This window comes from Tenrec ecaudatus, chromosome 16, assembly GCF_050624435.1.
Source record: "Tenrec ecaudatus isolate mTenEca1 chromosome 16, mTenEca1.hap1, whole genome shotgun sequence".
Classification (NCBI taxonomy): Eukaryota; Metazoa; Chordata; class Mammalia; order Afrosoricida; family Tenrecidae; genus Tenrec; species Tenrec ecaudatus.
The window spans coordinates 40,168,871-40,240,959 of NC_134545.1; the positions used below are offsets into that span (position 1 = coordinate 40,168,871).

Sequence of the window (72,089 nt, forward strand, 5' to 3'; positions counted from 1 at the left end):
CCTATTGCCACTCCCTGCCATCAGATCTCAAATAGACTCCCTGCACCCAGGCCTGAGGAATAAGCTCGGCATGCAAGGGCACTCAATCCAAGACACACACATTACTCTGAATCTCCAAAACAACCCTGTGGGCTACGTGTGTAATCCCCAGTTCACAGATGAGAAATGGATTGAAAAACAGTGACACACCCAAGATCACACAGGCCAGGGTTCAAGTCTGTGTCTATCAGTTATTCTTTTATTCAAGTATGCCAGAGAAGACTGGGTCTTAACACTTGAGCAATCTTCTTGGAAGAATAAGGCAAACTACAGAAAACACAAAATGAATATCGCTTTTGTTCGTTTACCCATTTGCAAAAGACATAATACCTATAGTGCTAAGAATTGTATTCAAAGTATCTATTACTACCCCCTCAAAGCTTACATACTAGTCACCAAACTCAAACAAATACAATGCTATCAAGTTGATTACAACTTATAGCAACCCCATATAGGGCTTCCAAGACTGTAAATCTTTACAGAAGCAGAGAGCTTCACTTTTCTCCCCCTGAGTGACTGGTGCATTTGAACTACTGACCTTGAGGTTAGCAGCCCATTGCTAAATGATTAGTTCCATAATCATTACGCTTACTTAACTCTACATTCTTTTAATTATTTCTCTATCAGTCCAAATTGCATCTGGCTACATGGGAAAAAACAAACCGACTCTAGTGGTCTAATCACAAAAGCTTAATTTTTCTTATATTAACACCAAAAATACCAAACCAGTTTCCACTGAATTGATTCTGATTTACAGTTACCCCATATGATTCAGGGTAGAACTGTGCTGCATGAGGTTTTCAAGGGCTGAATTTTTAAATGTAGATTGCCAGGTTTTTCTTCCAAGGCATCTTTGTCGTAGCAGTGAATTGTGTTAACCCTTTGCACCACACAGGGGTTTGTCTTATACAATAGTAAGTCTTGAAATAGGTAGCCTAGGTCTGGCGTATTTGCTCAGGGACTCATCTTGGATATAGGAGAATGCATGCTTTTTGGTCTGCCAAACTCATGTAACCTATGTGACTCTCCCATCTTTCAATATTCTGACTAGGGAGCATGACAGCAGAAGAGCCAAGGACAAAAATGAAATGGGTTATGCCAGACAAGTGTTTTGCCTTAAACAACAACAAAAACTTTCTTTGGAGTCCTACTCAGTATCTTTCACCTACACATATTTGGCCCAAACTGGGTCAAATGCTTATGCATAGCTGCAAGGCAGCCTAGGAGTGAGCGATTTAAGTAGGTACATTATCACCCTAAACAAAATTGAGCTTCTATTAGCAGTAAGAATGAGAAAAATGGATACTGTTTAGGCATATAGCAGGGTTGGGTAGAATTCTATTTTGTGTCTTAATTTACATTTTGAATGAACTCAGAAAAAGTCATAGAGAGTAGAACAAAGGGATGGATGTGCATCCAACCACCTCAACTACTCATTTCTTTTCATGCTCTCCCTCTAGCTTCCCTGAATAGTTCTTGGTTACACATTGGGCTGCTAATTGCACGGTCGGTATTTTGAAATCACCGGCTGCTCTTCGGGAGAAAGATGGGACTCTACTCTGTAAAGAGGTACAGTCTCAGAACCTCACAGGTACAATTTTACCCATGTCCTGTAGGGTCGATATGAGTTAGCATTGATTCAATGACAGTGAGCTTGGTTTGGATAGATCTGTGGAATCTTAGGATGGAATAGTTTGAATACACAGAAAAAAATTCAGTGGAATCATAACCCTCTAAATAATTACCCTCTAAAGCCACAAAGATCAACTGTGTCCAGCATGGTGACAGTTTAGCATAAGCCATGGGGACATTGCTCATATCCCAGTGTTGTTAATCAACAAAAACTCACGCACTGCCACTTATGTGACCCTATGTACAATAGAATAAAAGCCTTTCTAGTGCTGTGACATCCTCACAATGGTCATATTTTAGCCTATTGTTACAGCCACTGTGTTGATCCCTCTCATTCAGGGCTTACCTGTTTTTTGATGATGCTCTACCAAGTATTTTGTCCTTTTCTAGGGACTAATTTCTCCTGATACCATGTTCAAAGTATATGAAATGAAGTTTTACCATCCTCACTTCTAAAATACATTCTGGCTGTACTTCTTCCGGGACAGACCTCTTTGTTCTGCTGGGCTTTCATGGTATATTCAATATTATTTGCAACATCATATTTTAAAGGCATCATATTTTCTTCAGTCTTCCTTATTTATGGTCCATCTTTCACATGCATATGTCAAACATTACCATCAAGTCTATTGTTATTCATAGTGACCATATAGGGTTTCCAAGGCTGTAAATCTTTACAGGGTCAAATAGCTTCCTCTTTCTTCTGTGGAGCAGCAAGTGGGTTGAACCACCAACCTTGCTGTTAGTCATTCAACCCATACCAGACACTGAAATTAAGACTCCTTTCACATGCATCTAAGGTGATTAAAAATATCAAGGCTAAAAGCAGGCATAACTTGCTAATCCCCAGAGTAAAACATTTGCTCTTTCACATTTTAAAGAGGTCTTTTACAACAGATTTTTCCAATGAAATACGTTGATTTATTGACTGCTGCTTCTGTGAGTATTGATTGTGGGTCCAAGTAAAATAGAGTTTAGCTACATTTCTCTATTTGTAATGATGTTGTGTGTTTATATTTGTCAAGTTGAGAAGACATTTATATTCTTAGTGTTGAAGACTAATTTATACTGAAGGTGTACTATATGAGCTTTATCAGTAAGTACTTCAAGGCCTATTGACTTTCAGCCAGCAAGATTGGGTCATCTGCATAACACAGGTTGTTAATGATTCTTCCTCCAATCCAGATGCCTCAACTTCTTCATACAGAGCAGCTTCTCAGATTATTTGAATAAGTATAGTGTGATAGATAGGTAGGTTTATAGTGCCAACCTGGCCAATAAGAACATGTGGGATTAATAAGTTTGCAGTTTGATTAGTGGGCAAAGAGATAAATGGCTCAGCAAGCCACACCTATCTCTCAGTTGCTCTCTGGTGACCAGACCAGTGTGTGGCTGCCTTACCTAGTTCTGCAGTTTGCTGCCTGGCTGTACTGCCATATTTACTGCTGCATGGAAGTGAGTTAAACTGAGTCCTCTGTACTGCTATGTGGACTAATTAGCTGTTATATTCCTTCGTGTTCTATCTATCTATCAAATCATAAATGTCCTGGTTTTGTTTCTCTAGAGAACCCTGTCTAACACATATGGTGAAAAGATATAACCACAACACACACTCTCCTAATTTTAAACCACGCAGTATCCCCTTGTTCTATCCAAACCACTTACTGTTGGTTTATGTACAGGTACCACAGGAGCACAATTAAATGTACGGGAATTCCCATTGTTCTCATATGTATTCATATGCTACCCAAAGTTTGTTATGATACACAGTAAAATCCTCTGCATAGTCAATAGTACATAAGTAAGCATTTTCCTTGTATCCTCTGTTTTCAGCCAAGGTCCATCTGAAACCAGCATTGATATACCTTGCCTCATGCCCTCTTTTAATACAGCCTGGATTTCTGGAAGCTTCCTGTTGACATATTGCTATAACTACTTTTAAAGTTATCTTCAATAAAATTGTACTTGCATGTCATATTAATGTTATTTTAAATTCATTTGCAGATTTTGTTGCGTCATATTTCTTTAGAATGGACACAAATATTAATCACTTCTAGTTGGTTGGCCAGATAGCTATGTTCCAAATTTCTTCACATGGACTATCACTGCATGAGCATGTTGAAATATTTCCATTCCTATCCCTTCCTTGCTTTTCACTAATGCTTACATTGCAGCTTCAACTTCCTCTTGGCCTTTTGAACTAGTAGAACCTCAACTAATTCTTGGGTACAGAGACTCTGTATACTCCTTCCATATTCTTTGGATTCTCCCTGCATCATTCAATAGTTTGATAAATAATCCTTGAACATTTTAATCCAAGGCTTGGATTTTTTCTTCTGTTCTTTCAATTTATGATATGCTGACTGTACTCATTCCTTTTGCTTTCCTAATTCCAGGTCTTTACACGTTACAATATAATTCTTTACTTTATCTTCTCAAGCTGGCCTTTCAAATTTTTCTGTTCAACTCTTTTATTTCATCATTTCTTCCATTTGCTTTAGCTGCTTTAGGTTCAAGAGCAAGTTTCACAGTCTCCTCTGATATCCACTGTAGTATTTTCTTTCTTTCCTGTATTATTAATGATCTTTTTGAGGAGCCCCCAGTAAAATGATTTATGATAAATAAATAAATAGCCCAGATGACATGACAAAAAAAAAAAAAGATTGATGACCTTGATGCTATTTCACAAGTCTTCTGGTAGCTGATCATTAATGTTCAATATGTCCGAACCATTCTTGAGATAGGCTCTAAATTCAGGTGAGATATTGTGATAGTAAGGTTTGGTGTCAATTTAGCTTGACCAGGATCTTCAGAAGGTGCAGGTCACAGTCTCCTTGGGGGGGGGGGGGGACCTATTTCATAGCTATAAGTAGACTGTGGAGAATGGGCTCACTCTTTTTCTTCCTGATGAAAAGACCCTGACCCTACGTCTGGCTTCTTGGGATGGCAATCACCATGAGACCTGCTGACCCTAAGAGCTGTCTGTGGCCTGCCAACTGCCTGTTGACTTTGGATTCTCCCAACTCTGCCTCCACTAACCTGTGGTTTTCCTGTTTCTTGGGCTATTCCTCCAACAGCTTCATGAGTCTGGAAGGGCCTCTAGTTTGCATCTGATTTATGGGCTGGAGTTGGACTGGGGTTTCTTGTTGTGTGGACTTCTTAATGTAAAATTCTTTATTGATATAAATTTCCTTCTTCTACATGTATCAGTATCACTGGTTTGTTTCTCTAGAAAGCCCAGCCGACCACAGATATAATATAGGCTGTATTTGGGCTCTCTTGCATTCTTATTTTAATTTTCTTCAGGTTTGACTTGAACTTGCATATTAGTAATTGATAATCTGTTACATAGTTGGCCCCTGGTCTTCTTTTGTCTCAATGATATTGAGCTTCTCTATCATGTCTTCCCACAGATTTAATCAATTCCATTCCTGTGTATTCCACATGTATATATGCCGCTTCTGTTGTTGAATAAAGGTGTTTGCAATGAGGAAGTTATTGCTCTTGCAGAATTCTTTCATGCAGTCTTCAGCTTCTTTTCGATCCCCAAAGCCATAGTTTCTAATTACTCTTCTTTCCTTTTTGTTTCCATGTGTGCATTCCAATTGTCAGCAATTATTAATGCATTTTCAGTACATGTGTGATCAATTTCAGACTAAAGAAGTTGGTACAATTCTTTATTGGCTTTAGTGGTTTGTGAGAAAATTTGAATAATGGTTCTATTAACCGGCCTTCCTTGTGTATGAAGATAGATATTATTCTGTCACAGGCAGCATTGCACTTCAAGATAGATCTAGAAATGCTCTTTTTGAGGATGAAAGAGATATTCTTTTGAATTTGTCATTGTCAGCATAGTCATTCTTATCATTTTAAGATTCAAAGGAACTATTTCAACTCACCAATGCCTAGGATATTGATCTTTATAGGTCAGATTCCGTTTTTTATGATTTCCAATTTTCCTAGATTCTTATTTTGCACGTTTCATGTTCTGATTATTAATGAATGGTTGCAATGATTTTTTTTTTGTCATTTTGAATTATAATCCATCAGCAAATGAAGGTGCCAGAAGCTTTAGTACACTTTGTTGCTAGATGCCTTCAAGTCAGTTCTGTCTCATAATAATGCCTACACAACAGAATGAAACATTGCCTGATCCTGCCCCATACTCAAAAATTTTGTTATGTTTGAGCCCATTGTTGTAGGAATTGTCTCGATCCATTTGATCGGGTGTCTTCCTCTTTTTGCAACCCCTCCACTCTAATGTGTATGATGTCCTCCAGGGACTGGTCTGTCCTGATAACATCTGCAAAGTACATGAGATGAAGTCTCGCCATCCTATCTGCCAAGGAACATTTAGCTGCACTTCTTCTCAGACAGATTTGTTTGTTCTTCTCTCCACCCATGGTACTTTCAGTATTTTTTGTCAGTACCTTAATTCAGTCGTTCTCATTCAATGTTCAAATTTCACATGCATAAGATGTGGCGGAAAATACCATGCCTTGGGCCAGGCGCAACTTAATCCTAAGTGAAATTCTTGATCTTCAGTACTTTAAAGTGGTTATGTGCAGTAGATTTGCCTAATGCAATATGTTATTTGGTTTCTTGATTGTTGTTTCCATGAGCATTAGTTGTGAATCTAAGCAAGACGAAATCCTTGATAACTTCAATATTTTCTCCATTTATTATGATGTTATCTACAGTTCCTGTTGTGAGGTTTTGAGTTATCATTAAGGTGGACTCTACTTTGAGGAAGCTCTCTTTCTCGGTGATATTTTGATTGTTTTGCAATCTGAGGGGCTCATTTTCTGGCATTATATCAGACAATATTTTACTGCTATGCAGAAAGTTTTCAATGGTGAATCCCTCAGAAGTGGACTGATTGTTTTGTCGTCCTGTCAGTTCTTAGTCTGGAAGCTGTGTTGAAATCTGTTCACCGTGGGTGATCCTGCCTGGTATTTGAAGTACTAGTGGACTAACTCCCAGCATCACAGCAAAGCACAAGCTACCACAGTGCAGCAAATTGACAGATGGGGCGGGGGAGGGGAGTGGTCATTGTTAGACACTGTTAATTTGGCTCTAACTCATAGCACCCACAGCCTGTTTCCTCACAGTTAATGTTGGAGACCATTTTTGCAGCCAGTATGCCAATTCATCCCATTGAGGACCTTCTTCTTTTTTTCACCACTCCACTTTACCAAGTATGATATCCTTCTCTAGGGACTATGCTCAGCTGTTAACATGTCCAACGTATGTGATATGAAGTCTTGCCATTCTCACGTCTAGGAAGCATTCTGGCTCTACTTCTGCCAAGAAAGATTTGTTCCTTCTTCTGAAAGTCCATGGAATATTCAATATTCTTCACCAGCATCATAATTCAAAGACATCAACTTTTATTTTATCTTTCATAATTATTGTCCATTTTCAAGTACATATGAGGTGATTGAAAATGCCATAGTATGATAGCTATATAATTTTATGTCAGTTTGAAGATATGTAAAAATGTAAGGTTGGTATCCAATCTGTCAATCACACCATAGCCTGATGGTGCCTCTTTGTGGCCATGGTCTTCTCATAAGGAGGGCCCTGGGAACCTCCCCTTCTTTTTGCATTCACCTGACTGCTTCCTGCCCACGTTGAGAGCTGCCAGAGTCTTGCCATGCTTCCATCGACCTTGGGTCCACACGACATTGCAATCACTGGCCTTTGACATCCCTGCATTCTGCATCATTGCATGTAACTGCATAAGTTGGAAAGGAACTTATGGGCTAGTGTTGGACTTATGGACTTGAGTTGGACTGGCCTGGGATATTTCCTTGAAATAGAAATACTATAATGACTTCTTGATAGAAAACTATTTATTGCACATATATGAGTGTCACTTGATTTGTGTCTCTAGTCAGCCTGGCTTACATCCAGTGCACTGCCATCAAGTTGATTCCAACCCTTAGCAACTCTATAGGACAGGGAAGAGATATCCCTGTGGGTTTCCAATACTGGAACTTTGTATGGGAGCAGAACTGCTGATCTTGTGTTGAGCAACCCAACTGGGTTGGGTCTGAGGCATTATGTTTGTAACCACTATACCACTAGGGCTCAGCTGTGCCTTATTCCTCAAAGTGACATCTTTTAACACTGGAAATTGGTCTTCAGCAAGATCTACCAGTGTACTCGGTCATATGACTTATTTTCTTTTTACACTGTTTTGATTGTGATGTGAGGGAAAATCTACAGAGTAAATTGATTTTCCTTACAATTCATGCAATGTTTTATGATATTGATTGCAATACCTACAATGCAATACTACTTTTCCTATTCCCTCCCTTTGTTTGCCATTTCCATTGGTCTTTCATTCCCATTCCTTCCTGCCTTCTGAGTAACTCCCTGACAAATGCTGGGCTCTGAATTGTACATCGTTGACAGTATAGGTCTCCTATTTGGGGGCTGAAAGTTGAGCCATGGAGGCGAGGTCAGGTGTCAAATGGGAATTCCACTAGTGCCTATCATATCCTAAGGTTAGTCTTCTTATTTTGAGTTCTACATTTTCCCCAGTTGATCCAGGGCCTACTACTGGGAGCACTTTCAGAGCAATCTGCAGTGAGAACCCTATGCTATCTTGGTCTTCTGGACTCAGCGCTGTGGAGCCTGGGCTTCATGTGGTCAGTGAATCCCTTTCATCTTCTTTTGATGCTATCTGTGTAATTCTGTATTTTGAATTTCTCTTCAATTTTTTCAGCTAGTGAAATGCTCATGCTTTTCATTTTTGCTGTCCTAATTCCAGGTCTTTGCACCTTTTAATATAATTCTTTATTCCATCTTTTTGAATTCCCCTTTGAAATTTTATGTTCAGCTTCTTTATTCAGCGTCTTTACTTCATCAATTATTTCTATATTTCTCTCTCTCTCTTTTTCGTACTTCATCATTTCTTTCATTGGCTTCAGCTACTCCACATTCAAGGTGACATCCATTTTGTCTTTTCTTTAGTTTCTATCTTTTTAATTATCTTTGAATTTCTTTATTTATGATGTTCTTGATATTATTGCAGAACTCGTATCATCTCAGGTGATTTGTGTTCAATGTGTCAACTTTCTTCTTGAAGTATCCTCTAATTTAGATGAGATATACTCAAATTCATACTTTGACTCTTGGGGACTTGTTTTAATTTTATTTGAATTCGAGTTGAATTTGCCATTGATGGTTTGTTCCACAGTTGGTCTCCAGTCTCGTGACTGATGATATTGAACTTCTTTATACCGTAAATACTTGAGTATAAGCCGAGTTTTTTTCAGCATATTTTTTATGCTGAAAAAGCACCCCAGCTTTGGGGGGTAAAATTAATTGCCTTGGGTTATACTTGAGTTTGTATAGTAGTTTATTTCAACAGATGTAGTTGATTTAATTCCTGTGTATTTCTATCCAATATACATGATCCATGTCTATGGTTACTGTTTACATCACTGAAAAATAAATGTTCAATCAATAAGCCATCCTTATTGGAAAATTCTATAATGAGATCTCCCATGTGGCTTCCATCCCCATGGCCATATTTTCTAACTAGTGATCCTCCTCCTTAGTTTCCAATTTTTGCATTCAAGTCATCAGTAATCTTGATTGCATGTTTCATCAATTTCAGACTGAAAAGGTTGCTAAAAATCCTCAATGGCTTTATTGTTAGCATTAGTGGTTGGTGTGTAAATTTGAATAATAACTTTATTAATTATTCATCCTTGTAGGTGTAATATATCCTACACCTAACAATGGTGAACATTGGAATCGATGTTGAAACATTCTCTTTTTTAACATGAAAGTCATCCATTCCTTTCAAATTTGTTACTCTGGTATGTAAACCATATTATTATGACATTCAAAATGGCCAATACCAGTCTATTTCAGTTCAATAACACCTAGAGTGTTTGATCTTTATGTGTTCCATTTTTTCATGGCTTCCAATTTTTCTAGATCCATATTTCATGCATCCCATCTTCTTGTTAGTGGTTATTGCAGTACTGCTGTTTCTTCTCCTTTTGAGTCATTGCCACATCAACAAATATAGGTCCTGAAAACTTTATATCACTAAGGTCAACTCTACTTTGAGGAGACAGCTCTTCCCCAATTATATTTTGAGTGTCTTCCAACTTGAGGGGTTCATCATCCTGCACTATATGAAACAATATTCCACTGCTATCAATGTGCTCCACAAACACCACTATTTTTTTCAGATGTAGATTGGCAGGTTATTCTTTCTAGTCTATTTAGCTTGTAAGCTTTTCTGAAAATTTTCCACCACGGGTAACTACGCTTGTGTTTGAAATACCAGTGGTATATCTCACAGGATCATGATGACTTTCAAGTTATGATAGTGCAAGAACCTGACATGTCTGACAACTTGGCATGCTAGCCTAATTCCAAATGGCCAGCACATCTCTCTTCTTGCTTTCTCTAGTTTCTGTAGACCACTGTACCTGAGCATGCATGGCTTAGGAGGTTGTGGAGTTAATTCTTGCTTCCTGGAGTAACCCTTAACCAATGACCCATAGGAGTTGTTGGACAAATAGCCACACTCCCTCAATATCATGAAGCAAAATATGTGTGAACTGTCAAATGGAAAACGGATGTATTCTGTAAACCTTCACCCAACTCACAATAAAGAGATTTTTTTTCAGCCTTGGAAACCTATGAGGCAATACTATTCTGTCCTATAGGGTACCCATGAGTTGAAATCAACTCAGTGGCAATGGGATATTGATGCTTATGCTTTCTGCCGATTCTAAAAAATAGGGTTATTAGCAATTATTGTGGAAATAGCATGAATGAGACTATATAAATGGGGTTGGTTACAAATAAATTCTTGTAAATTTTAAAGGATAAGTGATTCAGGATGGACTTACCCAAAAAGAGAAAATTATTGCAAGATTTTGTTCCAGGGATAAAATAAAAATAGGCTTCCTGTGGGTAAGACTTAAGCCTATAGATATGGAATTTAAGGAACTGGTATTCCATGATGGTCACCTTCCAGACACAATCACTCAAGACAAAAAGTGGGTGTATAAACAAATGAGGTGAAGAAATCTTATGGAGCCTAGCTATCAAAAGATAAAGAGTCTAGGGTTTTAAAGACGAGAAGGTTCACAAGTGGCCATCTAACTCAGAAGCAATAAAGCGCACATGAAAGAAGCACACCAGCCTGTGTGATCACAAGATGTAGAAGGGATCAGGTATCAGGCATCAAAGAACAAAAAAATCATATCATTGTGAATGGGGGGGGGGAGTACAGTTAGGGGATCCAAGATCTATCTGGAGGCAACTGGACAACCCCTTACAGAAGGGTCGCTGGGAGGAGATGAGCCAGTCAGGATGCAGTGTAGCAACGATGAAACATATAACTTTCCTCTCGTTCCTAAATGCTACCGCGCCCACTATCATGATCCCAATTCTACCTTACAAACCTGGCTAGACCAGAGTATATACACTGGTCCATATAGGAACTGGAAACACAGGGAAACCAGGACAGATGACCCCTTCAGGACCAGTGCTGAGAGTAGCAATAACAGGAGGGTGGAGGAAAGGTGGGGTTGAAAGAGGGATCTGATTACAAGGATCTACATACAACCTCCTCCATGAGGGAGGGACAACAAAAAAGTGGGTGAAGGTAGATGTCGGACAGTGTAAGATAGGACAGAATAATAATTTATAAATTATCAAGGGTCCATGAGGGAGGGGGAGGGGGAAGGAGGGGAAATGAGGAGCTACTACCAAGGGCTCAAGTAGAAAGCAAATATTTTGAGAATGATGATGGCAACAAATGTACACAGTGGATGTATGTATAGATTGTGATAAGAGTTGTAGGAGCCCCCAATAAAATGATTCTTTTTAAAAACCTCAAAGAGCAAAACACATTATGGTTTATTGTACATCAATGATACTTCAATAAAATTACATAAAAGAGGGGAAAAAGAAGTGGAATTTAAGGTAAAGAAAGTATTCCCTTTGAAGACCATATTGCAAATATATATTTAGGCAGGCAATTAGATAAAGACATTTTAAGTCTGGGCTTCTATACCTGCCATCTGTCTGTTATGAAAAGTATAATTAGCAACTAGAATCTCTCATACAAAATCAACTCAATATGGTCTTTCTGGTCTGACCTCCGTGATGTTCTACTCTGCTTTGATGGAGCTCATCATATCATGACTCTATAACAAGATTGAGGAGTTATTTGCATTCTTATGTGGAAGGTAAATCTGTTTGGCCATTCTGTTAGACTAGTTCATTTTCTTTCCTACCATCCCATCTGCCATTTTAATTCAAAACAAGGAGAAAAGCATGTATGTGCCTTTTGAGGAAGGAGAAGATTTTGGTGTGGAAGAAATTCTCTTCTAGACTGCAAGGTAAGTATTTACCCCCTCTAGCCCTGTTGGAGGACGGGAAAAGGAAGAGAGACAAGGCAAAGAGAACAACATAGTTAGTTTCATGCCTCCTTACTTGACCTGGGGATTGAGGGGAATATCAGTGACTATGGACCTGTTGTGCTCCCCATTTGGAAGCATGAAGAATAGAGGCTGCCAGGCAGAGCAGCCCTATGGGAAGTCACTGAAGACAAACAGATAGAGAGTGCCATCAAGTCTACTGTGATCCATGGAGACCTTATATGAAATGGAATGGAGTGCTGTCTGATCTTGCACCATTGTCACACATTCCTGAATGTTGATGTCCATTGTTGCAGCGAATAGGTCAATCTGCCTCAACAAGGATCTTCCCTGTCCCTCTATTTCATCAAATATGATGTCTTCCTCTAGCAATTGTCCACTGATAGTGTGTCCAAAACACATTAGTCAGTCAGTGTTCTCTTGTGATCCATAAGGTTTTCTTTCAGTAATTTTTGGAAGTGGACTGGCAGGCCCCTCTTCCTTGTCTGTCTTAGTCTAGAAGCTTCACTGAAACCTGTCCACCATGGGCAATCCTACTGGTATTTGAAATTCGGGGAACAGAGCTTCCAGCATCATAAAAATACACAAATCATTATAGTACAACCAACTGACAGTTGAGTGGAGGATATCTATATCTATATATGGAGAGAGAGAGTAAAACTGGAAATGCAGTCGGATTAGGCAGTATTCTGATAATCTGCTGCTAACAGAAAGTATCCCCACAAATAACATCTTAAAGTAATGATAATATCAATTTTGCTCACAAATCTGCAATCTGGGCAGAGCTCAGTGAGGACACTAATTTTGGCTTCATCAAGCATTAGCTGGGGTAGCTCAAAGGACAGAGGCTGCAGCTCTCTTAAGACTCACTCCCTCACACGACTGATACTTCTATTGGTTGGAGCTCAAGAAGAACCCTATATGTGACATTTTCATTTGGCTTGGTCTTCCTTGCAACATCCTGACAGGGTCCCAATGGTGAACAACCCAATACGACCAGGTGGAAGTCACAGAGCAACACTTCTGCCATAGTCAAAGGCCTGCCAAGATGCAAGGAAGAGGGAAAGCAGGCACTTTTTCTGGAAAAATGAATACAAACTCATCTTGTAACAAGAGAATGTGTGATGTGAAACATTAGGACAGTCATCTTTGAAGGACACAACCTGCCACGAGCCAAGATACAGAGACAGATTTCTACGAAAGCGAAAGGGCAGGACTTAGACTTAAAGTTAAAGCCACAGACTTCATAGGACAAGAGCAATAGGAAGACAAGCAAAGGAAAGCTCTAGGACGCAAGCCTAACATGGCTAAAGATAGGGACAATGTCAGGACTGAACTGGAAGCAAGCAGACACCTGTGCAAGGCAGAACCCGTGAAGTTGTGAGTGCCTTCAAAGCTAAGTCAAAGTACCTTGGGGCGTGAGAAGGGAAGGAACAGGAGAAGGAATTAATGGGTAGGTTTATGGAATTTGTAGGTCTGGGGACAGAGCATCAGGAATAGCTGGGTTCTGGCACTCAGTTGATACCATCAGAGTTTGAACCTTTTCCTTTCAGTGCTGTTTCCTTTTGAGTTTCACGCAGGCTTCCTGATGACAGCTGTAGTTTTATCTAGAAGCTCAGGAATTCTATTAGAGAGAGGCTCTTTTCCTTTCTAATCATTGGTGGTACTATCAGGTAAGCATTGGATTGCTAACTGCAAGGTTGGCAGTGCTACCCTACCAGCTACCTCATAGGGAAAAAGATGGAACTTTCTGCTCACATAAATATTTACAGTCTGAGAAACCCCACAGGGACCTTCTATGATTCAAAATGGACTCATTGGCAATGGGGCAATTGTTTCTGGGGCATTTTTTAGGGTTAGATATCATTAACCTAGCATGAGTCACATACTGAGTCTGACCCAGTCCCTTTGGACAGAGGAAAGTCATGCCCTGATTACCCAGGCCTGGAGCTGGCAGATTGGGTCAATGCCAGCAGAAGCATGGAGATGGATCATGGTGGAAGAGTGATCCCAAAGATACAAGCCATGTTCTGTGCGTGGAAGAAGGGCAAATGAATGCTGCATTAATTAACCAGTCATTGACAAAATGAGGTTGCATAACAAATGGCTCCAAAACCCAGCAGTTCAACAAACAGCCCAACCCCTTCCCTCCCACACACACAGTTCTTAAAATTCAGGATCAGGGAGATTAACTGGAACTTTGAACTTGGCACTTCAGGGCTTGGAAGAGGTGACAGTGCATGTAAAGGCCTTGGGGCAGGAGAGATCTTGGTGTGACTGAAAGCCCAGAAGAAGACTAATTTGGGGGAGGTGAGATAATAGGAATGGAGTTTTCAGTGAGCATTTCCTTGAGAGCCTTCAAGCAAAAGCGATTTTTCTATATTCATGTTTTAGAAGTAGATCTCCACCCATTGGGTAAAGCTTTGGGTATTGGATTGGTGTCGGTATGCAGGGAAAAAATAAATGGGCTTGTTATGGATTAGGAGCCTGTGGTAGTCACCTAATCTTGTGTCAAGTTAAGGATTAGGAGTGTAGGCGTGGAGTTTAGGCTGCCAATCTGGAGAAAGTCAGTGAGATTTTTATGTGGGCATAGCCTCCTTCTGAGAACTCTGAGAAATCTGGTACTTCCTCCTTGGAGGTGGAAGACACCTCTCTCTCTCTCTCTCTCTCTCTCTCTCTCTCTCTCTCTCTCTCTCTCTCTCTCTCTCTCTCTCTCTCTCTCTCTCTCCTACTCCTTGGGAGACATTGCAGAAGGCAAGCCAAATGGATGCGACCAGACCTCTGAAGCCAAAGAAGCCTCAGAGAGATCGCTGCCAGCACTGAGTTGCTTACAATGCCACTGGATCCACAAGACTTTCCACCCATTGGCCTGTGATTATCCTGCATTCAGCATCACTGCACATGTTTTATGGGTCTGAAAAGGAATTTATAGATTGGTATCAGACATATGGGCTAATATCAGACTTCTGGATTTGATCTGCACTGGGCTGGGACGTTTGCTTAATGTATAATTACTGTTTGATATAAAACTCTCTCTCTGGATTTATAAGGTAGAATTAGACCAGAACATGTACTCTGGTACAGACAGGAGGTGGAAACACAGGGAATCCACGACAGATGATCCCTTCAGGACCAGTGGTGAGAGTGGCAATACCAGGAGGGTGGAGGGAAGGTGGGGTAGAAAGGGTGAACCGATTACAAGGATCTACATAAAACCTCTGCCCTGGGGGACGGACAACAGAAAAGTGGGAGAAGTGAGATGTTTGACGTGTAAGATATGACAAAATAATTTATATATTATCAAGGATTTATGAGGAAGGGGGAGGAGGATGGAAGTGGGTAAATGAGGAGCTGATACCAAGGGCTCAAGTAGAAAGCAAATGTTTTGAGAAGGATGAGGGCAACACATGTACAAATGTACTTGACACACAATGGGTGGATGGATGGATGGATGGATGGATGGATGGATGGATGGATGGATGGATGGAATGACTGTGATAAGAGTTGTATGAGCCCCCAATAAAATTATCCAGGGTTCATAAGGAGGGGGGAGTGGGGAGGGAAGAGAAAAATGAGGAGCAGGTGCCAGGGGCTTATGTGGAGAGCAAATGTTTTGACAATGATGAGGGCAATGAATGTATAAATGTGCTTTATAATGGATGGATGGATGGATTGTGATAAGAGTTGTATGAATCCCTAATATAATGATTAAATAATAGGGAAATGATTTTTAAAAACCACCAACTCTCTCTCATACACATGAGTCTCCCTCGATTTTTCTCTAGCATACCCAGACTAATACACAGTTCGCCCCTGTCCTATAGGGCCGCTATGAGTTGGCATGGACTTGAGGGCAGTGGGTTTGTTAGGGCTTTGGAGTTCAGCAGGCCTTTGTTGGTGTGTTTGAGTCTATTTTTGTAGCTGTTGTGTGCAGGTCAGTGGCTCATCTTCCAGCACTCTATAGGACCATATTTTGTTGTGACCCATAAGGCTCTCATTTGTTAATATTTGGCAGTAGATCACCAGGTCTTTCTTCCTAGTCTGCCTTAGGCTAGAGCAGTGGTTCTCAATCTGTGGGTTGTGACCCCTTTTGGGGTCCAGCGACCTTTTAACACGAGTCACCCGATTCATGGCAGTAGCAAAATTACAGTTATGAAGTAGCAAGGAAAATGATTTTATGGTTGGGGGTCACCACAACATGAGGAATTGTATTAAAGGAAGGTTGAGCACCACAGGGCTTGAGGTTCCACTGAAGCCTGCCTATCATTGCTGACCCTTCTGGGGTTTGTCATATCGGTGGCACGGCTTCCAATTTCACAGCAACACTCTAGCTACCACTGCACCACGAACTGATAGACAGGTGGTGGACTGTTCTTAAAAGCCACCTGATTTACGATGCTTTGTTTTGACAGCCCTGGAAAATGGATACAGAATCTAGTTTCATAGTCAATGCAAGACACACCTTGGGGCAGTAGGGATGGCATGAAGTGAATAGATTCAAAGTATATTTTAGGGAGAGGAAGGATGACAGTTAATGCCTGGGGGGTGTGCAAGAAGGAAGGAAGCAGAGACACCATTGATATTAAGTGCCTGAGTTAAGACAGGAATTTCCAGGGAAGCTGGTGGGTCATGATGGGAGAATTTCACACTCCCTGGGGACAGGGGGAGCATTGATTAGTTCATATGTCTGCGCATCTTCTCAGACAATAGAGGCTTTGTCATCCTCAAATGAAGCATGCAGTTGGAGCTCAGAGAGGGCATGCAGTGCAAATGAAGACTGGGTTGGTTGAGATGGGTGGACCAGGGCCACTAGTCAATTCTGAGGAGCTTCAGCAAACCTGCCCAGTGTCTCTTGGAGAGTGGGCATGTCTCATGGCCACAGAGGGCCTTTTAATGTTTCACCTCCCACTGCAGCAGCGAGAGGCTCTATCAGCTCATCCTGGAAAGGAAACATGCTACCTGCCATCAGGTTCATTTCTTCAAAAAGGATGGAAGAATACAAATGAAAGACTACAGTTTGAAGGGGTCTTAGGCAGACTATCAGGCTCATTAAAGCTTCATTTATTAAAACTTCATTATTCAGAGACATTCTCCCAGTAGGATGTATGCTTGGGTAGGGGTGGGCATGAGGAGGAAGGCTTGGAGCAGGGTAGGGGAACAACCCCACACCCCCAAAAAATACCTTCCCACGAAGCAATTCCAGTGGGCACAGATTAGATTGAAGTTTCATCCTCTGGTCACTTGATGTTTGTCCCTCTCTTTTATCTGAATGCTCTTTCCACATTGCTCAGATGAAGCATCAAATTTGTATTAAAATGCAAGTTAGGAAGCATCATCCCCAACCAACCCTGTTCATCAAAATGGTAGTGATCTCCCCGGGTACCCTGAGTTCAGTTTGTCAACAAGCTGAAGCATTTGAGCTGGGGCTCTGTGAGGCCCAGGAGCATGAGTTCATTAATATCCGACCCATAATGCCTTGCTGGGTTTATGCCAACAAAGCCCTGTCACCCCTTACCTTAGGATTTACTCACTCTTTGAAACAGGCATTTATTTACACACAGTTTGACCTCATGATGGTGTTCAGCAGATGTGGATCTTACTTATTTGCATTGTTCTGTGACAGTTGCAAAATTCGTTAGTGGCTCAGGGATCAATCCTCTGTGGACTGCCCCGAAGCTAGATGAAGCAAGCGGGTTCTCCCTGATTCATCCTCCCTCCTTAGCAATGCTTGCTAGTCAGGATAACATAGTGCCCATTAAAGAAACCGCCTGTATCAGTTTAAATTTGTGACCTGGGCGGGAGGGAGGGTCATGATCACAAGTGACAGAAACTGACGCTTGACTAACTTAGGGAAAAAGGCCTAATGGTGGATAAATGGTGGGAAGACAAGAAAATGTGGCAAATGCCTGGGCAATCTCAGGGCTGTGAAGCAGGTACTGGCGAAACACTCCTCCTGAGGCCAAAGCGTGCCCTCTGTAGTACATTAAATCACATTCACACACACCCATTCATGTTCACATGGAACCTGAGGCTATGGCCTTACTTGGAGAGGAGGTCTTGGCAGATGTGCTTAGTTAAGGATTTCAAGAGCTCTATCTTTCTGGGTTTAGATTTCAGATGGATGCTACATGCACTGATTGGTGTGTTCTTATAAGAAGAGGAGTGGGCACACAGAGATCCCGTGTGAAGACACTGGCAGAGATTGGATCAGTGCATCTATAAGCCAAGAAATATCAAGGATTAGCAGCAGTGACCAGAAGCAGAGAGAGGCTACTTTGATTCTCCTTCAGAGCTCTCAGAAGGAATGAATCTTGCCCACACCTTAATTTTAACCCTTTGCCCTTCAGAAAAGTGAGAGAACAAATGCCTGCTGATTAAGTCACTCGATTGGTAGCCATTTGTTACAGCTACACAAAAGAACCATTATGGATTGATCTGTAGCCCCCTCAAAATATGTGAGAAATTTGAACCTTGGTGGACATGATCCTGTTTGAAAAGAAGGGAGTTCTTTTGTAATATAAATGAGGCCGTATGGCCACTGGAGATCCGCTCATAGAGGGGTTTAGAAGAGGAGATGGGTCAGTCAGGGTGCGAGGTAGTACCGATGAAGAACACAGCTTTCCCCCAGATCCTGGATGCTTCCTCCCACCAACTACCATGATCCAAATTCTACCTTGCAGGGCTGGATAGGGCAGAGGTTGTACACTGGTGCATATGGGGGCTGGAGGCACAGGGAATCCAGGGTGGATGATACTTTCAGGACCAAAGGTGTGAGGGGTGATGCTGGGAGAGTGGAGGGTGAGTGGGTTGGAAAGGGGAAACTGATTACGAGGATCCACATGTGACCTCCTCCCTGGGAGATGGACAGCAGAGAAGGGGGGAAGGGAGACTCGGGATAGGGCAAGATATGACAAAATAACAATGTATAAATTACCAAGGGTACATGAGGGAGGGGGGAGCGGGGAGAGAGAGGGAAAAAGAAAGAGGACCTGATGCAAAGGGCTTAAGTGGAGAGCAAATGCTTTGAGAATGATTGGGGCAGGGAATGTGCGGATGTACTTTATACAATTGATGTATGTATATGTATGGATTGTGATAAGAGTTGTATGAGCCCCTAATAAAATTTTAAAAAAAAGAAAATGATTAGGGCAAAGAATGTACAGATGTGCTTTATACAATTGATGTATGTATATGTATGGATTGTGATAAGAGTTGTATGAGTCCCTAATAAAATGTTAAAAAAAAAAATGAGGCCATATGAGAATAGGCTTGAGCCTAAACCTAAACACTTCTGAGTTAAAGGCCAGGATAGACCCAGTAACACACAGTACGGGGAGAAAGATAGCGAGGAATGCCAAGGAACTTTCTGGTGTCCACAAAGAAGGACCCTGACCTAGAGTCACACCCCAAATTTGAACCTGTAAGCTCCAAAGCAGGGGGAAAAGTGTTTTAAGGCTACTGACTTGTTGGATAATTTTTGGTTAAGGAGATTAAGACAGGAACTTAAGACATCCTCCAATCCTTCCTCTGGCTTCGTTCCATTTTTCTCACATTCAAGAGTCCTCCCAGAGGATTCAGTCAGGTGGTTGTTGTTGTTGTTGTTGTTGTTGTTCAGTGTCATAGGGAGGGTTTGGATTCATTGTGACCATACATACAACATAATCATACACTGCCCGGTCCTGTACCATTCTCACAGTTGTTCTTAAGTTTGAGCCCATTGTTGCAGCCACTGTGTCAATCCCATTTGTTGAGGGCCTTCCTCTTTTTCAATGCCCCTCTACTTTCCAGAACACGATGTCCTGCTCCAGGGACTGATCTCTCCGGACAACATGTCAAAGTTAAGGCGAAGTCTCATTATCCTTGCCCTGAGAAACATTCTGGCTGTACTTCATCCAAGTTAGATGGGTTTGTTCTTTTGGCAGTCCATGGTACATTCATTACTGTCGCGCGCCAGGTCTCGCCAGCAAGAAAAGACGCACCACAACAGGATTCTTCCACAAGCATTTAATTTTTCATTATGCAGTAAAAGACCCCGAAACCCCAAACTACTGCTGCTTACATATGCTCTATGGGGATGTGCTGTGCCTTGATTGGTGCATTTGCCAAAACCTCATGCATTGATTGGTGAGTTCGCCAGAACCTTTGTTTGCATACTCCAGGGTGGAGTTATGACTACGTCATCTCAGCATCGCGCATGCGCTAAGTGGTTGTTTACCACTTAGTTGGGCCACCGCCCTGACTGCCCGGCGCCATCTAGTAATGGCGGCGAGAACTGCAGCTTCCCAAATCTCACCAGAGCTGCGGCTTCCCACACATTACTCTTTTACATCACTACTAATCAAATATATCTATTCTTCTTTGGTCTTCCTTATTCAGTGTTCAACTTACACATGAATATGAGACAGTTGAAAATACCATGGCCTGGGTCAACCCGCCCCAGTCCTCAAAGTAATCTCTTGCTTTTCAACACTTTAAAGAGGTCTCGTGTAGCAGATTTGACTAGTGAAATGTGTCATTTATTCTCTTCTCTGCTGCTTCCATGAGAATTGATTGTGGATTCAAGCAAGACAAAATCCTTGACAATTTCGATCTTTCCTCCATTTATCATGATGTTATCAATAGGTCCAGTTGTGAGGGTCTGGGCTTTCTTTACATTGAGTCATAATCCAAACTGAAGGCTTTAATCCTTCATCTTCATCAGCAAGTGAATCAAGTCCTTCTCATTTTCAGCAAAATTGTGTCATATGTATAATGCAGGTTGTTAATAAGCCTTCCTCCAACCTGATGCTCCATCAGGCACTGCCCCTTAATGAGTTTAGGTCATGAAGGATAGTCCTCCATAGGCACATTGATTATTACACTGCCCCCCTCACATAATAAATTCAGAGAGAGAAAATTTCCCCAAAGCAATGGAAAGCTTACTAGAGAAGTGGAGGGTGCTCAAAGCCAAAGGTGACACAAACTGGAAATCAATACTAGTTTTCAATACCTGCAGTCATATAATAGTTCACTGCACTATCTAAGGTGAGGAGAACTGGGGCAATTCCATTAAAAAAAGACAATGCAGGGTATATAAGTCCGTCATTCCTCTGGAGAAGAAAAACACATAGTTGGATTGTAGAGCTTTGTTTGCTAATCAACCGAATGTAGTTGTAAGGCAGGGGTGTGTGTGTGCGCGTGTGTGTGCGTGTGTGTGTGTGTGTGTGTGTGTGTGTGTGTGTTGAAGGGAGGAGCTTGCCATTCTATTTCATAGCCAGGAGAAAAATGAGCCTCTTCCCATATCTTTTGCTCAGTGGCAAGTTACTGATCTACAAGGAACTTTTATTTGACACGGACATTGCCGAGAGAAAAACGGGAAGCTTGTGTTCATCTCTGCTGAGAGGTGGAGTCAAAGAGATGGGCTTTATGACAGACACCCTGATCGTGCAACCAAACTATGAAATGGCCTCATACATTCAACACACATTTGCTGCACCTCCCCAGTGTGCTGCCCAGATATTACCAGGCAGAGTGTTTTATGGGCAGCATTTTAGAGTTAGGCAGGCAGAGGGAGTGTCTTTGTGGGTGTTGCCTTTACCAGTCCTTGGATTGTTCTGGGACAGGCATGTCTTTTTCCTCTAAAGTAACTGATCACGTGTAAAGAAGGAGTCTCCTCAGTAAGACGGGTTAAACCAAACCCAACCTATGACAATCATCTCAATTGGAACACATAGCGACCCTATACAAATACCCGTAGGGTTTCCAAGTTTGTAACTCTTTTGGGGGGTCAACTACCATATCCTTCTCTTAAGTATGTCCACTTCTATATCTGGCATAGGGTGTTTTCTCCAAGTTGATAGGAGGTGCAAATCAGTTACTAGGGGTTTGGCAGAGTCAGTATGGAAACTGGGAGGGTGTGTGAAATTTGAACCAGAGTAGAACAATTCCAAGACACTTCCTAGGGATTCCTGGCATATAATATGCAAATGATAGTCAAGATATATAACTGTGTCTCTGTTCTTGGTTCTGTCAGTACCTGGCGTGGCCACAAAGGAGAAACCTGGTCTCCTGCTATTTTGAGCATCTAGTGTGAATGACAGGAGATAAGTCACATGCTAATGAACCCTGGTGGTGTAGTAGTTAAGCACCATGGTGCCCGGCTATCAAAGGATATAGCGTCTGGGGTCTTAAAGGCTGGAAGATAAACAGGGGGCCATCTAGCTAAGAAACAACAAAGCCCACATGGAAAAAGCACACCAGCCTACCCCGACATGATCGCTGAAGACAAAGCGGGTGCATAAGCACATGCGAGCATGTTTTATTGATGTGCACTCACCCTTTACATACAACTCTCTTATACATACGTGTTTCTGTGGATTTGTTTCTCGAATGCACCCAGACTAACATAAGCAGCGTGGAACGCATTTAAGAAGCCTAGACAAGGGCAGGGCAGGATATTCGGAGGGACTGGATCCAGAATTAGAGAGGAAGGAGCCCTGGTGGCAAAACGGGCTGCTAGCTCCCTGTCCCAAGGGGGACAATGAGACTGCTGGCTCCCATGAAGATTTACAGTCTTGAAAACTCCATATAGGGTCACTGTGTTTGGAATCCACTGGACGGCAGTGACCTTTTGGGATTGAAGGTGGAAGCCACCAATGACTTCCTGCCATTGAGCCAAGGAGCCTCCGGAGAGTGTGTGAACTTCTGGAATGCAGTGAACAACCTCTGCACATCTGCTTTTCATGCTGCCCAAGTCATGCCCTTGGCCTCTGCTTAAACATATTCATCCAGAAGTGAACCATCACAGCTGCTCCCTCGGGAAGCTGGGGGCTGAGCTCTCTGGTTCCACTCTGTCAGCATTTCTGGTCCGGGCACCTCCCCTCTGCCCCGGCACAGGCAATGTGCTTTTGGAAGCAGTGCTCCCTGGGTAGTGGGTGTGATTTGCCTCCTCTGGCCTAACATGATGAATGCTGAGAGGGGGTGGATACTAGGGGGTTAAACTCCCTGAACTTTACCTAGCCCAGGGGAAAACTTATTATTTAAAGTACGTTTTAGACAGAATCTTTAGAAAGATAAATTGTTAACTTTATGTACACAATTACTCCCCAACACATAGGCTCAACCTCATAGGCTGTGGATGACCTTGAGCAGGTGCTCAGTCACAATGGTTTTCTATCAGGATTGAGAGTTCAGCTCTCTCAACTCTCCAACTGGTTATTAGCACCATAGTCTCGTTTCTATTTTTGTATTTACTTTGTTTTTAGGGGAAAAAGACTCCCAATCCAACTATATTTTATTAGGAACTCCTTTGCTAAGTTTTACACAAGAAAAAGGCACAAACTGCTGTTCTGGATGAAGGAGAGCATCCGCATGAGGCCACAATGGTGTTGGAAGGACCCACAGCCACAGTGACTTAAATAAAATGACACCCATTCTGTCCTGCTGACTCTGACTCATAGTGACTCTGTGTAGGGATCCTGAAGTTGCTACCTTTACAGGAAGCAATAACCTCATCTTTCTCCTGTGGAATGACTAGTGGCTTTGAACCAGCGACCTTGCTCTTAATAGTCCAACACTATCCAGCATTACCACCTGGGCTCCTGAAAACTTAAATAAGACATAGAAAACAAAGAACTTTGTCACAAAATTGTGACTGAAGACAGATCAATTCATGGAGTTTCAGGAGGGCCTGTGAGAGCATGAGCGGGACCTTCATTGGGATGTGCACACTACCGTATATCATTGAGTCTGGCCCGGGGAATGGACGCAAGCACACTGCCTGAGGGACAAGCTTTCCACTGCCAGTCAGCAGTAGGAAAGAACTCAATGGCGGCTGAATCTGTGGCCCCTCAAAATGGATGTAGGGTCTCCACATAGACTCTCACTGTGAGCCACAGCCTATTGCTCAAAATTTAAGCTCAAATACGACTTAAACGCCAAACATTCTGTTTCCTTAAAATAGGGTACTGCCAGGATCAGCTAGAAGTCTGCATGACCTATCAGATCTCAACGCCGATCTCAAATCACTTCACATGATCCATTCTACCAGTCATATCAAGGACAACTAGAGGTCTGCATGAGCGAGCCCAAATCGCCTCCTCACTTACCCATTCCAGAGGCTGTGCCTGTATAACCTATCGACTAACACATTCCCATATGCCGTGGTTATGAAACCAACCATCATGCTGGAATAAGGACCAATCACGATGCAAGGGTCAGGGTCAATGGGAAAGCAAAATAGGGGCTGAGGGGAGCCAAGAGGGGTCCCTTCACTCAATCCCTAAACCTGATCTAATGTCACTAGACTGGAGTCTTCCTCACATCTCAAGGGCACCCGATTCATGATTGAAGTGAATTGTGCTTATTCAATCTTTGTTCTGCTTGCTGTCCTGCTGTGCTGCATCCTCTTCTTGCTTTTTTGTGCATGGCTCCCTCTGTTGTGGTGACAGATGGCTTGAGAGGGATTTGACATAGGGAGAAAGCCCACCCACATCAACTGTCACCAGAAGCAGACACTAAGTCCATTTCTCTCACCTCACAGAACTATGCACACCAGACACTGGTAGGGCTGCCTGGGAGGGGAACCCTTAGTGCAGTGGTTCTCAACCTGTGGGTTGCGACCCCTTTGGGACTCATATGACCCTTTCACAGGGATCACCCAATTCATATCTGTAGCAAAATTACAGTGATGAAGTAGCAAGAAAATCATTTAATGGTTGGGGGAGGGGGGCATCACCACAACAAGAGGACCTGTATTAGGAAGGTTGAGAACCACTGCCCGAGTGTGTTTAGGACTTTGCTGCCCTCAAGGTCATCAGACATTCCTGAAGGCAGAGCCACTGCAGGAAGCCTTTCTGGGAAATGCCCTGAAGACAGGTCTCAACCAACTCCACCCTCACCCTCCGAGATCCTAATCATAGGATGCATGGAAATGCTCCCTGCCACTTCGAAGACTGTCCATGGGAGCAGAAAGCCTCCTCTTTCTCCCTTGGAGTGGTGGCTGGTGAGTTCAAACTACTCACCTTCTGGCTAACATAACCCACAGACCAGCTTCCCCTGAGCTCAGTTTAGTTTGCCACACAGCACACATTGTTTGGAACCTTCTGAAATAGCTATGCACATGTGCAGGTTGGGGGGATTTCGCACAAGATGCAGTTTTCCACCCTCTCTTGGCAAAAATAATTTTTGCAAAAGGCTTGTATTTCTTCTGGATCTGAGTAGCAGCTACTCTCATGAAGTCATAGCACATACATTCATGCTACAGTCCTCCCAACTCCCTAATGTCTTACGCCGAGTCTGCTCCATGTTTTTCTGTGTCCTACATGGCAGCTGTAGGCACCAAAGGCATGGGCTCTGCAGCCTGGGTCCAAATCTCTTCTTCCCACTTCCTCACTGTGTGGTCCTAGGCTCATGACTTTATCATCCTGTGCCACTGGTTTTTCATCTGTAAAAGGAGGGCAGAATAGAGTCCACACATAGGCTTGTTAAGTGGAATAATTGAATTATTATACACAAAAAGCTTAGAACGGTGCTTGGCATCTTGCAAATACTATTAGATGGTTTAGCATAGGGACTGGGTCATCCATTACATATGCTCAGGTTCAAACTTCCAGCCAGGAAGGGGTGGTACACCTAGGTGGCATGGTGTTTATATTTTATAACCACATTTTCATTAGTTGAGATAAAAAAATTGTTATTAAATAATGTGGTTTATGGAAAATGAAAAATAAGCCATTAGAAACTTATTTGTCTAAAAAAATAATGCCAGTTTGCAAGGAAATATCTGGATAAGTTGAATAGACAGTAATAAAGCCGGCTCAAAGTTGGCAGCCAAGCACTTACTTCATTGAGTGTGTGTCACTATCCACAGTGTTGGAAGTAAATTGGCATCATGAAACAGGTTCCGGAAAGGTCCCCAAATCACTATGCCAAGGATTTAAACCATACTTTTCCCCATTCCATTTAACCTCCAGATCATTCAAGCTTTTAAAAAACAGGTCAATGTCACATTCAGTTCATCAGCCCACAACTCAATTGGCTCATATCAGTTGAAAGACCCAGAAAACACAAACTCAGAGTTGTGCTGTATTATAGTTATGATGAGCTGCATTATGAACATCTGCTTCTCTTTCTTTTTTTAGAAAGTTTACCATAAGAAGCATGCACACATGCTATACCACACACGTCTGATGCCATTGTAGCTGTAAGTTTATATCCAATGCATTCAAGCCCCACAGACTGATGACGGTGAGATATGTAAAGCCAGGGGGTGGGATTCCCCCATCCAGAGATATTTCAATTTTTTTAATATTAACAAACACACACAACATTGGTTTCTCTTGTTAGTTTTTTACAATTTTTAAAAAGATGCTCAGTTACTGTTTTGTTGGGGTTTTTATATTTTGTGTTTGTTTTTATTTTTTACCTCTTTTGTATAAGTAGGAATTTATAGGGAAATATGTACTTTATGGAATAAATTTTAAGAACTAAAATATATTTTATTTTAAATAAATTAAGGGATCTTTGATCTGACAGCTAAATCACTGATTATATATTTGCAGAGCCGACTTAAAGGATGAAAGAAAATTCTATCAAGAGTGTTACTTTTGACTTCAAAGCCTTCTTAATAAAGTCTTTTAACTACCTGTGGAAAAAAATAAGAAAAGAAAAGCTAGAATCATGAGGTATTTGACTTCTGTCAGGACTGCCTCATGACAGAACCGTCAGGATGGGGCCGGTCAAAACTCAGGACTGAGTACCTTTCATCCAAACAGTTACTGTGGGGTAGATTCCAAGTCATGGAACTACCAGGTGTGCAGAGCCAAACTGAACCGTGTGAGATAGGGGCTGCAAGTCTGTGTGAGGGTTCAAAAGCAGACCACCAGGTCTGTCTTCTGTGGTACCAGCATGTAGGCTCAGATGATCGTTTTAGTTACGAATTGAGCACTCAACTGTTTGTGCCACCCAGAGATGGCGTGGAGGAATATAGCTTTTCACTGTTTAGTGTGTTTCCCAAACAGAAACGGGTGCTTACTTGTGTCCTGCCTTTTCTTATATTAGTTGTGTTAGTGGGAGTACATTAGAGAAATAAATCCACAGAAACTGAAATGTATAAAACAGAGCTATAGATAAAGGGTAAATGCACATGGAGAAATATTCCCAAACCAGTGCAGCCCAAGTCTACAAGTCCAACATTAGCCCATATGTCCCACCCCAATCCACCATGTCCTCCTCTGTCTTAACAAACACATGCAGTGAGGATGGCTGCAGGTGGAAAGAACTGCCCATATGGGTTTCTGAGGTTGTTAACTCTTCACTGGAATTAAAGCGCCTTTTGTGCGCCTGGAGCGGCTGGTGTTTGTAACCACTCAGACACGAGGGCTCCATCTCCTTGTGCAGGACAATTCGTGATTTATTATCTACCCCAATGCTGCTCCAAGGGTGGTACATGGGCCGGTGATAAACTGTGACCTGTTTTTTATCTGTCCACTTGTTGCTAGGTGCAGAAAGGAAGGCCAGAGTCCAGGCACTGGTATTTCCAATGCCAGCAACGTCATGAAAAGTGCAAAGCACGCAACAGGGGGTCTATACCAAGAACACACTGAGGATGAAGAAATTCACCACAGAAAACCTTATGCTAATCATGGATACACTGTCAGGTAGTGGAGGACTAGTAAACCAAGGCAGAACCTTGTCAGAGAGAGGGCCAAATGGCGAACCTTTCTGGTCAGATTAAAGGGGAGGGCCAGTGACAAAGAGCCAGGCCGTTTGCAGGATGCATGGCCACGGGGGCTGCAACGATGGGTTCAAACATCAGAAACATATGAGGGTGGCCCAGGACTGGCAAGCCTTTCCTTGTCCTGTACTTTGGGGTTGTTTTGAAGCAGACCAACTGGATAGCACCTCCCAACAAGACCAACCGAGGAAGAGGAAGCCTCTATCATCCCAGAAACTGACATCACTAGGACGTGTCAGGAGACTTTTATAGAGGTAACCAATGGCCTGGCCCTTCATCACAGAAAGCTGGGGAAGCACCATTGTCCTGGTTTACCAGACGTTCCCCAAATGAATTACTGTCCAGCTGCTCTTAGGAAGTAGATATACCTATGGACATGACGGAAGGGAGGTTCACTCCGCTATGGGAATGTGTTAACCTGTGCACTTTAGATGTTGAAATCCACAGACACACGTGTATAAAAGAGAGTTGTAATTAAATATTAAATGCACATCAAGAAAACTTCCCTAAAAGATCTTTTTAATCTCATAAGCCCACCATTGTCTCATAGGCCCCCCAGAATCCACACAGTCTTCAACCATCTACAAAGGACATGGAATGAGGTGGACTGCTAGTAAAAGCCAAGTCAGAGAAAGCAAAATAATCTCATATTTGGTGGGCATCTGCATATAACTGTGGAGCACCCAAAGCTGTTTCACGTAGATAATGTGGCTTCTGCTCAGATATTTCTGGGTGTACGTGAAACTTGGAAGCAGTAGCATTTAACTGGCTAAGGCATCATCTCACTATACTGAATTTGAAACTCAAGATGCTCGAGAACTTGCAAAGCTAAAGTGACCAATGCATGAATCATTCCGACCTTCAATTAACACCACCTGTGCATCTTGGAAATTTGGCATGATAAGCTAAAAATATCAGTGAGCATAACCTGTTGTGAGAAACAGGAAGATACAAAAGCTCCATGGTTTAATGAAATTATTGTACACGGGAACCTGCAGGATGTAAAATTTCCCATAAACAACTTATGATGGGAAATGATAATGCTCTTTGACCCACCATTTTGCGCAGTATTGAAAAACCAAAACCCAGAATCCAAGGAAACACTCTAAAAGCCATAATCACACCAGGCAACATCCAAGACACCCTAAGAGTCATAAAATTTTTAAAAGCCTTGAGAAAAAGCTTAGAAGTCCTAAATAAATACCTTAAATGAAAGACAAACCATATGAGCTGTCCTTAAATATTCCCCAAATTCCCTCAACAAAAACTCTAAAGATAACCCCAAACCCAAAGAAAGTAAACAACTGAAACACTAAGAAATGATTACTCTATAAACACCCTGAAGTCTGATTCGCCCTCAGTCCTGGGGGAGCATCCAGGTGGCAGGCGGTCCGGGAGACCCAGCGCGGCCAGGTGGGCGCAGGGCGGATGCCTTGCTCATGCCTCAGGCTGTGCTGAGCAGCTCAGAACCAAAGCGCGCCCGCCAAGGGGCCCGAATCCTGGGGCAGCCTAGGGGCTGAAGAAATGTGGACGCTGCTGAGGTACCCGCCACAGCGCGGTTGGGGTCTAGACCTTAAGGAACATGGAACGACATAGCGGGGCGGGGGATGCCAGGGCAACCGGACGCTCCCTGAGAGAGGGTGGGGATGGGGGTGGTGGGAAGCGCTCCCCCGTGCGGGGAGGATGGCAGGGAAATTGAACACGGGTGAGCGGGGACAGCTGACAAGCTGGGAACCCCTGGCAGAGTCACTGTCTTCTCTCCCCGCTCTTGCCTCTGGAAGCCGCCCCGGAGGGCTCCGCCCCCACTATGCCGTCTCATTGGCTAAGCTGAGAAGAACTCCCGCCTCCGGCGTGCCCATTGTTTCCATGGGGACACGTGACTGGCATATGTATTGACCAATAGGCGTGCTCATCTCTGGCGAGCTTGTTGGCAGGTGCTACCTTGGATTTCTCTCTGTGCCTTGGACTCAGCTTCAGGCTGTGGGTAGTCACGCACTCACCCCCCAGGTCTCTGAGGAGTACCGATTACCCTCTTTTCTATTGCGCTGAGTGGTGGGTGGGGGTGGGTAAGGTGCTTCTCAAAGAGCTGCCCCTTTAAAGGGACAGGAACATTTGCTGGGGTCCTACCTAGTCTGAGAACCTTGTGGGGGCCCAGGGTGGGTCGCTGTATTTACAGAGGCGAAACATTCCCCAGGGACCCGGGTGAGTGTGTGCGCAGACCAGGGAGCGGAGCACAAAAATGACGTTTGGAAACTTCTTCTTTTGGTCATAATTCAGTGTTTGATGGCACAAGCCTGAAAAAAAGGTTATTGGACCACGAATAAATTTCTTGAACCTTCCTTTTGGAACTATCATGTGAGAAGACTGATATTCGTTGATTAGGAAATTGTTCACAAATTGTGACGAATTCAGTGCCAATGTTACGGATATTACTCGAGAGCCAGGGAGGGTAAATGCTTCCCTTTGCAGTGTTGTTCTCTGAGTGAAGCATAAACACAAGAGGGCGGGACTGGGCTGGAAATTCTATAGGGTGTATTTGTAAGAGTCATACACCCACATAGAGTAGTGTGTACCTTTTGAGAATTGAATTGCATCCAACCAAAGCACCTCAGATGTATTTCTGGAACAGTCTCCAGTGACTGCTTGCCCTATTAATGTCTTTGGGGAAAGTTTCTGACTGGAAATTGTAGTCCTTGACATCAAAAAATGTAATTTTAAAGCAAAAGATGTTTTGGAGCAGAGAAATAAGAGCAAGAGTGACTCAGCATTTTGGGCAGTATTGATTGATAAGGCTTCTTCGGGAAATTCATAACAGGACACTGATTTGCTCACATACAGGACCACACGGAGGAAGATTCTGGCCATGAGCTCTTTGATCTGTATACTCGTTGCTCTATTACGTGACAGTATGAATTTGCCAGCTCCACCAAGGTGCCCATTCACTCGAGCACCTGTTATGGGAGTAGATGTTGACCAAAATAATCTTTTGTCCTTCATACAATTTTTTTTTCGGATTGATGAGGTCATTGAAAGTTACTACGGAAGAAACCAGTTCAAGAACCTCAAACTGCCACTTTACTTACAAACTGTTCAAGAAGCAGAAATAAGGATTCAGTGCACAACGGTTACATTTGGAAAGTTCTTCGTCTGATCATGATGCATGGTTTGGTGGCACTAGCCTGAAGAAATGGTATTGAACCATGAATAAATTCCTGGAATCTTCATTTTGTAACCGTCTTGTGAGAAGACTGACGTTCGTTGATTACGAAACTGTTAGCTGCAAGAAAAATGACAAATTTAGTTACCATATTACGGTTATTATTAGAGAGCCATGGAGGCTATATGATTCCCTTTGCAGTGTTGTTCTCTGAGTGAAGCATAACCACAAGAGGGCGGGACTGGGCTGGAAATTCAATAGGGTATGTTTGAAAGAGGCATACATCCACATTGAGTAGTAGTGTGTACCTTTTGAGAATTGAATTGCATCCAACCAGAGCACGTCAGATTTATCCCTGGAGTTGTCTCCAGTGACTGCTTGCCCTATTAATGTCTTTGGGAAAAGTTTCTGTTTGGAAATTTTAGTCCTTGACATCAAAAAATCTAATTCAAAATCAAAGAGGTGTTTTGGACCAGAGAAATAAGTGTGACATTGACTCATCATTTTGTGCAGTAATGAAAAACCAAAACCCAGAAGCCAAGGAAACACTCTAAAAGCCATAATCACACCAGGTAACACCCAAGACACCCTAAGAGTCATAAAATTTTTAAAAGCCTTGTGAAAAAACGTAGAAGTCCTAAATAAACACATTAAATGAAAGACAAACCATATGAACTGTCCTTAAATATTCCCCAACTTCCCTCAAAAAAAAAACTCTAAAGATAACCCCAAACCCAAAGAAAGCAAACAACTAAAACACTAAGAAATGTTTACCCCATAAACACCCTAAAGTCTGATTCGCCCTCAGTCCCGGGGGAGCAGCCAACGGGGGCCGGTCCGGGACGCCAGCGCGGGCCCGGCGGGTGCAGGGCGGAGGCCATGCTCTGTTCCCCTGCTATGCCAAGCAGCTCAGGACCAAAGCACGCCTGCCAAGGGGCCCGATCGCGAGGGCCGGCCTAGGGCCTGAGGAAATGGGGGCGCTGATGAGGAACCCGCCAGAGCCCGGTTGGCGTCTAGACCTTAAGGAACATGGAACGACATAGCGGGGCGGGGGGTGCCAGGGCAACCGGACGCTCCCTGAGAGCGGGTGGGGATGGGGGCGGTCGGAAGCGCTCCCCCGTGCGGAGAGAATGGCAGGGAAATTGAACACAGGTGAGCTGGGGCAGCTGACAAGCTGGGAACCCCTGGCAGAGTCACTGTCTTCTCTCCCCGCTCTTGCCTCTGGAAGCCGCCCCGGAGGGCTCCGCCCCCACTGTGCCGTCTCATTGGCTAAGCTGAGAAGAACTCCCGCCTCCGGCGTGCCCATTGTTTCCATGGGGACACGTGACTGGCATATGTATTGACCAATAGGCGTGCTCATCTCTGGCGAGCTTGTTGGCAGGTGCTACCTTGGATTTCTCTCTGTGCCTTGGACTCAGCTTCAGGCTGTGGGTAGTCGAGCACTCACCCCCCAGGTCTCTGAGGAGTACCGATTACCCTCTTTTCTATTGCGCTGAGTGGTGGGTGGGGGTGGGTAAGGTGCTTCTCAAAGAGCTGCCCCTTTAAAGGGACAGGAGCATTTGCTGGGGTCCTACCTAGTCTGAGAACCTTGTGGGGGCCCAGGGTGGGTCGCTGTATTTACAGAGGCGAAACATTCCCCAGGGACCCGGGTGAGTGTGTGCGCAGACCAGGGAGCGGAGCACAAAAATGACGTTTGGAAACTTCTTCTTTTGGTCATAATTCAGTGTTTGATGGCACAAGCCTGAAAAAAAGGTTATTGGACCACGAATAAATTTCTTGAACCTTCCTTTTGGAACTATCATGTGAGAAGACTGATATTCGTTGATTAGGAAATTGTTCACAAATTGTGACGAATTCAGTGCCAATGTTACGGATATTACTCGAGAGCCAGGGAGGGTAAATGCTTCCCTTTGCAGTGTTGTTCTCTGAGTGAAGCATAAACACAAGAGGGCGGGACTGGGCTGGAAATTCTATAGGGTGTATTTGTAAGAGTCATACACCCACATAGAGTAGTGTGTACCTTTTGAGAATTGAATTGCATCCAACCAAAGCACCTCAGATGTATTTCTGGAACAGTCTCCAGTGACTGCTTGCCCTATTAATGTCTTTGGGAAAAGTTTCTGACTGGAAATTGTAGTCCTTGACATCAAAAAATGTAATTTTAAAGCAAAAGATGTTTTGGAGCAGAGAAATAAGAGCAAGAGTGACTCAGCATTTTGGGCAGTATTGATTGATAAGGCTTCTTCGGGAAATTCATAACAGGACACTGATTTGCTCACATACAGGACCACACGGAGGAAGATTCTGGCCATGAGCTCTTTGATCTGTATACTCGTTGCTCTATTACGTGACAGTATGAATTTGCCAGCTCCACCAAGGTGCCCATTCACTCGAGCACCTGTTATGGGAGTAGATGTTGACCAAAATAATCTTTTGTCCTTCATACAATTTTTTTTTCGGATTGATGAGGTCATTGAAAGTTACTACGGAAGAAACCAGTTCAAGAACCTCAAACTGCCACTTTACTTACAAACTGTTCAAGAAGCAGAAATAAGGATTCAGTGCACAACGGTTACATTTGGAAAGTTCTTTGTCTGATCATGATGCATGGTTTGGTGGCACTAGCCTGAAGAAATGGTATTGAACCATGAATAAATTCCTGGAATCTTCATTTTGTAACCGTCATGTGAGAAGACTGAGTTTCGTGATTATGAAATTGTTCGCTTCAAGAAAAATGACAAATTTAGTTACAATGTTACGGACATTACTCGCGAGCCATGGAGGCTATATGCTTCCCTTTCCAGTGTTGTTCTCTGAGTGAAGGATAACCACAAGACAGTGAGACTCGGTTGGAAATTCAATAAGATATGTTTGAAAGTGACATACACCCACATAGAATAGGAGTGTGTACCTTTACAGAATTACATTTCATCCACCAAAGCACCTCACATTGATCCCCAGAGCAGACACCAGTGACTGCTTGCCCTATTAATGTCTTTAGGAAAGGTTGCTGCCTGGAAATTTTAGCCCTTGACATCAAAAAATGTAATCTAAAATCAAAAAGGTGTTTTTGGAGCAGAGAAATAAGAGTGACAGTGACTCAGCATTTTGCACAGTATTGAAAAACCAAAACCCAGAAGCCAAGGAAACACTCTAAAAGCCATAATCACACCAGGCAATACCCAAACACCCTAAGAGTCATAAAACATTTAAAAGCTTTGAGAAAAAGCTTAGAAGTCCTAAATAAACACCTTAAATGAAAGATAAATCATATGAACAGTCCTTAAATATTCACCAACTTCCCTCAAATAAAACTCTAAAAACAACCCCAAGTTGGATTGTGGTAAGGGTTGTGTGAGTCCCTAATTAAATGTAAAAGAAGAAAAGAGAAAAAAATGATTAGGGCAAGGACTGTACAGATGTGCTTTATACAATTGATGTATGTATATGTATGAACTGTGAGAAGAATTGTATGAGCCCCAATAAATTGTTAAAATAAAAAAATAAAATAAAAAACAAAAAAAAATAAAAGCAAAAAAAAAAAACCCAACAACAACAAAAAAAAATCAGGGTCCTTTTTGTCAACGGCAAAAAAACAAAAACAAAAAACAACCCCAAGAATGCAAACAACTAAAACACTAAGAAATGTTTACCCTATAAACACCCTAAAGTCTGATTCGTCCTCCGTACCGGGAGAGCAGCCAGGCGGCAGGTGGTCCGGGAGACCCAGTGTGGACCCGGCGGGCACAAGGCGTAGGATATGCTCAGGTCCCTGGCTGTGCTGACCAGCTCAGGACCAAAGGCGCCCGCCAAGTGGTTCGAATGGTGGCACCAGGCTAGGGGCTGAGAAATGTGGGCGCTGCTGAGGAACCCGCCAGAGCGCGGTTGGGGTCTAGACCTTCAGGAATGTGGAACTACATGGCGGGTGGGGGTGGGGGGGAGTAGGACAGGGCAACCAGAGGCTCCCCGAGAGTGTGGGTTTGAGGGCGGTGGGAAGCGCTCCCCATTCGGGGAGGGTAGCAGGGATGTTTATCACGGGTGAGCGGGGGAAGCTGACAGCTGGGAACCCCTGCCAGATTCACCGTCTTGTCTCACCCCCTCTTGCTTCTGGAAGTAGCCTCGGCGGGCTCCGCCCTCACTATGCCCTCTCATTGGCTAAGCTGAGAAGAACTCCCGCCCCAGGCGTGCCCCTTGTTTCCATGGGGCCACGTGACTGGCAGATGTATTGACCAATAGGCGTGCTCATCTCTGGCGAGCTTGTTGGCAGGTGTTCCCTTGGATTTCTGTCTGTGCCTTGGACTCAGCTTCAGGCTGTGGGTATTTGCGCCTCACCCCCCAGGTCTCTAAGGAGATCCGATTACCCTCTTTTATATTGCCCCATTGGTGGGTGGCGGTGGGTAGGGTGCTTCTCAAAGAAGTGCCCCCTTAAAGGGACAGGAGCATTTGCTGGTGTCCTACCTAGTCTGAGAACCTTGTGGGAACAGGGGCGCTCGCTGTATTTACAGAGGCGAAACATTCCCGAGGGACCTGGGTTAGTGGATGCGCAGACCAGAGGGCAGAGCACAAAAGTGACGTTTGGAAAGTTCTTCATTTGGTCATAATTCAGTGTTTGATGGCACAAGCCTGAGAAAAGGTTATTGGACCACGAATAAATTATTTGAACCTTCCTTTTGGAACTGTCATGTGAGAAGACTGATATTCGTTGATTAGGAAATTGTTCACAAATTGTGACGAATTCAGTTACAATATTTTGGATATTACTCGAGAGCCAGGGAGGGTAAGTGCTTCCCTTTGCAATGCTGTTCTCTGTGTGAAGCATAACCACATGAGGGCGGGACTGGGCTGGAAATTCAATGGGGTATGTTTGAAAGAGACATAAACCCACATAGAGTAGTAGTGTGTTCCTTTGGAGAATTGAATTGCATCCAACCAGAGCACGTCGGATTTATTTCTGGAGCAGTCTCCAGTGACTGCTTGCCCTATGAATGTGTTTGGGAAAAGTATATAATTACTAGCAATCTGGTTTGTCTCTCTAGATAACCCTGTCCAATACATTTTGGTACCAGGAGTGCTTCTAGAGAAAGGAAAGTGTGATTAAGGAGAGGGATGATCTAAGAGCCTCAAAAGCACGCCTCATGTGCAGACTAACAGATTTGAAAACTTCCATCTGTGCTACAAAGGAGAGCCTTCTCTCCTCTAGTAAAAGAGCTGACACTGCTGAGAACCAGTTCCAGAGTCTCATTATACGAGTGGCTGAATTACAACGGCAGCTGAATTGCAAATCTAGAGTAGTGTATGAAACCAAAGTAAAGGCATTAATTGGGAAAAGTTGGGACCCTGAAACATGGGATGGGAACATATGGGCTGATGATCCAGAAGAAGAGGATATTGAGCCCTTAGAACCACCTGAGCAGATTAGCCAAACTATTCAAGTTGATATGCCAGGTGGGGCTGCATCACTCGCATTACCTGAAGAAGATGCCTCGCAAGATATTGCTGAGAGCACCCAGGAAACACCCTCACCACCCATTATTTCCGCTAGACCTGTCACTAAAATTAAGTCTCAGAACCTCCTAAAGGTGAGGCTGAGAGTATTATCCAAGAAGTAGTATGCTACACACATAAAGAACTGCTCAAGTTCTCAAATACATACAAGCAAAAGCCTGGAGGATACCCCTGGGAATGTTTACTAAGGGTGTGGGATACTGGTGCATGAAATGTAATATTAGACCAGTCTGAGTTTCTGGATATGGGACCCCTAAGCACAGACTCTTCTTTCAATGTCTCTGCAAGACAGGCTAAAAAAGGATCTAAGTCTTTATTTGGTTGGTTCAATGAAGCATAGACTGCCAGATGGCCTAGATTAGACCAACTTGAAGTACCTGACCTACCTTGGTACACTGTAGAGGAAGGCATCCAAAAGCTTAGAGAAATTGGTATGTTAGAATGGATCTATCAAGATATCCCCATAGACCCAAAAAGGGGGTGTCCTGAAGACATACCCTTTACCACAACCATAAGGAACAAGTTTGTGAAGTGGGCCCCAGCATCTCTTAAGACTCCTGTAATTGCTATTTTATGTCCACCAGGATTAACAGTGGGCACTGTCCTAAGTGAACTCCGACATTTGCCCACAATGGGGCTGATTGGTCCCCGTGATGGTAGAGGGCAGGTGTCAGCACTGAATCAACAGAGACAGGGTGGCCGTGGTTATAATAGACAACAAGTTTTCAATAATAATCAAAGCAACCTGTCTCGTGTGGAATTATAGCATTGGCTACTTAGCCATGGTGTCCCTAGGAATGAAATAGATGGGAAGCCTACTAAATATTTACGTGATCTGTACAGGCGAAAGAATGGTAGATCAGGTGAGCAGCAGAATAGACAGTCACGATCTCTCAATCAATTCCCAGACCTGAGCCAGTTTACAGACCCACAACCCCTTGAATGAAGGGGAAGTCGGGTCCCTTGTAAGGAGGATCCTGCTACATCACTGAAGGTTTATACTGTTACTCTTTCTTCTAGCCTTCCCCAAAGGGACCTGCGGCCTTTCACAAGAGTGACTGTTCATTGGGGGAAAGGAAATAATCAAACTTTTCGGGGATTACTGGACACCGGCTCAGAACTGACACCAATTCCAGGAGACCCAAAATGTTTCGAAGGCCCACCAATCAGAGTGGGGGCTTATGGAGGTCAAGTTATCAATGGAGTTTTAGCTCAAGTAGGCCTCACTGTGGTTCCAGTGGGCCCCTGGACCCATCCTGTGGTTATTTCCCCAGTTCCAGAATGCATCATTGGAATAGACATACGTAGTAACTGGCAGAACCCCCATATCGGATCCCTGAAATGTGGAATAAGGGCTATCATGGTAGGAAAGGCCAAGTGGACACCATTAGAATTTCCATTACCTAGGAAACTAGTAAACCAAAAGCAATACCGCATTCCTGGAGGGATTGCAGAGATCAGTGCCACCATCAAAGACTTGAAAGATGCAGGGGTGGTGATTCCTACTACATCCCTATTTAATTCACCAATTTGGCCTGTAAAGAAGACAGATGGATCCTGGAGAATGACAGTGGATTACCGTAAACTTAACCAGGTGGTTACTCCAATTGCAGCTGCTGTCCCAGATGTGATTACATTGCTTGAGCAAATTAATACTTCTCCCGGTACATGGTATGCCGCTATTGATCTGGCTAATGCCTTCTTCTCCATACCAGTCTCAAAGGACCACCAGCAGCAGTTTGCCTTCCCCTGGCAGGGGCAACAATATACTTTCACAACTCTCCCCCAAGGGTACATCAACTCTTCTGCCCTGTGCCATAATTTAGTCCAAAGGGACCTTGACCACCTGTCTATTCCACAAAATGTCACACTGGTCCATTATATTGATGACATCATGCTGATTGGACCCACTAAGGAGGATGTATCAAAGACTCTAGATTGATTGGTACAATATCTGTGTACAAGGGGTTGAGAAATTAACCCAACAAAGATTCAGATACCCTCCACATCAGTAAAATTTCTAGGGGTCCAGTGGTGTGGGGCATGTCGAGATATTCCTACTAAAGTGAAGGATAAGCTATTACATTTAGCTCCCCCAACGACTAAAAAAGAGGCACAACGCCTAGTGGGCCTCTTCGGATTTTGAAGGCAAGGCTACCTATCTTTGAGAGCAATCAGATTCTCTTCGCTGTCTCATCTATTTTGCAGCCAATTCCCTTCTGACATCTCTTTCTGATACTGACCATAGATTGTTCTCCCCCCCACCCCCTGAAGAACTCAAGGACATACAAGGTTAAGCAGCTGACTCACACTAGTATCTGTCCACTCTATTACATGTGTGTCTGCTGGAGGCTTGCAGGTCTCATGGTTATACATACCCCCTGGAAGATTCATTAACTCTCTTGATTCAGATAGCAGGATGACCCCTGTGCCTCACCGTTCTGTCCATAATGTTCTTTTTCTCTAAGTCTTTATTCATACTCTACATATGTCGATGAACAAAGGAGTAAATGCTACTCTTTTTCCAAGATAATGTATGCTCCATGTGTGGGAAAAGAATTAAACCACCCCCCTTTGGAAAAATATTTGAGAATTGTCTTTTCATTGAAAAGATATGAATTTGAACACTCAGGTATACTTTGGATTCATATGAACATAATATATTCACTTTCACAAAGTGAATTATCCTTACATTGTTGTTATATGTTCAATTAATATCTGAAAACTGCTGTTTTTGAGTGATTTTTCAAGGTGATCTTGAAAGGAAAACTTTTATGCCAAATGTACTTATTTATCATCATTTTACATTCTTTATGGGAACATTTTCCAAAACATCCATTGAATAAGGAAAGAGTAATTTCAGAAGGGGTGAACACTGTGATCAACACTGGGATGAAAACCAAGCAATTAGTTAACTGTCCTTTCAATGAGCGTGAATTCCCACACATTCTCATGCACACCTTGCCTTCACTCTCACACAATGAATTCTCCACTTTCTACCTGCACATCACATAATTTTTGCAGAACGGTTGCTTTTGAGGAATTTTGAAAAGAAGCAAAAGGAAGTTGTAAAGGTAGTCGAGAGGCGCCAGAGACCAAATCAGTCGAGTTAGTGCAAACAGGCTTTATTGGGGAGAAAAATCCAGCCTGGGCGAAATCCCACGGTCCACCGTGTCCGGGCCGAGGGAGTCACACTCCAGACTACAGGAGTGGTGTTTATATAGCCGGGGAACATGTGAGTGGGCTGTCTTGAGTCCATATAAGCCTTATAAGGTAGTCAGGGATTGGGAGATACAGGTATGTCCGAGTTTCTGGAATATAAGGTGTCTTCCTAGTTCCAGGTGTATTCGTGCTGGGTGCAGAGTGATGGGTTGAGAACAAAGCAGGCACTGAGCAAAACGGGCCATGAGTAAAAGAAAGAAAAAACCTTGCAAAGCTTCTGACAGGTTACATAGCCAGCTCTGGTCAGCTCCGCAGGGGTTGGAGAGATTGAAGGTCACTTGCTGCTGGAAGCTGGCCTGGCATTGATCCAGCCATACAGAAGTGTTAGGATTCTCAATAATATTAAGGTTAGAAATACCTCCGTCCTTGGCTTCACGCGAGAAAGAATTCACTCCGCCAAAGCCTAGTTTGTGATTCAAGTGTTGTTTTTTTATATATATAAAGAGGATAGAAGCACTTTCAGGCACTACGGTAAATTTAAAGGGAGAGAGAGAGAGATACTGCTGGCCCTTCGGAGGCGTGGTCCACAGTACTGTTTGACCCCATCCTAGATGGGGTCCCATACAGGTTTACTGGCTTCCTGTCTCAAAGACCTGAATGTGAGCATGCCCTCTAGCCTTATGCTGCTTCCAGCTTCCTGTAGGGGGGGAAGGGAGGCTTTGGCAGGTAGAGTGACACCCCCTAGTCCTGCCTCTAGCTCCCAAACAGAAGGAAAACCGTTTCTGCCAAATATACTTTCTTCAGGATATGTGTATAGTCTTCATATAAACATCCTTTGAATTAGGCATCAGTAATATGAGAAGACATTTAAGGGTGTTAAAATCTTGAATATGTCCATTAAACATACTAAAGATGAGCAATAAATTCCGAGCTTCTTTTTAAACAGAAAGTCTGCCGCGCATTCTAACATAGTAAAGATTTACATTCGGAAGCGCATTTCTGAAGCACATCTTTTAAGTGAGAATATGTTAATTGTCACATCTTCTCATTCACACAGTGAATTCTCCTTATATTTCTTTTCATTCATATCATCTGATAACTGGTGCTTTTGAGGAATTTTAAATGGCTCTTCTTAAAAGGAACCAAAAGACATTGCTTTTGAATGAAATGAAAGTTTTTACCCCAAATGTATATTTCTCAATATGTGCTATATTCTTTATATGAATATTTATCAACAGCTTTTGAATAGGGCAGGAGTAATGTCAGAAGACATTTAAGAGTGGGCTCTGTAAAACTCCTGGATCTGTTGTGGGAAACAGAAAGGTTATTCCCCAGGTTGCCCTCCTCCTCCTCCCCACCCCCCATGCCCCATATGAAATGCCAAACCAAAGGTGCTGCTTGCTAACACATAGTCAATGACCATATACTTGGAGATCAACTGCTTAAAGTATCTCCCCGAGGGTTATCAACCATGTAGAGCAGTCAGACCCTATAGTCTGTCCCAACCTAAATAGAACCCACTCCCTCCTGATAAAGATAATGGGATTGTACCCCTGAAGAAGAGCCCAAAGATTTGGGTCACGCCAACTCAGAGAGGACCAAGGTTAGGCTGCCATCTTGACTCTAGAGTCCGCCCATCTTGTTACATGGATGCCTTCCAGAAGCATGTATGCCCCTAGTGCCTCCCCTTCCTATTGCGTGTACGCCTCTAGCTTGTCTCCCTCCTGTTGCACGGAAGCCTATTGTACAACCCATTCCTGTTACAATGTAATTTGGAGGGCCTGAGTGTATAAAAGCCTTGCTTGGAAATATATTTGCTCTCTGCACGGACCTGGCTACTGAGACCATGGCTATCCCAGAGGTCAGCATTCACATGCCTTGTCTTGTCTGGTGTCTCTTTAATTTTACCCCTCAATTACACAACTGCCCCTTGGACCCGTTTGTTTGTGGGGGCTGGTACCCCACAATATATCCTCTAAACATACTGAAGATGATCACTTAATTCAGTATTGGTAATTCTTTACCAATGTGTAAATTCTCATATATTCTCATACACACATTGCCTTCATATTCACACAATGATTACCTTTTGAGAGGCCTTCCTTGAAAATAATTAAAAGGCAAAATAATAATTTATAAATTATCAAAGGTTCATGAGGGAGGGAGGTAAGGGGAGGGGGAAAATGAGGAGCTGATACCAAGGGCTCAAGTAGAAAGAAAATGCTTTGAAAATGGTCGCAATATATGTACAAAGGTGCTTGAAACAATGGATGGATGGATGGATTGTGATGAGTTGTACAAGCCCCCAATAAAATGATTTTTAAAAAAGAAAAGAAGTAAAAGGCATTGGCTTTGTAGGGAGAAAATGTATCTTTTCTCAAGCTATGTTACATTCTTCATATGAATATATCCTTTGAATGGTGAGAAGTAATGCCAGAAGACATTTGTGGTCTTCCGAATTCTGGACAATTTCATGTCTACTTGAAGATGTATAAACGTATAGGGGTGATATTCAACCTGCAGGTACCTCCTTGTGGGCGTGATCTTTTCATCTTTGTCTGCCTTCACCTTCCTGCTGGCTGACCCTGGAGATATGTCCACCACCATTGTATCCACAACATTTTGGACCCACCAGTCTGTGATCTTCCTGTGCCATTGCATGTGTCTATATGAGTCTGAAGAGGGACTGATGGACTAGTATAGAAATGATGGGCTTGAGTTGGACTGGGCTGGGGTGTTTTTTTATGGATGATTGCTTCCTGATATAAAGCTCTTTCTAGCACATACATGAGTGTCTCTGGATTTGTTTCTCTAGATCCTGGTTTAACATAACATTAAAGGGTGAACTTTGCATTAAAATCTTGGATGTGTCCATTACACATCCTTAAGATTAGTAAATGATTCAGTACCTGTCCTTTTCAAAGAGAATGTCTGCCACATGATCTAAAATGTGGCAAAAGATTTCAGTGTTTTTCTTCTGAAGGACATTTAGGAATTGGCTTTTCAGTGAGAGTTTTCACATATTCTCAATAACATTGTGAATTCATATTCTCAAAGTGAATTTTCATTCACACACTGAATCCACAGTCACACAGTGAATTTTCCTCACATTCCTATTGTTTTCCTTCACATAGCATTTGGAGAACTTTTGATTTCTTAGCTCCTGAAGACCATTTAGGACTTCTTTCCCATGTTTGATGGTTAAGACAGCTGCAGTGAAGATATGAGTAGCTCCAGCTCTGCGGAGTGTGAAGTTGCTCCCTTGATAATCTCCCAATTAACAAAAACAATGGACAGGTATACACATACACAAATGGTAAATCTGGCATGGCTACCTGGGAGATGTACCCTAAAACAAAGCCTTCCTGCAGTGCTTCCTGTTCAAGAAGTTAAGCTCCAAGAAGGCAAGGGTCCTACTGATTTTAGGGGGAATTCTAGGGCGGGTAGTCCCTTGGGGGGGCTTTAGAAGGGTGCTAGGGGGCACCTCCAGATGGTCCTAGGCATGTCCTCGTGGTCACAGAGGGGTCATGGGGGTCACAGAGGGGACATTAAAGAGAATCCTAGGGAGGTCCTATGTTCCCAGGAGGGCTATAGGGGACCCAGGTGGGGCCCTAGGGGTGGTCCTAAGGAGGAAGGGTCCTAGGGGTGTCAGCAGGGATTCTTGGAGGGGTTTCGGGGGAGGGATACCAGTGAGGTCGGTGGACCCTAAGGCGTATCCTAGGGAGTTCCTAAGGAAGTTTCTATAGGGGTCCTAAAGGCCCCAGGGAGTCCTAGGGGTAACCTAAGAGGGTGCCTTAGCAGTTCCTGGAGGAGGCATCCTAGGGGGACCCTAGGAGGGGTCCTGTTGGAGGTACCACTTGTCCAAGGTCCCAGGTGGGTCCTAGGGTGGGGATCTTTTGAGGTCTAGTGGTTCCAGGGGTACCAGATGGGATGCTATGGGGGGCTCTAGGTGTTCCATGGGGGTTCTAGGGAGGACTCAGGGTGGCCCCAAGGAAGGTCCTAGGGGGAATCTCAGGGGATTCCTAACAGGAGCCCCAATGGGCCCTTGAAGAAGTCCTAGGGGCGGTCCTAGGGTGGCCCTATTGGGGAGGGCGGGGGGACTCTAGGGATCACTGTGCAGGTCCCAGAAGAGGAGCCAAGGGACTCCCAGATGTGTCCTATGAAATTCCAAGGGGGGGTGCCAAGTGGGGCCCTAGGGGGTCTCAGGACTGTCCCAGGGGAGGCCCAAGGGGGCCCTAGGGGTATCATAGAGTAGGTCCTACATGGATTCCTAGGGGTCACAGGTAGGATCTGAGCAGTAGGCAGGGGTCCCGCGGGGAGTCCAAGATGTCACAGGGGTATCTGAGGTCTCTGTGGGCTGGTCCAAGGAGTGGTGGGAGGGGTTGAAGGGATTTCTGAAGGGGTGTCCCAGGGAGGGGCCAGGATCCCAGGCGGGAGGCCTAGAAGGATCCAGGATGGGGGCCCAGGGGTCTGGTGAGGGATTTGAGAGGCCTTAGGGGAAGTCTGAGGGGTGTCTGTAGTTAGTCCAAGCATCAGAGGGGGACTCAATGACAGGGGAACCCAAGGGGACCAATGGGGGGGAGGGGAGGGGCCCAAGGAGGATTCCAAGCAGGGAAGTCCAGGGGTAAGAGGGGGTTCAGAGAAGTCCAAAGGGGGAGCAGGGAGTCCTATGAGAGTGCGATGTGTCCCTGGAATAGATGCGCTGGACGTGTGGTGGTTGAGTCAGTCTGTCCCTTAAGCCTTGGCTTTGAGAGGTGCCACCAGACAGCTGACGACAACCAGCACGAAGCACAAGGAAGCGCTGGCCGGATGAATCTGGATCCTGGATCGCTGGGCTAACTTCAATCCAAGTCCATCAGTGACAGCCTCCCGCTTGCCACACCTGGAACTCAGTGCCCCACCCCCATCTTCTCTCCTTTGCCATCTTCACTCCCCGATGCTGGGGCATAACCGCGCCACACGCAAGACAACCGGGAGAGGAGGGAGGATGGAGAAATGGAGGGGGGAGAGACGGGACAGGCACGGGCCTGGCCAGCCAGGAGGGCCAGCCTCATGCATGTCAACAGGCAAGAAGAGGGGCCACCCAAGGGTGGAACTGTTAGGTAGTTCTAGCGTAGGTATAGGGAATGTCCGTTAACGCATGCCCAGATAGCCAAGCACGGAAACAAGGAGTGGCGCACTGAACATGCTCAGAGGTTCAGGTTTCCCGCCGGTAGGCATGGGTGGGTGCTAAACCTGGATTGGCCCACCTAGGCCACCTGGATTGGCCCACCTAGGCCACTTGGATTGGCCCACCTAGGCCAGGTGAATTCAATTCAGCCAATGGGGTCGATCAGGGGTCGTCCACCACGCCTCCCCATGGAATCCTTGAAAAGGCAGGAGCCCAGAGTCAAGAGACCACAAGACTTTGTCTGCGTGATGCTGAGCAGCTTCTGCCAGGCTGCATGGTTGGGGAAGTCCTATGGGTGCCGTGTAAACATGAAACTTCTAACTCTCATAAAACTCACTTGGATCACGAACCAGGTTTCCGCGTGAATTCTTTCTCGCATGGGGCCAAGGACCAAGGTATAACTCTAGCTCCAGAGAGATCTAACACTGCTTCTACAAGCACTGCTTGTGGACCGAAGCAAGATAAAATCCTTGACAACTTCTTTTTTCCATCTACCACGATGTTACATATTGGTCCAATTGTGGGGATTTCATTTTCTTTACATTAAGAATATATCGGCTCTCTGCTCCTCCTCGTGCAACAGACAGCCGCCTCTCCCGTTCCCGTCCAGTCCCAGCCGCATCCCCAAGACATGATGGTGAAGGTTGGAGTGAACGGATTCAGCCGCATTGGGCGCCTGATCATCAGGGCTTCTTTCAATTTTGACAAAGTGGAGATTGTTGCCATCAATGACCCCTTCATTGATCTGAACTACATGGTCTACATGTTCCAGTATGATTCCACCCACGGCAAGTTCAAAGGCGCCGTCAAGGCTGAGAATGGGAAGCTTGTCGTCAATGGGAAGGCCATCTCCATCTTCCAGGAGCGAGATCCCGCCAACATCAAGTGAGGGGAGGCCGGTGCCGAGTATGTCGTGGAGTCCACCGGTGTCTTCACCACCATGGAGAAGGCCGGGGCTCACTTGAAGGGTGGTGCCAAAAGGGTAATCATCTCTGCCCCTTTGGCCGATGCCCCCATGTTTGTGATAGGCGTGAACCACGAGAAGTACGACAACTCCCTCAAGATTGTCAGCAATGCCTCCTGCACCACCAACTGCTTAGCCCCCCTGGCCAAGGTCATCCGTGACAATTTTGGCATCGTGGAAGGACTCATGACCACAGTCCACGCCATCACTGCCACCCAAAAGACCGTGGATGGCCCCTCTGGGAAACTCTGGCGTGATGGCCGTGGGGCTGCCCAGAACATCATCCCTGCATCTACTGGCGCTGCCAAGGCTGTGGGCAAGGTTATCCCGGAGCTGAATGGGAAACTGACTGGCATGGCCTTCCGTGTCCCCACCCCCAATATGTCCGTCGTGGATCTCACCTGCCATCTGGAGAAAGCTGCCAAGTACGATGACATCAAGAAGGTGGTGAGGGGGGGAGGGAAAGAGGACCTGATGCAAGGGGCTTAAGTGGAGAGCAAATGCTTTGAGAATGATTGGGGCAGGGAATGTATGGATGTGCTTTATACAATTGATGTATGTATATGTATGAACTGTGAAAAGAATTGTATCAGCCCCAATAAATTGTTAAAAAAAAAAAAGAAGGTGGTGAAACAGGCGTCCGATGGTCCCCTAAAGGGCATCCTGGGCTACACCAAGGACCAGGTAGTCTCCTGTGACTTCAACAGTGACACCCACTCTTCCACCTTTGATGCGGGGGCTGGCATTGCTCTCAATGACCACTTTGTCAAGCTCATTTCCTGGTATGACCATTAATTTGGCTACAGCAACAGAGTGGTGGACCTCATGGTCCACATGGCCTCCAAGGAGTAAGAGCCCCCCTGGACCAGCAGCCCCAGCAACAGCACTAGAGGAAGAGAGGCTCTCAGTTGCTGGGGAGTCTTTGTCCCTAATTCAATCCCTTAACATACTGAGAATATAACATTGGAACCCCCTGAAGGAAGGGGAGGGGCTTAGAGAGCCCGACCTTGTTATGCACCATCAATAAAGTACACTGTACCTAAAAAAAAAAGAATATATCAAGACCCCTCCCTCCCCAGAAGAATTTATTAAAGTAAATTCTTTACAGCACTGAAGCTGCAGCTCAGGGAGAGGGGCATGTCTGATCAGAGCACACAGGAGCAAATGAAGGGAGAGGAAGAGAGAGTGGAGCACAATCTGGCCCACCAGGCCTGGAGGATGATAGCTCTGCTCTGAACAGCCAATGGCCAGAGTGGCCCACATGGCTGATCCCACAATGAGACACAACGTAGCTCGCTGACCCATGGCCCTACGGGGACAACACTGGAGACTTAGTGTCGAGATTGGTCTAGTCTGACCCCGCCACACCGAGGCAAAACAATAAGGGAGTGTGGCAGAGCAACGGGGGGAGCAGAGCAGGGAGCTTCCCGGGAGTACAAAGGATAGACTTTAGGGCCAGAGCATGGCAACCCATCAGACTCGACTGGAGGACATGCCTAGAGGTGAAAAAAAATAGGCCTTGATCTATTTATAGGGTTTTAAAATTTTTTTCTTTTTATTAAAAAGTATTATTTTCTTCGTTGTTATTGGTTTTCTTTGTTGTTGTTGTCATTGTGTTCTCTTTTGTAACTTTGTCTTACTATGCCTTGTTTTTGTGTGCATATTATTGTCTCTGCAGGTCTGTCTAGATAAAATAGGCTGGATGAACAATCTGGAGAAAACAAGGGGGACCAATGGTTCGGGGGGGGTACATAGGAGAGGGGGAGGTGGGGGAAAGGAAGTGGTGTTGACCAACCCAGGGACAAGGGAACAACCAGTGATCCAAAATTAATGGCAAGGAGGGTTTGAGAGGCCTGACAGGGATTCGGCAAGGGCAATATAACTGAGAGAAATTACTGAAACCCAAATGAAGGCTGAGTATGATCGTGGGACAAGAGGAAAGTAAAAGGGAATAGAGGAAAGAACTAGGAGGCAAAGGATATTTACAGAGGTCTAAATACAGGCATGTACTTATGTAAATATATTTATATAGGATGATGGGGAAATAGATCTACGTGCATATATTTATAGGTTTAGTATTAAAGCAGTAGATGGACATTGGACCTCCATTCAAGTATTATTCAATGCAAGAACACTTTGTTCTATTAAATTGGCATTCCATGATGCACACTTTCCCGACACGATCGCTGAAGACAAATGGGTGCATAAGCAAATGTGGTGAAGAAAGCTGATGGTGCCAAGCCATCAAAAGATATAGCGTCTGGGGTGTTAAAGGCTTGAAGGTAAACAAGCGGCCATCTAGCTCAGAAGCAACAAAACCCACATGGAAGAAGCACACCAGCTTATGTGACCACAGGTGTTGAGGGGATCAGGTATCAGGCATCAAAGGACAAAAAATCATATCATTGGGAATGAAGGGGAGTGCAGAGTGGAGACCCAAAGCCCATCTATAGGCAACGGGAGACCACTTTACAGAAGGGTTGCGGGGAGGAAATGAGCCGGTCAGGGTGCAGTGCAGCAACGATGAAACATACAACTTTCCTCTGGTTCCTAAATGCTTCCTCCCTCCCCACTATCATGATCCCAATTCTACCTTACAGGTCTAGCTAGATCAGAGGATGTACATTGGTACAGATAGGAACTGGAAACACAGGGAATCCAGGACAGATGATCCCTTCAGGACCAGTGCTGAGAGTGGTGATACCTGGACGGTGGAGGGAAGATGGGGTAGAAAGGGGAAACCAATGATAAGGATTTACATATAACCTCCTCTCTGGGAGAGGGACAACAGAAAATTGGATGAAGGGAGACGTCAGACAGGGAGAGATATGATAAAATAATAATTTATAAATTATCAAGGGTTCATGAGGAAGGGGGGAGCGGGAAAATGAGGAGCTGATACCAAGGGCTTAAGTGGAGCACAAATGTTTTGAGAATGATGAGGGCAATGAATGTAAAAATGTGCTTCACACAATTGATGTATGTATGGATTGTGATAAGAGTGGTATGAGGCCCCAATAAAATGATTACTATATGTTCAATATATACCATATTGCTGAAGGCTGCAATCCTTGATCTTCATCAGCAAGGGTTTCAAGTCCTCTTCGCTTTCCGCAAGCAAGGATGTGTCATCTGCATATGGAAGGTTGTTAATAAGCCTTCCTCTGACCCTGATGCCACATTCTTCTTCATATAGTCTACCTTATCAGATTACTTGTTCAGCATACAGACTTAAGTATGGTGAAAGGATACAACACTAACACACACCTCTCCTGATTTTAAACCAATCAATATTTCTTTTTCTGTTCAAATGACTGCCTTTTGATCCATGTACACATGAGCACGTGAGCACAATGTGTTCTGAAATTCCCATTGTCCTCAATGTTATCCATAATTTGTTATGGTCCACAGTTGAATAAGCTTTGCATAATCAATAACAAAATCAGTTTTTCTCTGGTATCCCCTGCTTTCAATCAAGATCCATCTGAGGTCAACAAGGATGTACTCTTCTGAATTGAGCTTGAATTTCTGGCAGCTCCTGTTCAATTTACTGCTGCAACTGTTGATTTTCATGAAAACTTTATTTATGTGATATTAATTATATTGTTCTATAATTTGAGCATTCTCTTGGGTCACCTTTCTTTGGAATGGGTCTAAATATGGATCTCTTCCAGCTAGGCAGCTCATATTTAGATAATTTTATGTCAACTTGAAGATATGTGTATATAAAAATGTAGGGGTGGTATCCAACCCGTCAATCAGGCCAGAGCCTGATGATGCCTTATTATGGGCGTGGCCTTCTCATACGGAGGACCTGGGGACCCTCTCTCTGTTCACCTTCCTGTTTGCTGGCTACCATGGTGGAATCCTCCTTTGTTTCCCCGGACCTTGCATCCATGGGACTTTGCACCCACCAGCCTGTGATCTTCCTGCCTTCTGCATCATTGGATGTGGCTGTGTGAGTCTGAAGAGGGCTTATGGATTAGTACTGGACTTTTGGACCTCAGTTGGCCTGGTCAGAAATGTTTTCTTGATATATAATTACTTCTTGATATGAAGTTATTTCTTACACATGAGTGTCACTGGATTTGTTTCTCTAGTCAACCTAGCCTAACATAGTAGGTGTTTTCCAGATTTCTTGGCAAAGACTAGTGAGTGCTTACAGTGATGAACATTTCAATTGGAATTCTGTCAATACTTAAGAGCCTTGTTTTTCATGAATGCCTTCAGTACAGCTTGAACTTCTTCCTTCAGTATCATCAGTTCTTGATCATAAGCTCTGAGAATGAATTTTGACTAGTTCTTTTAGTGTTTATGTACTCCTTCCATCATTGGTTGCTTCCTGCATCTTTCAATATTTTGCCCATCAAATATTTTTAATCAAATATTTTCATATTGAAACCCAAGGCTTAAACTTTTTCTCAGTTCTTTCAGCTTGGATAAATGCTGTTCCCCTATTTTGCTTTTCTAACGGTAGGTCTTTGCACATTTCTTTATAATACTTTGCCTTCTCAAGTAGTCCTTTGAAAATTTTTGTACAACTCTTTTACTTCATTTCAATTTGCTTTCGCGATTTTATGATTAAGAGCAAGTTTCAGAGGCTCTTCTGACATCCACTTTGATATTTTCTTTCTTTACTTTTTAATGATCTCTTGCTTTCTTCATGTATGGTGTTCTTGATGTCGTTTACTGTCTCCAGAGTCAAATCTATTCTTAAAATGTTCACAAATTATAGCGGGGTATATTCGAGATATTTTGGCTCTTGTGGACATTTTAACTTCCAACTTCAACCTGAACATTTAATTGATGGTCTGGTTCCACAGTTTGCCCCTGGCCTCATTTTAGCTGATGATCTTGAGCTTCTCCATTATCTCTTTCCACAAAGTCATTTGATTTCTGTGCATTCCATCTGGAGAAGTCCACCTGTATAGTTATCACTTATGGTATTTAAAATAAGTATTTGCGGTGAAGTCTTTGGTTTTGCAAAATTCTATTCTGTGATCCCCAGCTTCATTTTTATCACCAAGGCCGTATTGTTTCTACTTTCCCTATTCCTGTTGTTTCCAACTTTGCATTCCAACCGCCAAAACTATATCTTGACTTTTTGATCAATTTCAGACTGTTGGTAAAATTTAATTCTTTCATCACTAGCATTAGTGATTGGTGCATAGAATAGTTGTATTGACTGGATTTCCTTGTATGTAGTAGACATTATCCTATCACAGACAGCATTGCATTTCATAGATGCTGAAATGTCCTGTAGAACAATATAACACACTTCGAGTTTTCCATTCCCAACATAGTAACCATCATGTGATTCAAGATGGCTAATACCAATATATTTTAACTAAAGCCTAGGATTTTTTTTTAAGCCTAGGATTATCAAGGTTTATGCCTTCCATTTTTGAAAATTTTCAATGTTCCCAGATTCCTATTTCAGAAACTCCAAGTTCCAATTGATACTTACAAATGTTTTTCTCTGGTTTTGAGTCATGCATTATCAGTAAATGAAGGTCCTGAAAGCTTTCTCAATCCACATCATGGTCAACTCTACTTTGCAAAAGCAGTTTTCTCAGTATAGTTGAGTGCTCTCCAATCTGAGCGGCTTCCCTTCTGGTACTGACAAGTACTCCACTGCCATTAAGGCTTTCACTCGGCAACCCTCAGTATTGGACCGCCTGTTCCTTCTCCAGTCTTTGGCCTGGAAGCTAAAACCTGCTGAAACCCGCCCCTGCTGGCTAGCTTCAAGCATCACAGCAACATGCAAGCCACTTTTGTCATTCACCCTCTGCTTTTCACCCATGGCGGTGTGGTGGTTGTCTTGGGTCGCTAACTGCAAGGTAGGCAGTTGGACACCAGCAGCCACTTCGAGACACTTTGTTCCTGTAATATTAGTTCTTGGAAACTCAAAAGGGCAGTTCAACTGTCCTTTAGGGTCACTATGAATAAACATCAACTCAATGGCAGTCCCCCCTGCCCCAACCTCACTTCATGGAGTACAGCACCACCACATTATTTCTTAGTGAAGTCAGTTTTACGTATCTAAGGTGCTTTCCAAACCTGTCTACCATCAAGTAATAGGGATAATGTCCTGAAATCTCCAAGAACCAAGTTCACTGGCACAGATAGGCATCGGAGGCACTGTTAGGAGCCCCAAATCAAGGAACTGAGTAAAATGCCATAAGGAACTCTTGAACTAAGTGGAAGAAGCCTCTAGATGAACAAACTCAAAAGGTCTGAAATCTGTGAGCTGAATGGAAAGTACCTACTTTGAGGATCAGTGGCTCTGCCACCATACCAGGCAGGTAGATGGTACCTGCTGCTGCCCAATGTCCCAAGTGGCTAGAAAGCTGATCTTTATGGGAAATTTGCTGTTTTGTTGTCTAAAACAATGTTTCCACAAAGCCTATTCCCCAAGTCATATCATTAACCCTTGAGACACCTCCAATCTCATACCCCAAAAAGCCATTACCATCTATCTAATAAAGACCTTATTACAGATCAGCTCCTTGGGGGATCAAAGACTAAATACTTACAAGCCAGCTTCTTTACAGCACTCTTTCTCCCAGCGAGCATGGTTTCTAACTCCTATCTTGTTAGCAGGGCGTATCCTAAAGCGCCAAACTCACTGCCATTGACTCAATTCTTAAAACATAACACTGCTTCTTTTGTTCTCCCAATCTTTACAGCACACTGCCATTCTCCTCCCAGGGTGGGTTCAAACTGCTAACATTACAATTAGTAGCTCCTACCACCTTAAATAAGCCATCCTCTTATCTTCCAATATCATACCAATAGTTCAGGATCTCAACACTGCCTAAGTTAAATCACAAATACCCATACCAGGTGACCCACTTACCATCTTTTAAACAAAGCACTCGATACCTTAAAGTTATTAAATGAGAGTAGAGCTTCTTAAAAAAAATTGTCTAAACGACACCCACCTTTGTCAGAGAAATTTACAATATGGACAAGCACTGCCACAACGCAAATATTATAGACGTTTTGTTGTTGCATTTTCAGAAAGTCTATTGCTATCAAATTTTATATATCCCCCATTGTTGCCACGTTTTAAAAGCTTTGATGATCTCCAGGGGTCCTCAAACTTTTTAAACAGGGAGCCAGTTCACTGTCCCTCAGACCCGTTGGAGGACCGGACTATAGTTTAAATAAACCACTGATTCACCCAATAAGCAAACCAGCAAGATCATCATCTTGGCAGATCAACAAGTGTCTACAAAATTTTCTCTAAATGCTTCATGGGGCACAGCCAACATGTGAACTTGAGTGTTGATGTAAATCTGCAAAAACATCAGAAATTGAATTCAAACAACCAGGCACATAAAAGATTTTATAGTTTATTAATTCTCTGGTGAAAAATCCACATAACCAGTGCAGATCAAGTCACTGTAGATGCTTTATTCTTTCTGTAAATGAAGAACAAATAAATTAAGTTGGTTGTTAAACATTTAAAATCTTTAAAATTTAAAAATTCAAAGTCTGCAACAAATTCCAAAAATTAGTGGCACTCATGCAGAACAAATATTAATCAACTAGAATCAAGTTTTATGATCATAACACATTTCAAAAATCAAAATTTTAAATGAACTTAAAAAAGAGGCAGAGTGGGGAGGATTATAACTAAAATTTCAAAGCAAAACCATGTCATTGTTAGTAGTTTAAAGAAAATACAATTCTTCAGAACATTATTAATCTAATTCACATGCTCTACTTTAACCAAGAATGCTAGTCATCTAAATGAATAGTTTGAATTATACCTGTTATCCAATCTCCAGCTCACTGAATCAGTGGCAGGAAGGAAGAGGGGAAAAGAAACATTTCATTAATAGTCTCTCTCAAATGCCAAGATAATCTGTACTTAAGTGTATGCATCAGATTCCTTAAAGATAAATCATTTATCCTATTTTAATTATTTTAAGTATTCTTCTGATAGCTAAACACATTTCTATTGACTAATTTACTTCCTCCCAATTCAAAGAACATCTCTTCTGATTGTGATTCTTAAGCAAACAAGCTGACATGGTACCTTCAACTTAATGAGATCTATAAAAGCCAATGGCTAATCCCCTAACTTAATTGACCTAATGCCCACTTTTCAGAAATAAAATTTGAGCACCCATCCCTAGCAATTAAAAACTGTTGTACTAAAAAAAACCATTGTACTATAGCCTGTAATCTAGGATAGAAGTACAAATATCTGCTTTCAGTCAACCCCACCCTCCCTCAATCACTCCACCACTCAGGGAATTGTATTGCCTATTTTGGGAAACTGATGTAGAGGAGGTCAGCAGACCTAAGACTCTTTGTCCCTGTCCCGTTGGGTATACTCTAGTACCACTGACAGACTTGGGAACCATCACTAGGCTAGTTTAATGAGTTGTAAATGATGAGTCAGTAGACAGACTGTACCCTATAGCATAGGCTAAACGTGGAAAATAATTTATAAGTTATCAAGGGTTCATGAGGGAGGAAAATGAGCTGATATCAAGGGCTCAAGTAGAAAGAAAATGTTTTGAAAATGATGGCAACACATATACAAATCAGCTTAACACAATGGATGAATCTATGGATTGTGATGAGAAGTACGAGCCCCCAATGATTTTAAATTAATTGGAAAAAAAACAAGCCCCAAAATTTAAAAAAACAATAAAACCCTGACCCACTGGGTTTGAGATTGAATATCTTTATGGAAGCACACAGCCTCATGAGCTCCTGATGAGCAAGCAGCTGGTAGGCACTAACTTTTGGACAATGCTTTAATGAATCCAAAAGGCAAACATATTCTTATTTTGAACAACTTCTAAATTTTCAAAAAACCTTGTTACCTGACTTTGTGAACAAATAGTACATGTGCTTATTTATACATTCTTTTCCAGCTGGCTTTTAAGAGATGTGCTAGGGAAGTGCACCAGCACAAAACTGAAGCAAAACAATGAGGGTTCAAGTTCTCAACAGGTAGGACCTGCATTCATTCATTCATGTCGCCATTGAGCACTAACAAAGGCTGAAACAAATATTAAGCTTCTTATTTCAAGGTCAACGGACAAAATGTGACAGCTTTTGTTCAATCTTCAGGATTTCCTCATAAACAGGAGGTAGTTACAAGGAGTGGAATTTCATTCAATTGATTACATTCCCAGACAAGCAATGCTAGGTTTAAAACTGCCTTACCTAGAGAAAAGAAAATGTCAAAGTTCACAAGGTAGTGTCACTACTACTCTCACCATATTTAGTTATTCACATCAGCAAAATGTGTACAAAATGTAGTGCACACCCAAAACAAAAATGTAGTACTTTTTGCTCAAAGGCTTTGGTATGAATTTGACAGTATCTCTAAATAATTCAACTAACAAGTAGAGTTAGTTCAACTAGAGACTAAGGAAGTAACAAGAACCTGCTTACAACTGAGGAGGCTCTTTCCCCCATTAGCTAAAGCTGTTTTGCCCACACTATCCCACACCTCACCCAAGAAGCCGTTCTAGCCATCACATTAGGGTGAGTTAATGTAATGTTTGAGCAGTATGGTCCACGAATCCTGTTATATAGGGGTCATTCACAACTGAAGATGCATTCTGAAATTCTCAGATAAATGGTAAGTTTTCCTCCTGTGGTCACATTCCAAGACTTTAGTGCACAGCATCTGCATTCTTCATAGACCACGCTAGAAACTAATCCAAACCAACATGCAACGTTTCAAAGCCAACTCAGTGCAGGGCATGCACAGCACACCAGTACCTTATAAGACACTTCATTTCTGATGCATGAGAAATCCACGAAAAGAGAAAAGGCAAAAGCAAAGTTACAACTAGAGTTCACAGAACAGTTTGATTGCTAATTTAGTAACCCATCACCTTAATTTGATCTCACAATTTACAATTATCTAGCAAAGCTGGTAAAAAGCTGCCTATTATTGTAATTGTTTGGCTTTTGACTATGATCTCAGCTGTGTCTGGCCGGCCAGGAAAAACGAGCCACATCGATTCAACAGTTGTCTATTTTGAGGACTAAGTAGATCTGATCCTGATGAATTGTCTAGGCCAATTAGCTGTTGAAGGACCACTTCATGGTAGGTCTTAAGCCAATCAGGATAACTGAACCGATGTGGCCCTCATTTACTAATCTGTGAGCTAGACAGGGGTGGGCAGAGCTAGCGTAGGGTGTTAAAACACTGATTCGACAAAGCTTCTAAAAACATTTACCTTCTGTCGTCCAGAAGTAGGAAAAGAAAAAACATTAAAAAAGGTTATTAAGAATAGAAAACTTCCTCCCCCCTCCCAGAAAGCTACAATTACGGATTTCCCCTATCTTGCATGAAGTCATACCTTTTTGCCAGCACCCACGTTGGCCTTTGCAGTCCCCCTGACTCTCTTCATTCTGTTCTTGCGCTCCTTGCGTTGCTTCCTGGAGGTCTTTTTCTTCTCATACAGACCATGCTGGAGGAGGAGGGTGGGTTAAGAGTTAACAAGCATGAACTCATCAGTACTACTGACTACTGGCATGCACACGGACAGATTCAGAAATGCTTTATCTGAACACCTGACAGGAATTGTGCTGGAAGAAAGGAGTCCTCATGGCACCGTGGTTACACACTGGACTGTTAATTAGGACATCAGCCATGGGAGCTACTGGCAGCTTCGTGGGAGAAGTCAGAGCTTTCTACTCTTGTGCAATGTTGGAAGACCCTGTCCTAGAGGGCCATTATGAGTACGCATCACCTCCATGGTAGTGTTTTCATTATTTTTGGTGGTAGAAGAGAAATTCTCCACTCAGTGCTCCCCAGAGGAAGAGGTTTCCATTTTTGTTTGCAAGACACCTCCCAATTTTTAAAGCTCCCTTCCTAATTAGTCTCTTTAATCCCAGCTGAAAATAGCCTTTTTACCAAGAAAATCCCAACACCACACATACTATTACTAATCCTTATCCTAACCACCTTTTATCTATCAAAAGATTTCAGATTCCCCATCATCACACAGCAGGGGGTTCTCTGACCAGTTAATGAAAACACATTGATTTTCCACAGTACTCCTCAAAGTCAAGTCAGACAAAGGGGTTACTTAGAACACTCCCCATGCAGGCCACCACTGGCCTCCCTCCTCCAAGCACTACCTTTTCCGTCGGTTTTAGCTCAAATAGACCACAAGTGTTGTTAAAACCATTCACGCTCCCCACTACACCACCAATGCATTTATCAAAGCAATGTTTCTTACCCATTACAAGAGTTATGCTACCATGTTCTCCATCCCCAGACCACTTACTCCGTTTGCATATTCCACTATACCCAAAACACAATGCTGTTGAGGTCCACAGTAACTGTCAAATATATAAAATACTCACTCTAGCAAGTCTGTGTTTAGGTTCATTTTTCTTTGCATAATCCAAAGAATCGTAAATCATGCCGAAGCCAGTTGTCTTGCCACCACCAAAATGGGTTCTAAATCCAAATACAAAAATGACATCTGGTGTGGTCTTGTACATTTTGGCTAGTTTTTCACGAATTTCTGTCTTAGGCACTGTTGCTTTTCCAGGGTGAAGGACATCAATGACCTAAAAGGAGACATCACATTTAATATTATAATGGAAAATATCTTTTAAAGATAAAGGGTAGTTACCCAAACTTTGATGTGCCCTTCCTTACCATTTGTTTTCGCTGAAGTAGTCGGTTGGTCATGAACTTCCTGGTCCGGATGGTTACCGTGTCATTCTGAAACATATTAATAGTGTGTATTGCACCCTTGTTTACTGGAGGGAATAAATTGGTCTGTAGACAGGCTGCTACCAGTGGTCCAGCACCCAGCAACCCAGTTCTTGCTGCACCTCAAAATTTGGAGGGATTGCCTTAATGAGAAAAAGGCAAGATTGTCCTCTCTTTCAGAAAATACCCTTGTGATGGCTTCTGTCAATGTTACTTCTAAGTTCAAACTCCAGAGCATTCCTCAACCTCAGCACCACTGCCATTACAGGTTAGAGTTCTGTTGTGGGAAATATCTTTTATACTTTAGGATGTTTAGTACTTTCAGGAAACTCATGTGGCACTGTTTGTTGGCAAGAGAAACGCCAGAAAGAAAACATCTATCCCATACGATGACCAACCCTTGCTATAGCAATTCTACTGTCCTACAGGGCTGCTGAGCTGGAACTGACACCAATAGAAACTTTAGCCACTACCTCCTTCAGGCTCTTAACATCCTCCGGTTGACAGGCATCTCACTAAAGGCTTATCACCTCCACTTGTGAGCTATTTCTGCAGAATGAAAGAAACTTCAGTGCCTCACACGAACACTAACATGTGCATGCAACTTGTACTAATACGGTCAACCCCGAAGAACTGATACTTCTGGTCTTTTACCCACCAAAGGTAGGCAAGCAGGCACCAAGCTTATTCTGTTTTCAAGTAGGCACAACTGACTTGACAGATTTTGTTTCCAGAAACACCAAAGTTCACTTCAGCAAAACTGAATTCTCAAAAGCGTGGTAGAGAAAAAGAATGGCGTTAAGAACGGGTGTTTAACTTCAGCGAAGGGACTAACTAGTTATGACTTCGGCTACGGCTTTCGGCGCCTTCCCCTTGCAGGGCCTTTCCCACGACTAGTCAGCTGCTACTTCTCCAGCCACAACACGCTAGGCGCTGCCGGCACTCGCTTCATGGCTGGGGCCCACCATCCCCTGCAAGTTATTTGGGAGTACGGACAGGGCCATTTACGGTTCCCCACTAGGAGGATCAGCTCAACAGGAGCTCGCGCTGTCCGAAGTAAGGCGGGAGCCCGTGTCCAGGAAGCAGCACAGCCCTGCCAACTACGATTCTCCGCGGCGGCCCCAGGGCCCTCGGCCCCCGGCCGCTGCCAAACGGGTCCAGGAGAGACCAGCCAGGCTCCATGCAGCTAGCAAGCGGACTAGCGGGGCAGGGGGAGAGAGGATGGCGCAGATAGTTGACGGATGCTTACACGGGACAGGGACACTCACCATGATGGCACAGAACGCTCAGACAGCCAGGGACGAAAAGGAGCGACTCCGCCGCCGGCCAATCATATCAACGCGCACGAAGGACCCGAGACTGCGCCGGCGTGGGGCGTGGCCTGGGCGACGGGCCTACCACGCCGATGCCTGACTCAAAATGCCGAAGACCCACAGGGCACATCTTTCGTCACGCCTCTGAGAACTACCTAGAGGGCGGGACGGCTCTCGCCGACTGGATTTATCTAAATGCGTGCTTACCTTTAGTTCAATTTACTATATGAGTATCTGTTGTACTGTTAAAGCGCTTGACCGCCAGCAGAAAGATCCGCGGTTGGAACGCTAGTACTTGGTGAGAGAAAGATATGGCTTGGAAAAATCGGCTGCGGTCAGCTGCTTGGGGTCCGCATTCACTTCACTAGGTTTGGTTCAGTTGGGGTTAAGTGCTGTCATTGGGTTTCAACTCACAGCAACCCAATATACACCGGAATGAAACACTTCTGGTGTTGTGCCATTCCACACTCTTTACTACTTGTGAGCCCATTGTTGCTACCTATGTGTCAGTTCATCCTCTTTGAGGGTTTTTCTCCTTTTCGCTGGCCCTCCACTTTTCCAGCATGATGTTCTGGTCTCCTGATAACATGCTTCACTACAAAGGAAAATGGTAGCAGGACTTCTCTATCTGTAAACAGAACTATACTTTAAATTGGCCCTGCCAGCAGCAAGGTTGCAGGAGAAATAATAGGGTTAATAATGGGGTTAGGATTTTTTCTTAAGTCGAAGTGCAATAGAGTGCTAACCTTCTAAAAGCACGCTGTACTTGCCCCTTTTGTTCCAACACCACTGCAACTGCATGGGGAGCAAGAGGATGGTCTAGTGGCCTAGAGCATAATTTTCAACTTCCCTGGCCATGATGTTGGAAACTGGGCCTCAGGGTCTTGGAAAACTACAGATTTACTCCAAAATCACATGTCAAGACTTTTACTGATACCCTTCCTTGTCCCTGGATTGTCTGGCACAAATCCTAGTGCATGTTTCTCCAAATTGGGAACTCATATTCAATTTCTTACAAAAAAACTAGCTATTCAGGAATTCCCACCATTGCTTTGGGATGGGTAGGGCTACTCACTCATTTATGCAATTTGCCCCCATCTCCACCTCAGAGTTTTGAACTGACAGTTTTCTGAAAAAAGCTGTCAGGTTGTACAAGTATGTTTGATACAATTGATGTGTGGGCTGTTATAAGTTGTAAGAGCCCCTGATAATTAAAAAAAAATTAAGCTGTCTTGAATTGCTCTATGTTCCTCCTCTCCATTCAAAGATAAATGCAAGTTGACTTTCATAGTCAGCCTCTGTTCACCAAGAAGGTACTGTACTCAGGGTTGTTTGAAGGCTGCTCTGTACTCAGGTTGACTTCAGGTTGTCCTAATGTCTGGCCTAAGGGCTAATGACCTTGCCTATCTGTATCCTGAGTTAGAACAAGGCTACTGATTACGCTTAAAGGAATTTTTACTGCAAAGAAGAGACCTGTTGCATTTTGGATTTTTAACAAACTAAGCCTTAAATTCTGATATATTTCTAGTATTTTTATTAGCAGCAGGCTATCTTTCACCCCCTCCATCATAGGGAAGGGGAGCCCTAGTGGTGTAATAGTTATTCATTGAGCTGCAGTCTGCATGGTAGCAGCTTTGAGGGGAAAGACTGGGCTTTCTACTCTCGTAAGCAGTTACAGTCTCAGAAACCAACAGGGTGTTATTATGAGTCAACATTAGCTCCATGGCAGTGAGTTTTCTTTTGGTTTATCAAAGGGAGGGCACTGCTATGCACCACCAAAGAAAATTCAAGCTTTATTCCATGAACAAGTACAGGATCAGGAGCACAGGAACAAATTGTACTAGCTACTCCTTCCAGACCTTCCATCTGAGATAAGCACCTCCACTTACATTTCTAAGGATGTGCAGAAAACCCATCACTGTGAAACAAAGGCAAGATTTCAGTAACTGCAACACACTACTCCTTCCAAATCCTACTTGCACCAGACCTGTCATTTCGGTAAAGAGGCTATGCATACATGATTGAGCTGCTAGACACCATATTAGAAACTGAACAGCAATACACTGTGATTGATGCAGAGCTACCCAGAGAATTCTGCACCAAAGTAGCCAGTTTCCTTCCATGGAAAAATGACAGATTGACTGTAGTGACACTCTCAAAAACATCTACTGGCTGAAGTAGTTTATTAATTTTAGTAGACGCATTTTAGGGTACATGGAAGCTTTACTTAGTTGTAAAGAAACTAAAGAAAGTCACCAAGATGCGTTGAAAGAATTAATTTGAAAATGCTGAACTGCTCAAAACCCGAACAGTAATAATGAATCTCACTTTTAACCTCAGTAGTTCTAAGAAGTTTCTAAATTTTCATGTAGCACATCTTCTATGCTACATGGAAGTCACAGTCAGATGGTGACAATAAAAGACCAAGCAAAAGAAAAGGGGCATTTAAGTAAGGTGTGCCAAAAGCAAAATCGTCAGAAGTGTTCGATTAGCACTAGAATCACTAGGGCAGGGGGAATGAACAAATTAAAAGGACTCATCTGAGGGTTTTGGGATCAAACTTAACCCTAGCTTCAATCTAAGAACAATTAGTTCTTACGACACAGTCCTGCTTGATAAACACCCTCATGAAGGAAACACAGAAGATAAGAATGCTACAGTAAAGTGTGATGAAGAAAATAGATGGTGCCTGCGATAGTTTATTGTGCCAGCCTGGCCGATAAACACAAGTAGGATTAACTGAAGGGCAGAGGAATAAATGGCTCGGTGAGCCTCGCCTTGCTTGTTCTGTGCCTCAGTTTAAAGGGGTACACTACCTGTGGGATGCCTAGCCTGTGGACTGTGTCACTGTAAGTTGAGGTCCCTTTAAGCCCACACAATTGGAATGTTCATTTCTGGAGCTGGGGACCGACAGTTGATGACAGTTGGGGACCTGCCTTGCTGTTTGCTGCCTGGATATATATAGCCCAGCTCTCTCTACAGAAGGGGAATGGCAACTGGCGACTCTCAAGCCTTAAAGGACTGCTAGTGTCGCACTGCTTTATAATTTAACTGTTAATTTATATTATCTATCTATATAATTTAATGGTTCATTTCTTGTATTATATATCTATCTTTATAAATATATTTATATATAATTACTAGCAATCTGATCTTGTCTCTCTAGAGAACCCTGTCCAACACAGTGCCTGTCTATCAGAAAGAATAGCATCTGAGGTCTTCAAGGTTTTCAAACAAGCAGCCATCTAAGTGAGACACCAACTAAGTGCACATAGAAGAAGCACAGTAACATCTGTGATCCAAGGATTATAAACAATATCATCCAAATCCAAAGGAGGGAATGGTATCAGAACTTGAATTTTGAAATTTTTGTTTGCAAAAGGCTGTTGATGACAATGGAAGTCCAAAACACTTTTGCAGCACCTACACCTAGAATAAGCCTCCAGATGGTTCCATCAATGAGGGATGGGAATACCCTGGTTATCAGACAGTGCTGAAGAGATGATTATAGTAGAGTAAAAACAAAAATCTCACTTGAATGATAGTTCAAAACCTTATCTCCTTGGACACATTGAGTTTGCTCTGGTTTTGTTTTTTTTTTAGCTCATTTTCTTTATTTTTTAATTAATTGTTTTATTAGGGGTTCATAAAACTCTTTTTTTTTTCACCCCTCCCCATAAAACTCTTATCACAATCCATACATACATCAATTGTGTAAAGCACACTTGTACATTCATTGCCCTCGTCGTTCTCAAAACATTTGCTCTCCACTTAAGCTCCCGGCATCAGCTCCTCATTTTTTGCTCTGGTTTTTAATATTTTCTGTTTTCTTTCAAATTGGGGTTTAACTCTGTTGTGTTTTTTAAAATTGTTGGTAGCCTTCTTGACTCTGTTAATGTATTTTTCTGTGTTTTTCAGTATATGAAATTCAGGATGCATGAATCTATAGAGATAAAAACTAGATTAAGGGTTCCCGGGGAATGGGGTGTACAGCAGGGGAGGTTGGGGGTTAATGGGGAGCTAAAAATAAGGAGTTCAAGAAGGAAGAAAGAGTTTTAAGAATTTTTTGGTATTTTTTTTTATTTTGGTAGTGATTGTATGACACTTCTTAATAGGACTAAACTATTTAATTGTATAATATCTGGATTATGTCCTATAAAACTGGTTTTAAAGAAATAGACTTATCGGAGTTACTTTAATATACTTCCTTATCTATAGATCTAGTGCTTACAAATATCCCTAAAATGTTGTTATGAAAAATCTTTCCCCCTAGAGGTAATAGCTTATCCCTTTGTCCTGCTGTAAACTGGAATACTCTCCCCACAGCTCAGAAGGGACTTCACCATCATCTTCTTAGCCACCGAGACTATAATCATTTGATTCTAGTCAAATGATCACTTACTTAGGTAGTCATTTACTTAAAACATAGTTACAGACCCCAGCACACTTAGGGCATGTAACAGAACAGCAAGGGGAGCAGAGTAACAAAGTCCCCAGGGAATACCAAAAATAGACTTTGGGGCTAGGGTTGTGGTACCCCATCAGACTCCATCAGAAAACAATCCTAAAGGTCAACAGACCTTGAACTATTTATAGGGTTTTCTTTTTTAGTTGTATTTTCTTTTGTTGCTTTGTTTTGCTCTGTCTTGTTTTGTGCATATTATTATATCTGCAGGTCAGTCTAGATAAGATGGGATAAATAATCCGGAGGAGAAAACAAAACAATAGGACCAATGGTTCCCAGAGGACACCAAAGAAGGGGTAGTGGGAAAAGGAAGTGGGTGCTAACAAACCCAGGGACAAGGGAACAAAAAGTGATCCAAAATTTATGGTGAAGGGGGTGTAGGAGGCCTAGTAGGGGTTGATCAAGGGCAATGTAACCAAGAGGAATTACTGAAACCCAAATGAAGACTGAGCATGATAGTGGGACAAGAGGAATGTAAAAGGAAATAGAGGAAAGAACTAGGAGGCAAAGGGCATTTATAGAGGTCTAAATATAGTCATGTACATATGTAAATATATTTATATATGACAATGGGGAACTAGGTCTATGTACATATATTTATAGGTGTAGCATTAAGGTAGCAGATGCACATTGGGCCTCTACTCAAGTACTCCCTTAAGAACACTTTGTTCTATTAACCTGACATTCCATGATGCTCACCTTCCCAACAGGATCGCTGAAGACAAAGCAGGTACATGAGAAAATGTGGTGAAGAAAGCTGATGGTGCCTGGCTATCAGAAGATATAGCATCTGGGGCCTTAAAGGCTTGAAGATAAACAAACGGCCTTCTAGCTCAGAAACAACAAAGCCCACATGGAAGAAGCACACCAGCCTGTGTGATCACAAGGTGTCCATGGGATCAGGTATCAAGCATCAAAGAACAAAAAAAACATATCACTGTGAATGAGGGGCAGTGTGGAGTGGAGACCCAAAGCCCATCTGCAGGCAACTGGACATCCCCTTACAGAAGGGTGACGGGAAGGAGATGAGCCAGTCAGGGTATAGAATAGCATCGATGAAACAACTTTCCTTTAGTTCTTCGATGCTTTGTCCCCACTACTATCATGACCCCAATTCTACCTTAGAAATCCAGCTAGAACAGAGGATGTACACTGGTACAGATAAGAGCTGGAAACATAGGGAATCCAGGACAGATAATAAATCAGGACCAATAATGAATATGGCAATACCAGAAGGGTAAGGGAAAGGTGGGAGAAAGGGGGAACCAATCACAATGATCTACATATAACCCCCCTCCCAGGGGGATGGACAACAGAAAAGTGGGTGAAGGGAGACATTGGTTAGTGTAAGACATGAAAAAATAATAATAATTTCTAAATTATTAGGGGCTCAGTAGGGAAGGAATGGGGGAGGGAGGGGAAAATAAGCTGATAACAAGGGCTCAAGAAGAAAGAAAGTATTTTGAAAATGATGATGGCAATAAATTTACAAATGTGCTAACACAATGGATAGATGTATGGATTGTGATAAGAGTTGTAGGGGCCCCCAATAAAATGATTTTAAAAACAAACAAACATAGTTACAAAACCAGTTACTTAAAACATATCCTAACGCCATAGACTAAAGGTAGATATTTTCTAACAATGTACCAAAATCTTCCTTGAAATTTAGATGGGTAGTTTGGAGAGTATTATGACAAGCTGGTTGGAACTGCAGCTCATGATTTGTCACCTCACTTCATATCGATAATAATGAATACTAGAACAACCCCACCAATGCAGAATTAGTTAGGTAGGTGAACTCTTTGTGATAATTCCCAAATAGAAACTTAACTGTCACTGGCAAATTTTTGTATACCCTTTGTGTCTTCTGGCAAATTTTTGTATACCCTTTGTGTCTTCTGGGGAAGTTTTCTGTGCCCCTTATGGGTATGTGTTTCTGTGTGGTAGATTCAGCTACACTCATTTAAATGATCCCACTCCTGTTAGCAGAATTACGTGCACAATCTCTTCTATAGAGTCTTGGCAAATGCATGAACAATGTACTTTGGGATAAACTTTGTGTATCCATATGTGGTAGTCATCTAATCTGGTGTCAATTTAAGGATTTAAGTGTCAATTTAAAGATTTAACTGTAGGGGTGGAGTCTAGGCTGTCAATCTGGAGATAGGCAATGAGACTTCTGTGTGGGCATGGCCTTCTGAGAATCCTGGGAAATCTGGGACTTCCTCCTTGGAGGCGGAATACACCTCTCTCTCTCTCTCTGCTACTTGCTGGGAGACATTGCAGAAGACAAGCCACATGGACGCAACCAGACCTCGGAAGCCAGAGAAGTCAGAGAGAGACCCTTGCCAGCACTGAGATGCTTGCACCACTGGACCCAAAGACTTTCTACCCATTGGCTTGTGATTGTCCTGCATTTGGCTTCATTGCATGTGTTTCGTGAGTCTGAAGAGGACTTGGTAGATGGTATCGGACTTAAGGACTTGAGCTGGACTGGGCTGGGATGATTTCTCAAATGTACAATTCCTCTTGTATATAAATCTCTTTCTTATACACATATGTGTGTCCATGGATTTGTTTCTCTAGTCTACCCAGAAGAACACAGGTTGGAGCTAATCTTTTTAGAAAGCTTTAATTCCAAGCTTTAATTCCAAGTTTTAGAAAGCTTTAATTCCAAGTTGAATTGGGGAATTCTTTGAGAAATGGATCAATCCCTATGGGATAAATAGCAAACGAAGTTACAGAGGGACAGGAAGCACCACTGCGATACTTCTTGGCCAAAGTCAGCAAGGTGGTGTTTGTGCCGTCCTCAGCATGCTGTTTTAACATCTCTTCACAAGAAGACCCTGACTTTGAGAAAATGAAATTAACACAACAGAGTTGCCAATCTGAAGATCCACACTCTGAACAAAGGAACCTCTGCTCTTTTGAGGGATATCTAAGATGTGTTCACTGGAAAGCCCAGATCGCCCCATATGCTCACAGCCAATGATTTGAGGTCAAGTTCCAACAGGCCTCTGGGTTTATGGGAGTCAAGTTTCTGTTGAAGGCAGAGAAGAAGGTGTGGAGGACGTAAAAAAAATTGTACTGAGGATTCCGGGAAGATGGCGACGGAGTGACACAAACCAGAGGGACCCCGCAGAATCCAGCCCAGGAGAGTTGCTTAGAGGGAAATTCAACTCCGCTGGATCGCAGGAGGCACTTCATAAAGATAAGTAGGTACAGACCCACGGGGTTTTGAGGGGCTGGGGGCTTTTGGCTTACCTCAGTGGAAGCCAGCTGGGGCTTGACCCTAGTCCAGCCTCTGTATCTGCTGGAGCCGGAACCATTTGGAGCCCAGCCGCTGTATCTGCCAGAGCTGGACCATTTGGAGACTGTAGCGGGGCTTGGTCTCAGCGCAGCCACAGTTTTCCCCTGCCTGCCTCAGGGCAGGGACAGGACCCTTGCGGCTCCACAGGCTGGGATGGGGTTCAGCTACATTGTTGCTTCTGTTTGCATCTCTGCTCTCTATACCCACAAAGCCTTGGAGGCCTGCGCAGGGGCTTTTTCATTAGCACAGCCACAGCGTACAGCAGGGGCTTTTTCATTAGCACAGCCACAGCGTACAGCAGGGGCTTTTTCATTAGCACAGCCACAGCTTGCTGCGCCGTGTCATCTGAGCAGGGCCTAAACCCAAACCCCCACAGGTCCACATGCAGGGATCAGGGTTCAACTACACTGCGGCGTCTGTTAACATCTCTGCTCTCTGTCCCCCCACTTCATTGGGGTCTGCTTAGCAGCTTTCTTGCGACTCTTCTTGGGGCTCAGCTGCGGACTGCCACTGGGGCTTGGGAGCATGGAATAAGCCCTTGCAGCTCCACAGGCAGGGAGTGGGACTCAGCTACATAGTTGCTTTTGCTTCCCTCACTTCCCTATACCCCTGCACAGTCTAGTCTCACTTTTTAATTTTTCTCCCCCTCTTATTCCTACCCTGCTCTCTCACACTCCATTGCCGGGGGCACTCCAATTGCCCTAGGGCATTTGCGCCTGGGCCACACACAGCTAGGTGAGCTCCACCCTGCATAGATAGCCCAAGGCTAGGGAAAGGCCTGCTTTCTCTCCAGGGGATACTCCCCCTACTTCTCACCAGGGAGTTCCTGCCTGTGTACCTGGGGACATAAGGCAGCTCAGCCAACACTTATCAACATTCAAACCAATAGCAGGAACTTCAGCCCAACCTTTGCAACACTGGGTCAGACAGCGGACCTGCCATCTAAGGCAATCCCCTGATAGGGAAGCCACAGGAAGATAAAGTGGTAGGTTAATGCCATAGTAAAATCAGCTGCAGGCAGTTCGAAGAAGCTTTCCTATGAGTCTTCCAGAGAGAGCCTAAAAAATGGCACCTGGTCCCTCAAAAACAACTCAACGCAAACAGCCATCATCCCCAACGACCTCAATGAAAAAAACAGGAGAAAGAAAACGCAAAGACAGAAGATGTCCTGAACATAACAACATACATAGAAGAAGCAGACATTGAGATGCCACGCAAAAATATTCTCAGAATGCTGCTTGGAGCCATGCAGGATATGAAGGAAACAATACAGTAAAAGGATGAACCGATACAGGAGCTTAGCGAGGAGATAACGAAAAACAATAGCAGAATGACGGTCCTTGAGAATCGATTGGAGGAATCAGAGAACTGCATCAGTGTCTTGGAGGACAGCCTAGCATACTTTATAAGAAACGTGAACAAAAATCTAATAAGAGCATCAGAGAAGCTGAAGAAAACCTAAGAGCTATGTCTGATGCTATGAAGCGGAACATTAGAATTATTGGCCTACCGGAGGAAGACACAACAAAGAAGTCATCTGCAACAACAGTGAGAGAATTCTTGGAGGAAAACTTCCCCAGCCTAATGAATGAAAACCAGGCAAACATCCAGGAGGCTGAAAGAACACCAGCACGATGGGACCCCAAAAAGAAATCACCAAGGCACATAATAGTTAAACTATCCAACTTTGAGGAAAAGGAGAAAATCATGAGAGCAGCTAGAGAAAAACAAGCAATCACATATAAAGGTTTCCACATAAGAATATGCTCAGACCTATCAGCAGAAACTATGAAAAAAAGGAGAGGGTGGAGTAACATATTCCAAAAATTGAAGGAAAGCCACGCAAATCCAAGAATACTCTACCCAGCCAAATTATCGATCAAGATCAATGGAGAAGTAAAAGTCTTCCCAGACAAGGAAAAACTCAAAAAATACGTTACAACAAACCCAGCCTTACAAAAGATCCTCGCCAACTCAGTATGGGCAGAAGAAGAACACTCACCAAGCATAAATAAGAGACCATCACGTAGAACAACCTCACCCAGGAGAAAACAAGGGGAAAACAAACCCCAAGATAGCAATGGCTTAATGATGGAAAGAAGTCAAGAATGATACACACACAAAACATGCACTAATGAGAAAGGAAAGTAGGAAAACTCCCAACACAAAAGGTATAAAATGGATCAGTTATCAGGCATCAAAGAACAAAAAATCACATCATTGGCTGCACACCTCCATGATACGATCGCTGAAGACAAACTGGTGCATAAGCAAATGTGGCGAAGAAAGCTGATGGTGCCCGGCTATCAAAAGAGAGTGTCTGGGGTCTTAAAGGCTTGAAGGTGAACAAGCGGCCATTTAGCTCAGAAGCAATAAAGCCCACATGGAAGAAGCACACCAGCCTGTGCGATCACGAGGTGCTAAAGGGATCAGGTACAAGGCATCATGCTATATTAAATATATACACACACACACCATAGTGAGTGAAGGGGGAAGTGCAGAGTGGAGACCCAAAGCCCATTTGTCGGCCACTGGAGATCCCCTCATTGAGGGGTTTAGGCAAGGAGATGGGTCAGTCAGGGTGCCATGTAGCACCGATAAAGAACACAGCGTTCCCGCAGATCCTGGATGCTTCCTCCCCCTCAACTACCATGATCTGAATTCTACCTTGCAGGACTGGATAGGTCCATATGGGAGCTGGAGGCACAGGGAATCCAGGGTGGATGATACCTTCAGGACCAGGGGTGTGAGGGGCAAAACTGGGAGTAGAGGGTGAGTGGGTTGGAAAGGGGGAACCGATTACAAGGATCCACATGTGACCTCCTCCCTGGGAGACAGACGGCAGAGAACGGGGGGAAGGGAGACACCGGATAGGGCAAGATATGACAAAATAACAATCTATAAATTATCAAGGGCTCATGAGAGAGGAGGGAGCGGGGAGGGAGGGGAAAAAAAAGAGGACCTGGTGCAAAGGGCTTAAGTGGAGAGCAAATGCTTTGAAAATGATTAGGGCAAAGAATGTACGGATGTGCTTTATACAATTGATGTATGTATATGTATGGATTGTGATAAGAGTTGTATGAGCCCATAATAAAATGTAAAAAAGAAAGAAAAGAAAATGATTAGGGCAAAGAATGTACAGATGTGCTTTATACAATTGATGTATGTATATATATGGATTGTGATTAGAGTTGTATGCGCCCCTAATAAAATGTTTTTTTTTATTGTACTTTTTCCGTCTCACAAGGTGTTTGTGCCAAGGTGGCTAATGTGTGTCAGCATCAGCGAATCCCTCCTCCTGGGAACACAGAGGGAGTCTCTCACAACTAGCAGGGCCAGGGGTTGCCTTCCACATCAATCCAGCTTTGGGGACATCCTACTGACATTTGAAAAACACACACACACACACACACACACACACACACACACACCCTGCCCCCCAATAACAAAATGAAATGTTCGGTGTGCTACCAGCATAGTTTAAAACAAGTAAAACAAAATTCTGCATTTTTATAAAACCTGATAAAATAGTATTTCAAACGTACACTCACCAGAAATACACAATTATAAAAACTGCACACACTTCACTTGGCAACTCCAGAACCTTCAGCTCTCTGTACCTGGTCTGTTTCTTCATCCCCATTTTCTGCAGGGTTGGTTCATCCTTTCCAGCATCAGCTTCGCCTTGTTCCCCTTTGGGTATCTTCTTTCCCTTCTTTGCAGGGCCCTTTTTTTGGCTTAGGCTCTGGTTTTGGAGGTTCAGGTTTTGCAAATAATCTTGCTAATCTCTGAGGTTTTTCCTTCACTTAGCTGTATTGCCCTTAGCATCCCTCTGCCTCTTTCTTGGGCACGGTGAGCAGGCACTGGAAAGCAGGCACTGGAAAGTGGGATGGGGTGGGCACGGGCTTTGGTCAACAGGGACAGTCTACTCTTTTTTGTTTTGTTGGCATATAATTGAACAGTTGAATCATATTAAGAAGAGTTGTGCAATCAACATAAGTTCAGAACATTTTCTTTCTCATACTTGTTGTTACCTCCCCATTTAGCCCCTCATCCCCTGCCACACCCCTAGGTAATTATTATCCCAGTTACTGTCTCTATAGTTTTACTTATCCTGGATTTCATGAATGGAAAACCATACAAAACACAGACAAGAAACAACCAAGTAAAAACAACAGTGACAAAACAAAATGAAAAAAATCAATCAAAAAGAAAGTAGAAAATATTAAAAACAGCAGTAAGTTTAAAATGGGTCAAAAGGGAGATCAAATGATAGGTGTGTTTAACCTAACTTTTAAATCTTCCACAATCAACTTTACAATGATCTCTCTCAGACAGCTTGGCTATTCCTGTTCCTGAACTATGGTTAGCAGGTATTCACTGGAGGTGTAATCTGTGTGGGAATGCTGCAAATAGATTATGTATTTCCACTGCCATCCAAAGGCTTCTTCAAACTAGGTGTTCAGAATTTAAGCTCTGATAACTATTCCCTCCTTCAGATCTGGATTTCATCATTTACAATCTTACATCACACTGGCTTGTTTTTTTCTGCGTGGACTTTGAGATGTCTTCTTGATACACAGTTCTTTCATATATATACATATATATATGAATAGCAAAGATTTTGTTTCATTAGACAACTCAGCCTAATACAGTAGGCATAATTAAACTTATCTTTCATTGTCTTACACAGGTAGAGGAAAGAGAATGGCTTGTATCAGGATGATGTACTTCAGCTTTGATCAAGGCTGTGATATTATTAATGGAGAATTTGCTCACATCTACATCTGCATCCTGGTGAAATAATGGAAAACCAGCACCATGAATTTAAAGAGCCTGCAATGACCACCATGTAGGATTCCAACAAAACAGGTTTGTTAGCACATCGATGTGCCATCCTCAATCTCTGATCAAGAGGAGGAATGTGTTAGTGGCTCTTCCATCTCAAAAGTTTGCCGACTTCTGGGCTAGACCAAAGCTAGTAAAATTTATGCCCCTTAAATCTTCTACAACTTCCCCTACACCCTAAAGTTTGCATTGACTGTTTTTTTTTTTCATTTTAGTACAAACAGAAGTTCTCCTTCAAAACAAACTTCATTTTCCTTCTTTAAAAAACTAAAACTTATTAGCAGTTGTTTTGTCTTCTTGCTAGGTTCTCAGCCCATGTTAAAGCTTGAAATTGGTCTTAGGGAGGTCTTCACTAAGTAGTCTAGGATATGTTAAGTAATTTCATGATGGTTTACTACCCTTCAATAACTGAATACAATGCACACTTTAAATCAAGGAAGAATCCTTTAAAGATGTACAGTCTGAAAAGGCTTCCAATTTAAAAAGGTAAATCTAAATTAGGCACATAGGTAAGTGGATATATTTTAAATGAGCAAGATAAAAATTAGAATTATCACAAATTAAGTAAATATTATAATCACAAAATGTAAATAAGTTGTTCACTGTAACCATCAAATGAAACAATAAGGGTCTTAGAACAATGCAGAAAGTTATTAAAATTTCCATGCT

General features: G+C 43.2%; 1 protein-coding gene and 2 pseudogenes across 3 annotated transcripts; 1 reads left to right on the top strand and 2 right to left on the bottom strand.

Annotated features, from left to right (window-relative positions):
* The first annotated feature begins 45,438 nt into the window (after window positions 1–45,438).
* LOC142429078 (glyceraldehyde-3-phosphate dehydrogenase-like) lies at window positions 45,439–46,620 on the top strand (annotated as a pseudogene).
* A 6,492-nt stretch (window positions 46,621–53,112) lies between these two features.
* RPS24 (ribosomal protein S24) lies at window positions 53,113–58,768 on the bottom strand. 3 transcript variants are annotated; one of them, XM_075534147.1, is made up of 6 exons: window positions 58,750–58,768; window positions 57,425–57,490; window positions 57,124–57,333; window positions 56,112–56,222; window positions 53,547–53,568; window positions 53,113–53,195 (listed from the first exon to the last, which is right to left on the bottom strand). In XM_075534147.1, the coding sequence occupies exons 1-5, from the start codon at window positions 58,750–58,752 to the stop codon at window positions 53,566–53,568; spliced, it is 393 nt and encodes a 130-aa protein (XP_075390262.1). In that variant the 5' UTR covers window positions 58,753–58,768; the 3' UTR covers window positions 53,113–53,195; window positions 53,547–53,565. The 3 variants fall into 3 exon arrangements, with proteins under 3 accessions (XP_075390262.1, XP_075390260.1, XP_075390261.1); XM_075534145.1 differs by lacking the exon at window positions 53,547–53,568; XM_075534146.1 differs by lacking the exon at window positions 53,113–53,195 and having other exon boundaries at window positions 53,547–55,543.
* An 11,388-nt stretch (window positions 58,769–70,156) lies between these two features.
* Window positions 70,157–72,089, bottom strand: part of LOC142428583 (non-histone chromosomal protein HMG-17 pseudogene) — a 2,055-nt pseudogene continuing 122 nt past the window's right edge.

Coding starts and splice junctions, on each gene's coding strand:
- RPS24 (XM_075534145.1), bottom strand. Junction 57,334..57,424: donor TACTTCAGCGAAAACAAATG/GTAAGGAAGGGC, acceptor GTCTCCTTTTAG/GTCATTGATGTCCTTCACCC. Junction 56,223..57,123: donor CTAAACACAGACTTGCTAGA/GTGAGTATTTTA, acceptor CTCCTCCTCCAG/CATGGTCTGTATGAGAAGAA.